At 45.9% G+C, this 72089-nt stretch overlaps 1 protein-coding gene across 1 annotated transcript; it reads right to left on the bottom strand.

Moving 5' to 3' along the window:
• Positions 1–4065: 4065 nt before the first annotated feature.
• PI15 (peptidase inhibitor 15) lies at positions 4066–45470 on the bottom strand. Its single transcript, XM_075316301.1, has 5 exons — positions 45159–45470; positions 6095–6213; positions 5406–5538; positions 5211–5326; positions 4066–4320 (listed from the first exon to the last, which is right to left on the bottom strand). The coding sequence occupies exons 1-5, from the start codon at positions 45438–45440 to the stop codon at positions 4185–4187; spliced, it is 786 nt and encodes a 261-aa protein (XP_075172416.1). The 5' UTR covers positions 45441–45470; the 3' UTR covers positions 4066–4184.
• Positions 45471–72089: the final 26619 nt, after the last annotated feature.

The raw sequence follows: 72089 nt of genomic DNA on the forward strand, positions 1-72089 counted from the left end.
AATAGTTGGTAGGAATTTGGGCCCATTCCTCCTGACAGAACTGGTGTAACTGAGCCATGTTTGTAGGTCACCTTGCTCACACCTGCATTTTTAGCTTTGCCCATAAATTCTCAATACAATTGAGCTGAGGGCTTTGTGATGGTCACTCCAAAACATTGACTTTTTTATCCTTAAGCCACTTTGTAACCAGTTTAGCAGTATGCTTCGGGTCATTGTCCATTTGGAAAACCCATTTCCACCCAAGCTGTGAGTTCCTGGCTGAGGTCTTGAGATGTTGCTTCAGTATTGCCACATAATCTTCTTTCCTCATCATGCCATCTATTTTGTGAAGTGCTTCCTGCAGCAAAAACAACCCCACAACATGATGCTGCCACCCCCGTGTTTCACAGTTGGGATGTTGTTCTTAGGCTTCAAAGCTTCTCCCTTTTTCCTCCAAACGTAACGATGGTCAATATGGTCAAACAGATGAATTTTAGTTTTGTCAGACCAAAAAACATCTCCAAAAATTAAGGTCTTTGTTCCTGTGTGCATTTGCAAACATTAATCTGGATTTTTTTATGTTTCTTTTGGAGTATTGGCTTCTTCCTGGCAGAGTGGCCTTTCAACCCATATTGATACAGTACTCATTTCACTGTGGATAATGACACAATCTTACCCGCTTCCACCAGCATCTTCACAAGGTCTTTTGCTTTTGTTTTTGGGTTGATATGCACATGTTTGACCAAACCATGTTAATCTCTGGTACACAGAATCCATCTTGTTTCTCAGCGATAAGATGGCTGGACATTCCCATCTTGTTTGTGCTTGCATATAATTTGTTTGTAGAGATGAACGAGGCACCTTCAGGAATCTGGAAATTGCACCCAAGAATGACAAATCCACAATTCTCTTCCTGAGGTCTTGGCTGATTTCTTTTGACTTTCCATGATGCTACACAAAGAAGCAGTGTGCTTGAGGTGTGCATTAAAATACATCCACAGGTGTCTATAATTAACTAAGATGTTGCCAATAAACCTATCAAAAGCTTCCAACGACATAACATCATCATATGGGCTGTTGCATATTGTGCATATTGTTTAAAGGCATAGTACTCTTAGGGGTACTTTGCACACTACGACATCGCAAGCCGATGATGCGATGCCGAGCGTGATAGTCCCCGCCCCCGTCGCAGATATCATTGTGATAGCTGCCATAGCAAATATTATCGCTACGGCTGCTTCACATGCACTCACCTGTCGTGCGACGTCGCTCTGGCTGGTGAACCGCCTCCTTATTAAGTGAGCGGGTCGTGCGGCGTCACTGCGACGTCACACGGCAGGCGGCCAATAGAAGCGGAGGGGCGGAGATGAGCGGGACGTAAACATCCCGCCCACCTCCTTCCTTCCGCATAGCCGACGGGAGCCACGGTGACGCAGGTAGGAGATGTTTCTCACTCCTGCGACTTCACACACAGCGATGTGTGCTGCCGCAGGATCAAGGAACAACATCGGACCATCGCGTCAGCGTAATTATGGAATTCGCCGACGCTACACCGATGATACGATTACGACGCTTTTGTGCTCGTTAAATCGTATCATCTAGGATTTACACACTACGATATCGAGAGTGACGCAGGAAGTGCGTCACTTTCGACATGACCCCACCGACATCGCACCTGCGATGTCGTAGTGTGCAAAGTACCCCTTAGAGTATGTAAATGTTTGACTTTGCGGAAAGTAATACAAATGCCTTAAAAATTCTCTCTCTCTCTCATTATTCTAGAATTTGACAATTCTATATAATTTTGGTTCCTATTTCACCTAAAACGGGAAAGGTTTATTCTGATTTCATGTCAGATAGTGAGAAAAACATGTATATATGTTTTTAGATAGTGTATGTAAACTTTTGGTTTCAACTGTAAATTCCACCTGCTTTCTTACTTGTTATTTCACAATGACAGATCTCATTTTGGCGTTTAAATTCTTAGCTACCATTTTTTATTTTGTGGTAGCTTTTACTTTTGTTTCAGATAATCACCAAGCTCCTTTATTTCACCTACAGACTAAGGCGGGCTTTGCACGTTGCGACATCGCAAGCCGATGCTGCGATGTCGCACGCGATAGTCCCCGCCCCCGTCGCAGGTACAATATCTTGTGAAAGCTAGCGTAGCAAAAATTATTACTACGCCGGCTTCACATGCACTCACCTGCCCTGCGACCGTCACTCTGGCCGGCGACCCGCCTCCTTATTAAGGGGGCGGGTCGTGCGGCGTCACTGCGACGTCACACGGCAGGCGGCCAATCGGAGAGGAGGGGCGGAGATGAGTGGGATGTAAACATCCCGCCCACCTCCTTCCTTCCGCATATTCTACGGAATCCGTGGTGACGCCGGTAGGAGATGTTCCTTGCTCCTGCGACTTCACACACAGCAATGTGTGCTGCCGCAGGAGCGAGTAACAACATCGGACCGACGCATCAACGTAATTAAGCCGACGCTGCACCGATGATACGATTACGACACTTTTGCGCTCGTTAATCGTATCATCGAGCCTTTACACACTACGATGTCGCAAGCGATGCCGGAAGTACGTCATTTTCAATTTGACCCCACCGACATCGCACCTGCGATGTCGTAGTGTGCAAAGCCCGCCTAAGGTGTCCTTGCCATCAACAATACAAGAACTCCTAATTCAAAGCAAATGAAATGGAAGTGTGAACAGAGCCTAATCCCTTAAGGGCTTGTCCAGATAAGAAAATTGTACAATATTAGTAAGTTGCACTTTTATTAACTTAAGCATGGACCACCCTATTAAAACATGCAATATTTATTGTAAAACACTCATCTCAGCTTTTGTGCATGTAGATTATAAATATAATATTTCCGATCCAACAGAATTATGCACATAGCACCACAAGGAATCGTGAGCACCTATTGTAGCTGAATCGTATCAAATTTAAAAAAATAACAGAAGAGGTTGTCAGTATGTAACACATCACTTTAAATAGTAAAATATAGATATATGCCAAACTTAAATATGGAAAATTCAATAATAATTAATTTCGTAAAGCACCATAGGTTCTCTAGTTGTAATCTTCAACACTTTCTACTGATAGATTTATTAAGAACCAAATTTGTAATGTCTATTCAACTACAGATTTTTATGGTGGAAAGGAAAATAAATTGCCTAAAAATCTTAGGACTTAATACAATATTACTTCTGGGCAAGGCAGATATTTGGTGTATCTGCACGGCCTCACCTGAGACTTATAATGATCAAGAAGCTAAACATTAATTGCAAAAGTATGAAAGTGTTATTTTGGCAATATATGGGGTCTAAGAGGTAAACATAGGGAGGTTTTTCCTCATGAAAAGCACCAATTCGGTATAGGGAGGTTTTTGGGCAATGCAATGCTCCCCTAAAAATTTAAAGAGCTCAGCCCTTTAAAAAGAGTTGATATTGACTTTTAGGATTGTTCCTTTCAATAGGTGGCACTAGAGTTCTGGTCCTAAAGGCAGTTTGCTGAAATATGGCACTATAATTTTGTACTAAACCATATAGCGCTCAATGTTGGACACCGTTTTGTACATTTATTTGTGCACTGCATGACTTTACCATATAGGTGACGAAGAGCGCTAACACAATTTAACGCATAGGGTACACAAGGGCAGCCCCTGTTTTTGCTCTCAAGCTAATAACAAAATGTAATAAAGATGTGAAAAAATATTTCATTTATTTGTCCTAAAGTCTCATTCATTCCTTAATTTAAAACTTATAGTGAATTTTTCTTGGAGGGTGGCATGAAGAATTTGACTCAAATAATGACTATAATATCGCTGTGTGTGGGAATAAATAGATCTGGTACATAGATGAATGCAGTAGATTTTGAGGTTACGTTGTGATAAAGCTGCTTTCTAATGGTGGCGAGGCAGCAACATTTGTCTTTTCTAGAAAAGCCATGCTACATCTGAATTAGGTCTCATACTTCGAAATTGACTTCATATCTACCAATAATGCACTGGCTTTTAATATAATACATTAGTGACAATGCTGCTAATCGATAAATGTATCTGAATAAGATCGTTTGCTGATGTCTTGCTCTACAACTAGTCATCACGCTACATTTCCCATGTCTCACTGTAAAAATTTACAACACTGTCAAATGAATATTGTATTCTTAGAAAACAATATCCTACATTATGTCGCCTCACTTAAACCAATATAAGTAGTTTGATGTTACTCCTGGAAAGCACTGATTGTCCGTGCAAGAGCCTCCGTAACTAGGTGGACATGCAGAACATGGGACTCCAACTTTATAAGGCGCTTCTCCAATCCAGTTTCCCCTAAAAAAAATGTATATATAATAATTATTGAAAGGAAAAAATAGAAAAAGAACAAAAGAGAAAGAAAGAACAAAAGAGAAAGAAAGAGCAAAAGAGAAAGAAAGAGCAAAAGAGAAAGAAAGAATTAGGCCGGGGCCACACAGGGGACTACTGCGATCCTCGCATGACACTCGGCTCTCGCTGGCAGCACAGCGGAAGCCGAGTATCATGCGAGTGTCACTGCGACTGAAGTCCGATCATACGATCAGACCACAGCTGTGAGGGGAGAGCCAGCGCTGAAGAGGGGAGGGCCAGCACTGAGGAGGGGAGGGCCAGTGCTGCGGAGGAGACGGAGGGGCTTTTCTCCCTCTCTCCTCCATTGCCGGCTATTGCCATTCTCGCCCTGCACTCGCAGTATACTGGTGTACTGCGAGTGCTGTGCGATTTTTCTCTTGCTCCATAGACTTGAATGGGTGTGAGAGAAACAAGGATCACATTACACTCGCAGCATGCTGCGATTGTTTTCTCGGTCCGATTAGGGCTGAGAAAATAATCGCTCATGGGTGTTGGCACACAGGCTAATATTGGTCCGAGTGGAATGCGATGTTTTATCGCATTCCACTTGCTCCAATTTTCTTGCCGTGTGTCTTATGCTTTAAAGAGAAATAAAAAGAAAGAACAAGAAAGAAAGAAAGAAATAGATAAAGAAAGAAACTAAAAACACAACAAAGCCGCACCACGTTTTATGAGGCAGATATAAAGCTTTTTGGACACATATCCATAGGCCCAATTGGACATAAAAAGAAAAATAAGCAGCACTCCAAATAAATGTGAAAAAGGTTAAAGACTCTTTATTATCTAGTGTGGCAATGTTTTGGTTGTTTAGCAGCATATTTCTCAAGCCAACTTACTTGGGTGAATAGTTGCAGACTAAGTAGACAGCTCTCCTCCATACAGAGCCCCAGACATTTATGTTGTGACAAGTATTGATTGCACAGCCCACCCGGTTAGTTGTTGCCCAAACCATCTGAGAAAGATATAAAATAATGATTTAATATCAAAGCATCAAAATGTGGCAAAATTGTTACCATATGAAGTCATATTACCTGTGTATAATGTGTGCACATTGGACCAAAACATCTTAAAGGACATCTGGGATTGCAGTCTTGAGGATACGGAAATGCATAGTCCTTTACTTCATCATACCATGGTTTCACTAGTTGTAATATCGATTGGTATCTAAAGAAAAGTTAACATAAAGATCAGTATTTAAAGGTGACACAAGTAAGAGTGAGAAACATTGCCTCTTCTGTTCAGTCCCATTCTGTTTGGATTTTAAAGGGAACCTGTCATGTAGAAAAATGCTATTATCCTGCAGATATGGGGTTAATCTGCCAGTTAATAGCATTCTGAAGCTGCCCAGCACCGAGAGCCCTGGTGCTGGGAGGAAATGAGCTTTATTCCTCCTGGCAGCCTTGGGCTTTCAGTCAATGGGGTTTCGCCAGCACGGGTTCAGTCACTTATCAGTATATAGTGAACAACAGTTGTAACCAAAACCCTGCACTGACAGCTGTAATGAGGAGCATTAAATAAATACATCTAATAAAGCATCCTTACAGGTACAAGACTGGTCTCTGGTCTTCTATATTTCCATACTGTCAATGGGAAAGTAGTCAGCCTCCATGGGAAGTGCTCCTAGACACAGTATTGTCAGTCTGAACCAAAGTTCTGTTGTTTTTATGACTATATCATGTACCAGATGTACAAAAATCAATATTGTGAATTGCTTCCATACCTTCCTGTTCTCACTGAGAGGTTTTGTCCAAGGAATCTCATTAGGTAGGGAGGTCCATGGTCCCAAATGCATGCGGCAGCCCAGGCTTCAGCTGACTTTGCCAAGGTCTCATCCCACACCTGCATGAAAAAAGAATAAGATTTGTTAGTTGTAGTAAACTTGATACAAGGTTTGTCAGTGTATACCCACATGTCAAAGGGAAAAATGTATCCAGCGCAATATGGTCTTATCAGGATGACATAGCAGAAAAGTGTCAGGGATGTGCTCACCGCAGCGCGCATTTTATCCATCCCATGGAAATGACACATGTGAAAGGAAGCAGAGTAGAATATATATTTTTTACTACTAAAGTTGCATTAAAACAATTTCTTTTTCTAATTTTATTTCTATAATACAGACATATTCTGTAACTCTTTACAAATCAGAGAAGAAATATACAACAAAATAAGACTCTCTAGTAACAGGGTTGGTGCCTCAGCATTGGAGGATTGCTGATGTGGTACCGATATTTAAGAAAGGTAAGAGGGTGGATCCAGGCAACTACTGTCTAGTAAGCCTGACATCAGTAGTGTGCAAAGTTTATGAGGGCATTAAAAGAGATGACATGCAACAATATACTAGAGAGAATAATGTAATAACTGATAACCAGCATGGATTTATGAAAGATAAGTCATGTCTAACCAATCTGTTGGGGTACTATGAGGGGGTAAGTGCAAACCTGGATATTGGTAATGCAGCTGATGTAATGTATTTGGATTTTGCAAAGGCATTTGATATTGTACCACATAATAGCTTTAGGGCGGCGTTACACGGTACAATATATCGTGCGATATATCACCGGGGTCACGGAATTCGTGACAAACATCCGGCATTGTTAGAGATGTCGTACCGTGTGACACCTCCGAACGAGCAAAAATACTTACCTTATCGTTGCTCGTTGACACGTCGTTCATTTCCATAATGTCGTTTCTCCTTCTACGTGCCGGTTGTTCATCGTTCCCGAGGCAGCACACATTGCTATGTGTGACACCCCGGGAACGACGAACAACAACTTACATGCGTGCCGCCGGCAATGAGGAAGGAAGGAGGTGGGCGGGATGTTACGTCTTGCTCATCTTCGCTTCTATTGGGCGGCCGCTGTGTGACGTCGCTGTGACGCCGAACGTCCCTCCCCCTTCAGGAAGAGGATGTTCGCTGCCCACAGCGACGTCATTAGGAATGTAAGTACGTGTGATGGGGGTTTAACGACTTTATGCGACATGGGCAATAAATAGCCCGTGACTCACAAATGATGGGGGCGGGTGCAATCGCTCACGCGATCGCACGATATATCATCTCGTGTAACACCGCCCTTATACTAAAGCTCCAGAACCAAGGTCTAGGTGAAACTATATGCAACTGGGTAAGGAATTGGCTAAAAGATAGCAAATAAAGAGTAGTCATAAATGGTACATTCTCTAAATGGGCTATAGTCAGCAGTAGGGTGCCGCAGGGATCTGTGCTAGGACCGATTCTTTTAAATCTCCTTATTAATGACCTGGTGGATTGGATTGAGAGTAAAGTGTCAGTCTTTGCTGATGACACCAAACTATGTAGGATATTAAAAACTGACCTTCATAGCACAATATTACAAAAAGATCTGGAGAAGATGACTGAATGGGCAGATACTTGGCAAATTAAATTTAATGTTGATAAATGTAGAGTAATGCACCTAGGATGGAGTAATGATATAGCTGTATATACATTAAATGAAAGTAACTCGGGACTACGGAACAGGAGGAGGACTTGGGTATTCTTATTACAAATAAGCTGAGCAGCAGTACTCAATGTCAAGCAGCAGCTGCAAAAGCAAAGATTTTAGGGTGTATAAAAAGAGATTAGATTTTGTGATACAAACGTATTGTTACCCCTCTATAAATCACTTGTAAGGCCACATCTAGAATATGGGATCCATCTTTGGGCTTGACATTTTATAAAGGATATTTAGAAGTTAGAGTCACTTCAAAGGCGGGCAACTAGACTACTACAAGTGATGGAAGGCCTCCTGTATGATGAGAGGTTGGAAAAGTTCAATTTGTTTAGCTTATAAAAAGGACATCTCAAAGGAGATCTCATTTACAGTTAGGTCCAGAAATATTTGGACAGTGACACAAGTTTTGTTATTTTAGCTGTTTACAAAAACATGTTCAGAAATACAATTATATAATATGGACTGAAAGTGCACACTCCCAGCTGCAATATGAGAGTTTTCACATCCAAATCGGAGAAAGGGTTTAGGAATCATAGCTCTGTAATGCATAGCCTCCTTTTTTTCAAGGGACCAAAAGTAATTGGACAAGGGACTCTAAGGGCTGCAATTAACTCTGAAGGCGTCTCCCTCGTTAATCTGTAATCAATGAAGTAGTTAAAAGGTCTGGGGTTGATTACAGGTGTGTGGTTTTGCATTTGGAAGCTGTTGCTGTGACCAGACAACATGCGGTCTAAGGAACTCTCAATTGAGGTGAAGCAGAACATCCTGAGGCTGAAAAAAAGAAAAAATCCATCAGAGAGATAGCAGACATGCTTGGAGTAGTAAAATCAACAGTCGGGTACATTCTGAGAAAAAAGGAATTGACTGGTGAGCTTGGGAACTCAAAAAGGCCTGAGCGTCCACGGATGACAACAGTGGTGGATGATCGCCGCATACTTTTTTTGGTGAAGAAGAACCCGTTCACAACATCAACTGAAGTCCAGAACACTCTCAGTGAAGTAGGTGTATCTGTCTCTAAGTCAACAGTAAAGAGAAGACTCCATGAAAGTAAATACAAAGGGTTCACATCTAGATGCAAACCATTCATCAATTCCAAAAATAGACAGGCCAGAGTTAAATTTTCTGAAAAACACCTCATGAAGCCAGCTCAGTTCTGGAAAAGTATTCTATGGACAGATGAGACAAAGATCAACCTGTACCAGAATGATGGGAAGAAAAAAGTTTGGAGAAGAAAGGGAACGGCACATGATCCAAGGCACACCACATCCTCTGTAAAACATGGTGGAGGCAACGTGATGGCATGGGCATGCATGGCTTTCAATGGCACTGGGTCACTTGTGTTTATTGATGACATAACAGCAGACAAGAGTAGCCGGATGAATTCTGAAGTGTACCGGGATATACTTTCAGCCCAGATTCAGCCAAATGCCGCAAAGTTGATCGGACGGCACTTCATAGTACAGATGGACAATGACCCCAAGCATACAGCCAAAGCTACCCAGGAGTTCATGAGTGCAAAAAAGTGGAACATTCTGCAATGGCCAAGTCAATCACCAGATCTTAACCCAATTGAGCATGCATTTCACTTGCTCAAATCCAGACTTAAGACGGAAAGACCCACAAACAAGCAAGACCTGAAGGCTGCGGCTGTAAAGGCCTGGCAAAGCATTAAGAAGGAGGAAACCCAGCGTTTGGTGATGTCCATGGGTTCCAGACTGAGTGTTTGTAAAGAAATGTGTACAATTCCTACAATTTCTATCTGATATTTTTGTTCAAACCTTCAAATTAAACGTTACAATCTGCACTTGAATTCTGTTGTAGAGGTTTCATTTCAAATCCAATGTGGTGGCATGCAGAGCCCAACTCGCGAAAATTGTGTCACTGTCCAAATATTTCTGGACCTAACTGTATATGTATAAATACATGTGTGGTCAATACAAAGGACTGGCACGTGACTTATTCCTTCCAAAGACAATACTAAGGACCAGGAGCACTCACTGTGAATGGAAGTAAAGCAATTCCAGTAGCTAAAGAGGAAAGGGTTCTTTACAGTTAGAGCAGTCAGATTGTGGAATGCCCCACCACAATAGGTAATGGCAGACTCTATAACAACTTTTAAAAAAGGGCTGGATGATTTTCTCAGTACACACAACATTGTTGGCTGTAAATGATTTAGTGACAAAATGTATAATTGGTGGATGAAGGTTGAACTAGATGGACCTAGGTCTTTTTTCAACCTATGGAACTATGGTTAACTAAGGTTGTCCAGTTAAAAAAAAAAATTTTTTAATATACACTATTAGGAAATTCTCAATTAATACAGGGGATTACCTGTTCTGGTTGTAGACTATCAGGTATGATACATTTCTCCAGTTGTCTAATTTTTAGATTTTACAGTACTATTTAAACAAATATGCTACCATTGAAAAGGATTTTAAAAATCCTAAAACTGGATAAATATAAGAAAACCACAAACCACCCCCTATTGAGACATGAAATGTATCCAAAATTCCTTGAATTTGGAGACCTCGGGCTTGCACACAGCAATTTATTATCTTACTGTTAGATATAGGGACTTATTCTTCAAGAGTCCAAAATAAACTTGCAGTGTGCCAGTGTATCTGTTCTTTATGCAGAAATGATCAGATTCTCTTTGTTGTATAAAATTGGACTTGGATGTGTTTTCAAGACTTGGTTGACCTAATTGTAGTCATTGTCTGACTCTGCAGCCACTTGTGTATCTAAGATACTCATTGTATAAAAGTAATCCAGAAGTAGCTTCTGTTGAACTTTAATGCAGAATTTCCTTTCTTATAACAGAATCTCTTGTTTTTCACTATTTGCAATGTCTCACATCATCATGGAACATTCAACTGTTGCTTATGGACTATAGCTTAAAGGGATTGTCCGGTCTTAAGCCTGCTTTACACGAGACGATAGATTGTGCGATAGCACAATCGATCGTACCCGCCCCCGTCGTTTTTGCGTCACGGGCAATTAGTTGCCCATGGCACACAAACTCGTTTAACCCCCGTCACACATACTTACCTTCCGGACGACCTCGCTGTGGGCGACGAACGTCCACTTCCTGGAGTGGGAGGGACGTTCGGCGTCACAGCGACGTCACACGGCAGGCGGCCAATAGAAGCGGAGGAGCGGAGATGAGCGGGATGTAAACATTCCGCCCACCTCCTTCCTTCCATTAAGCCGTCGGGTGCCGCGGGAGGCAGGTAAAGCTGTTGTTCATCGTTCCCGTGGTGTCACACGGAGCAACGTGTGATGCCACGGAAATGATGAACAACCGCCGCCATTTTAATTAAACAATTTTATGAAACCTAGCGACGAGTACACGACTCACAATTTGTGAGCGATACTGCGTCGCTAGGAGGTATCACACGAGACGACGTCGTGCGGTATGCCGGATGTGCGTCACGAAAACCATGACCCCGACGACATATCGCACAATCCATCGTCTCATGTAAAGCCCGCTTTAAAGCTACTGATCTAGACTTGTGAATCCTCATATTGTGTGTTCTGCATGTAAGGATTCTCCAGGGCCGATGCTGGGAACGGCAATCATGTGGCCAAAAGCTTGCGATAGTCATACTCCCGGCCACATTCTAACTAGATGGCTGGAAACAGTCTAGTTGGAATGTGACCGGGAATACACATATTGCATACTTGCAATCACATGACTGCCCGCTCCCATCGCCAGCAGTGGAGAATCCTCACAACATCTGGTACACATGATATGAGGATTCACAAGTTTGCAGTCATATAGATAGCTTTAGACTGGACAACCCCTTTAATAACAGGGCAGATTTTTTATAAAAAGTAGACAACTTAGTACATTGATACAATTCTTAAACATGTACTGAAGGTCAGTTATGTTGAGGTCTCTCAGGATGCATCTGTCATCTACCAGGATTCACAGATTTTAATTCTCAAATGAAGAAAAAGGTTTAGCAATGCAGAGATAATTCCCTAAGTCTGAATGGGGTATTCCCCTCTCCAAGACCCTATCCCAATATGTAGTAGGTGAAATAATAATAATAATAATAAAAATAATATGAGCAAATACAGTGGAACCTTGGATTACGACCATAATTTGTTCCGGGAGTGTGCTCTTAAACCAAGTTACTCTTATATCAACGCAAATTATCCCATAGGAAATAATTGAAATGCAGACAATTCGTTCCACAACCCAAAAATATTTATAGTATTTATACAAACTTATTACAGTAATACAAAATAATGTACTGTATATGTGCTGCCCCTGCAGCAGATCGAACCGCTCTGATCCGGGGGTCGTGATTACTCGTGGCTCGAAGGTTTTCGGACCCGGCGGCGGCCACATTCAAATGCAAAAGGGGGATATTTACAGGAGATTTGGTATAGTTTGTGACGCCACCCGTGGTGTACGGTAATTGGGGAATACCGCCGCTGCCATTGGGAGTACCCGGGGTGATGGAGTGGGGCAGCAAGATGACGTTACCCTCCATGGGTAGGGGTAGGCCCTAGGATTCTGGATGGTGATGCGGGGACAGAGTGCAGGGGTCAGTCGGGTACTCACTCAGCAATGAAGCAGATGCTAACAAAAGCGTAAACCAAATCTCTGGCTGCCGTTGCCACTGAAGGGGAGCTCGTCTGCATACCGTCCCCTGCAGCACTGCCGGTGGTCTGTAACCTGCCTCCTGGCACCAATTTAGATTGTCCATAGTGGCCCGGTAGCTTGGAGCTATCCGGGCCCCGCTCCCCACTGTGGCTAAGTGAAGGAGCCTGCTTTCAGGGCTCACGCTTGCGATTTCAATAGGCCGCTTGCTAGGAAAGCCCTATCCCCCTCGTTGTGCTAGTGACTAGTGCCCCAATTTTGGAGCTGGTGGGAACAGTCCATAAAGGCCCTGTCCTCTGCAGGTTAATTGCCGGGTCGCATGAAGCTTCTCCCCAACCTAGGGTCCGTGTACCCCGACATGCCTTCGGTCCCGGACCAGTGATAGGACCAGTCTGCTGACCGTCCTCCTCGACGGGTTCCAGGCACCTAGCCTCAATCCCATGCGACTGGGGGTCCGACTCCTCTAGGTCCAGACCACTGTCTGCGACCTAGTTTACTTCTCCCCTGGGAGCTACAACTCCCAGCTTCCTCAGAGCTCCTCACAGCTCCTCACAGCTCGAGGGTTCCTACTCGACTCCCTGCTTGACACCTCCCACCTCCCTATCTGACCCCTTGATGGGCGGCCTTATTCCTGCTTATGAAACCCACTGGTGTGCTTGACAGGTGTGGTGCAAAGTGTATCTAGGATTTGTGAATGCTGGTGGAGGCAGTACTGCAGGTTAGAGACCCAGAACCAAGGGGGGTGGAATACCACACTGGGAGGGCAGTTTGTGCAGTACCCTGTGATGACCTGAATAGTCCAGGGGCGTCACACTTACCTATACAATTATTACAGTACACTAATACCAAATACTGTACAGTAAAAAACATAAACAAATTAAACTGCACATTATCTTGCAATATAATTGCTGGTGTGCGGGAGGTACAGTAGGGAGAAAAAATGATGTATAAATATGACCACCTTTATTCTAGTACAATACACACAAAAAAAACCTACCCCAAATCTTTTCTCCCCAAAATAGATGGCCAAAAGTAAAATGTTGGCATTTTCTGATGTTTAATATATGTGACATCTCGTCCAAATATGTGCGTAATTAAATATATTAACATAATAAAACTATTTTGCTTGTTTAGAAGCCAGAAAGGGGTGAGAAGTGAACTGCAGGTTGTGGCTCTTAAAGTGAACAGAGACAGAAGTTAGAAAGTGAAAATATTTGAAGAGATAAACTCTGATCTGTTTAAGATACAGTATGTAATGTTAAAAAAGTGATACTGTGTGTTTCTTTAAACCATTAACCTGTGTGTGCACGCTGGGTACCGCGTTTTTGCCTCGTTTACTGGTGCAGTTTGTTGCCCATAAATTGCATGTCTTTCCTTATCCCAGTAAAGTGTATGAGAATTCAGAAATGCTGTGCACACGTTGCTTTTTTCTTTGTATGCAGTTTTTGGTGCACAAAAAACTGCAGCATGTCAATTCTTTGGGTCATTGATTTTGCAAAGAAAACAAACTCATGGGACAAAAATGTACAAAAACACATGCATTTTCTTGTTATGTTTTCTGCCACGAGGTGCATTTTTTGTGAACAAATTTTCTGCGGCAAGAAAACTCTCTTGCACATGCTGCCTATATTTTGGGGTTTCTTTTTAACCATCAAAACATTTTTCAAATCTGCAGCATGTCAATTCATTCAGTGTTTTTGCATCAATTTTCTCCCATTCAGATTACTGGGGGGAAAAAAACACATGTAAGAATTGCTATAAAAACTCTTTAAAGGGAACCTGGCAGATCCCCTGTGCCCTCCAACCCAGCAGTATTCATACCTGTATGCCCAAATTCCCTCCCTAACCAGCCCTGTAGAACGCTATTCACTAACATGGATGTTTAAAAGAATGACTTATAAACTGCACTAGAGGAACTTCCAGCTTCTAGCTGTAGCCGCAACTAACCTGAGTGACGTCACTGCTGATCGCTGCAGCTCAGTCTCTGCCTGAAGCTCACAGCGGGTGGTCATTGTTCTATGGCAGCTCGCTGTCAGTTCAGATGTACCAGAATTGGAATCGCTGTGGGACCTTGTGTGGATTAAGTCGGACCTGGGCCTTTTGGGAGTTAATAAATGGGTGAAAGAGGGTGGGTTTTTGTATTTTATTTCAAAGGATTTTATTGGAGTTTGTGTTTATTTACTTTCACTTACAGATGTCCAAAGGGAAGATCTCAGACGCCTCCCATTACTAATCTATGGCTTAGTGGCAGCTATGAGCTTTCATTAACCCCTTATTGCCCCGACTGCCACTGCACCAGGCAATTTGGAAGAGTTGGGTAAAGTTCCAGAGTTGTCACATCTAATGAATGCAACATCTCTGGGCAGCTGCTGGCTGCTAATTTTAGGTTGGGGGGCCTTTAACCCTGGGTGACTCGAGCTTGAGAATACCAGCCCCCAACTGTCGGACTTTAGCTTGGCTGGGTGTCAAAATTGGGGTGACCGCACTCTGTTTTTTTTTAATTATTTATTTAAATTAAAAAAAAGCTGCATGCAGTTCCTCCTATTTTGATACACAGCCAAGATAAGCACATGGCTGGGGGCTGCAGCTCTGTGCGAGTATCAATTGATGGGAGATCATACACAATATTATTTATTTATTTTGTACCATGATACACCCGCAGACAGGGTCTGTGATTTCAACCAATCACAGATGCTGTCTGAGGGCGGGATCCGTCTACAACCAATCTGAGATGCCGGTGGGTGGGAAAAGCAGTGAATATAGATGAGGGATCAGCGGCCTTGGAAGTACAGCTGAGGGAGCAGTTACAGCCGTGTCGGAGACTCAGTAAGTATATCCTGCTTTTTTTCTTTCTTTTACAGACCCGATGCACTACTTTACAACACATAAATTTGGCCTCCCATTGAATTGAATGGGCTCGGTATGTTCGCTGAACTGTTCGGCGAACACCAAGAGGCTCGGTAGAGATTGACTAACTGAACTTTGAAATGTTCGCTCATCTCTAGTTAAGGCCCTAGTTAGCATAGGGACAACAAAGTTTATAAGTCCTTTTTATAACATTCATGTCGCGCTCCTGAGCATGTCAGGGTGCCACAGGGAACTGCACCCCCTTTAAGGGATGCAGGGCCTACCCTCCCTTGGTTATAGGTTCCACCCTATGGTATTGCTACCACCTGCATTCACATCCCAATCAACACACATCAGGACTGGACAGACAAAGCAGTGGGTAGGTCTAGCTGAGAAAGGGGCCGCCCACCTAGGGGGTCAGGCAGACTGATGGGAGGTGACAGAGTAGTCGGCTCCAGGGGAGCAATGTGAGAGGAAGTGAAGTAGTGACTCTCAAAGGGAGAGGAGACTGGGTGTTGGAGCTCCCAAAGTGAAGTAGTAGCCCTCATAGTGTGGGGGGCTGGGGAGTTCAAGCTCCTGAGAGATCGGACAAGATTGGGACACAGCAAAAGCAATACTATTGGGAGCAGATACCTGGACGTGTTCTCCTTCCCAAGCAGCAGTGGTGCACTGGGGCTTCTGGCTCACCTGCAGCATGTGTGTGTAATGACTTTACAAAACATCATCCAGCACCACGATAACCATCCTGAGTGAGTACATGGTCATCCTCTGCTTCCAGCAAGCCTGTGTTCCCCTGCACCCCACCATCTAGAGTCCCGGGGCCTTCCCTACCCATGAAGGGAAAACGTCATCTAGCTACCCCCATTCCATCAGCCCCGGTACTCCCATCGGCAGCAGCGGTACTCTCCGTTACCGCACACCACGGGTGGCATCACAAACTATATTTCCCCTGTAAATAACCCCCCCCTTTTACATTTAAGAGTGGCCCCTAGCCCCCGGGTCCGGATCCGAGCGGTTCGACCGCTGCAGGTGCGACACATTCATATTAGTAATAGTATTATACAAGGCTGATTAGGCAGGGAATTTGGGCATACAGGTATGAATGTTGCTGAGTTGAAGGGCACAGGATATCTGACAAGTTCTCTTTATAATGTACATATTTTACTCAGCATTTTTTCTACCAACACTCTGGTTTTTCCTGTTGAAATATGAAGATTGTAACCATCAACTTTATTGTACTTCTAAAAGTGAATATAGCCGTTAATCTTAATCTGTGTCACCTACATGTGAAAAAAAACAAAGTTGAACTGTCTGAACAAAGTTGGTCTGCAATTGTCATATACTAACCCCTTCAGCCCCCAGCCTGTTTTCACCTTAAAGACCCGGCCATTTTTTGCAATTTTGACCAGTGTCACTTTGACAGGTTATAACTCTGGAACACTTCAACGGATCCTGGTGATTCTGACATTGTTTTTTCGTGACATATTGTACTTCATGTCAGTGGTAAATTTAGGCCGATATGTTTTGCGTTTATTTGTGAAAATTTCAGAAATTTGGCGAAAATTTTGAAAATTTTGCAATTTTCAAAATTTGAAATTTTATGCCCATAAATCTGAGAGATATGTCACACAAAATAGTTACTAAATAAAATTTCCCACTTGTCTACTTTACACCAGCTCAATTTTTGAAAAAAAAAAAAATTCCGTTAGGAAGTTAGAAGGGTTCAAAGTTCATCACCAATTTCTCATTTTTCCAACAAAATTTACAAAAAAAAATTTTTTAGGTACCACATCACATTTGGAGTGATTTGAGAAACCTAGGCGACAGAAAATACCCAAAAGTGACCCAATTCTAAAATCTGCACCCCTCACTCTGCTCAAAACCACATCCAAGAAGTTTATTAACCCTTTAGGAGCTTCACAGCAACCAAAGCAATGTAGACGAAAAAATGAAAATTTTACTTTTTTAACACAAAAATGTTACTTTAGCCATAAAAATTAGTATTTTCACAAGGGTATCAGGAAAAATGCATCATAAAATGTATCGTGCATTTTCTCCTGAGTACGCAGATACCCTATATGTGGTGGTAATCAAATGTTTGGGCACACAGCAGGACTCGGAAGGCAAGGAGCGCCATTTGAATTTTTGAGTGCAAAATTAGCTGCACTCATTAGCGGACACCATGTCGGGTTTGAAGACTCCCTGAGGTGCCTAAACAATGGAGCTCCCCCACAAATGACCCCATTTTGGAAACTAGAGCCCTCAAATATTTTTTCTAGATGTTTGATGTGCACTTTGAACCCCTGGGGGCTTCACAGAAGTTTATAACGTTGAGCCGTGAAAAGAAAAAAAATTTTTTTTACCACAAAACTGTTGCTTCAACCAGGTAGCTTTTTTATCACAAGGGTATCAAGAAAAAATGCACCATAAAATGTATTGTGCATTTTCTCCTGAGTATGCAGATACCCCATATGTGGTGGAAATCAAATGTTTGGGCGCACGGCAGGACTCGGAAGGCAAGGAGCGCCATTTCACAGCAAAATTTGTTGGAATTATTAGCGGACGCCATGTTGCGTTTGGAGACCCCCCTGAAGTGCCTAAACAATGGAGCTCCCCCACAATTGACCCCATTTTGGAAACTAGACCACTCATGGAATTTATTTAGCTGTTTATTGAGCACTTTGAACCCCTGGAGGCTTCACAAACGTTTGTAATGTTCAGCCGTGAAAATATTTTATTCTTTTTTTTACCACAAAATTGTTTTTTCAAACAGGTAGCTTTTTTTTCCACAAGGGTATCAGGAAAAAATGCACCATAAAATGTATTGTGCAATTTCTCCTGAGTACGACGATACCTCATATGTGGTGGAAATCAATTGTTTGGGCGTACGGCGGGGCTCAGAAGAGAAGGAGCGCCATTTCACAGTAAAATTGATTGGAATTATTAGCAGACGCCATGTTTCATTTGGAGACCCCCTGAGGTGCCTAAACAATGGAGCTCCCCCACATGTGATCCCATTTTGGAAACTAGACCCCCCCATACAAAAAAAATTAGTTTGGCGAAATAAAAAATACAGACATCAGTAAAAAAAAAAAAAAAAATGAGCGCCTGCCACTAAGACCAGTGCCAAACGTGAGAGCAATGCACGAGTCTCGCATCGCATCATCCACTGCAGTCTGGAAGCGAGCAACTGCGCTGGATAATGCGATGCGAGAGGGCGGGGCGGCAGATGAGAAAGGGCGCAGCGGATGGAAGATGGGAAAGGGCGCAGCGGGTGGAGGAGCGGCAGAGGATGGGAAAGGGCACAGCGGATGGATGATGGGAAATGGCGCAGCGGATGGATGGGAAATGGCGCAGCGGATGGAGGAGCGGCAGAGGATGGGGGGGGGAGGTGAGAATGGGATGCCTACCTTACAGGATGGATCTAGGCAGCAGGATCACAGCAGACAGAAGAGGCAGCAGATGAAGGAGGCAACAGATCGAGGAGGGTGAGAGGGGGCAGTAGATGGAAAATGGGAGAGAGCAGGCAGCAGATCGGGGAGGGGGGCAGAGTCTGATGGGAGAGAGAGATGGCACATGGAGGAGGGGGGGCCCCGGGGGGAGGGTGGCTTGCAGCACATGTAGGGGGAGGGTGGCTTGCAGCACATGTAGGGGGAGGGTGGCTTGCAGCACATGTGGGGGAAGGGTGGCTTGCAGCACATGTGGGGGGAGGGTGGCTTGCAGCACATGTGGGGGGAGGGTGGCTTGCAGCACATGTGCTGCAAGCCAAACACCCTCCCCCCACATGTGCTGCAAGCCAGCCACCCTCCCCCCACATGTGCTGCAAGCCAGCCACCCTCCCCCCACATGTGCTGCAAGCCAGCCACCCTCCCCCCACATGTGCTGCAAGCCAGCCACCCTCCCCCCACATGTGCTGCAAGCCACCCTCCCCCCACGTGGGGGGAGGTTGGCTTGCAGCACATGGAGGGATAGAAGGTGTGGCGATGGAGAAGGGGCAGCCGATGAAGGAGGCGGCCGCCGATCGGGAACAGTGGGGGCTGATTCGGGGGCAGCAGCGGCTGAAAAAGGTGGGTGCGACGGCGGCGGGGACAGTGGCGAGCGTGGCGGCGTGGACAGCGGTGGAACGGGAGCGTGGCGGCGGGGACAGTGGCGAGCATGGCGGCGGGGACAGCGGTGGATCGGGAGCGGCGGCGGGGACAGCGGTGGAGTGGGAGCATGGCGGCGGGAACAGCGGTGGATCGGGAGCGGCGGCGGGGACAGTGGTGGAGCGGGAGCATGGCGCCGGGGACAGCGGTGGATCGGGAGCGGCGGCGGGGACAGCGGTGGAGCGGGAGCATGGCGCCGGGGACAACGGTGGATCGGGAGCGTGGCGCCGGGGACAGCGGTGGATCAGGAGCATGGCGCCGGGGACAACGGTGGATCGGGAGCATGGTGCCGGGGACAGCGGTGGATCGGGAGCGTGGCGCCGGGGACAGCGGTGGATCGGGAGCGGCGGCGGGGACAGCGGTGGAGCGGGAGCATGGCGCCGGGGACAGCGGTGGATCGGGAGCGGCGGCGGGGACAGCGGTGGATCGGGAGCGTGGCGCCGGGGACAGCGGTGGATCGGGAGCGGCGGCGGGGACAGCGGTGGATCGGGAGCGTGGCGCCGGGGACAGCGGTGGATCAGGAGCGTGGCGGCGGGGACAGCGGTGGATCGGGAGCAGCGGTGGGGCGATCGGAGACAGCGGCCGGGACAGCGGTGGATCGGGAGCAGCGGCGGGGCGATCGGGGACAGGGGCGGGCGGTGGGGACAGCAACTTACTGCTCTCCTCGGCTTCCAGGGACGGTCACAGGCCACAGATCCACATTGATTGGAGAGAGCGGTCACAAGACCGGTCTCTCCAATCAGAGCTGGGGGCGGGTGAAGCATCGATCACCCAGCTCCAGCCAATGGCCAGTGCTACAGCAGCACTGATCAGGGCTGGATTTCAATGTTCCAGCCATTTTCAATGGTTGGAACATTACAGTGACTGTAATTGGCTGAGCGGCGTTAGTCAGCCAATCACAGCCTCTGTAGGTTCGGGGAGGAGGCACCACCCCTCCTGAGGTCAGGCAGAGATCCCCTCCTTTCCGAATCTACCGTTTAATTAAACAAATTTCACTCCCCAGGGCTCCGGGACCGCGATTTCGCCATGACGTACTGGGTACGTCATGGGTCGTTTAGCACCATGTCACCATGACGTACCCAGTACGTCAAAGGTCGTTAAGGGGTTAAAGGGAATCCATCAGCAGGTTTTTGCTATGTAATCTGAAGACAACATGCTGTAAGAGTTAACACAGATTTCAGTAATGCATCTCTTATTACTTATTACACTCTGTGCTGTTGTTTACCTACAATGTTTTACTTTATCTTCAGGATATTATCTTTGCTGGACTAGGTCAACTACAGGTTATTTAGTCTGGCACATTCCTGCTGTGATTAGCAGTTCACTGTCTATAGGCATTGTACATAGAGAGCCTATGGGTGAAAAAAAGCCGTAAAATCATTAAAAATAATGACATGCTGCAGATTTAAAGAAAAGAAGCAGTTTTTCAATTCAGGAAAAAAAAAACAAGTGCGTGCATGAGATTTCTGAAATGTCATAGCTTTTGCTGGTACTGTAAAACACCGGTTCATATTTGGACTAAAAATTGCTGCAAAAATACTGTGTGTGAACAAACCTTTGGAACAGATTGTCACTGAGAGGTGTGGGGGAAATAAGTGAACAATGAAAAGAAAACAACTGCAGACATTACTTACATGATGCTCAATTTGTATAAATGTTTTCAATACATCTTCAGTACATCATTATAACCTAATCTTTTAAATTAACCCTGTAAAATAAAGTATGAAAAACAATACTACTTATATATTCGGAACAGCACACACTTGCCCAAAAGTATAATGGCGGATGGTCATTACACAATAGACTTGTATATATGGGAGAAGTCGGTTGTTAAATGAACTTCTATTAAAATTAGCTTTACTGTTGGTCGGCTCCAGTTTATTTGTTTGCGCTCAACATTGAGCCTTTAAATGCTGATCGTAGCCAACACCTGTATAAACAACATGCATTCTCGCTCCCAGTAGCCTTGTAAAAATGTGTTCATCTATATTGGTTCAGTGCTTAATGCAGACCAAATTGTCAGAGACTGACATATTATGTCAGACAAGCTGGAATTCGGTGGTCCTGAAGAATTCAAATAATTTGCAACTTGATTCTCGCGAGTTGCCAGAAAAAAAATGCCTGGTGCTATTTTCCACATTGAAAAAGATTGCATTAGCCCCATAATGCTCACATTATATCAGATATCAATGCAGGGTTCCCCATAATGCCATTCAGCTCTCACATTGACCCCCTTCACGATTTTGGATGTATATTTATGTCCTAGGTTGTGTCCTCCCGGTTACCGCAGACTCACCACCTGATCAGCAGACATGTGCGGCTAACAGGCACAGGTGGATGAGAGATCCACCCGCGCCTGCTTACCACTTAGAAATGGCCACAGCAGGGATTTTACCGTTCCCCACCGCCATCAGCGGCCCTGTGACATGATCATGCTTGCTCTTTACTACTGAACATGGCTCAGTGTGATACAGCAACAAAAAGACAAAGACAGTTCTGCAGTGTATTACCAGAAGCATACAATCTAGATGACGTGAAGTAATTATTGCACTCTACTGTCACAGTGTAGAGGAATTATCCTTGTTCTCATTTGCTCAAGGAAATATTAAAAGCAATGGGATGGAACTGAATGGGAGGGAACACAGATTAGATATTAGAAAAAAAATTTTGACAATGAAGGTGATGACCGAGTGGAACAGGCTCCCACAAGAGGTGATGAGTTGCCCTTCAATGGGAGTCTTCAAAAAGAGACTGGACAGACATTTGTGTGGGATGATTTAGTGAATTCCACTGTGGCGGGTTGGACCAGATGACCAAGGAGGTCCCTTTCAACTCTAACATTCTATGATTCTATGAAAACATACATACATATAATTAAGTACACCACATTGGTTGTAGTGCAGCTGAAGGTACCTGGGATCTTGTAGTCCTGATGTGATCTGGGAATCTTTATCTTGTCCGTTGTCAATATTAATGGACAGGTCTTACATTTTTTCTGGTTGCAGGGAAATGTTCCTGTTGGTGTTGGAGAGGACAGGGAGCTTCTGACAATGATGCTTCTTAGATTTGGGGGCTGTCTAAAACACAGAAGTGGGGGGTCTGGAAAAATAGATTTTAACCGGGCATCTTTTTGCAGTAATGGTTGTAGTTTCCGTGCAGCTCCTCTAAACACCTCCAGATATGGATTGTAGGTGACTACAAGAGGGACCCGGTTGTTCTCTTCTTTGGTTTTATAATGTAGAAGATGGTTTCTTGATATTCTGGTGGCTCTTATAATCTGGTTTTCAATTGTTCTTGGGAGCCTCTGGCCTACTACCGTTACATTGATGATATTTTAATTATCTGGACAGAGTCTGAGCAGCAGCTGAAGACCTTCCATGAACAATTTAATCAGTTTGATCCCACCATCAACCTAACACTCAACTACTCCTGCACGGAAATCAACTTCTTGGACACCATCATTAAACTACGGAACAATGAAATACAGACATCCCTGTACAAGAAGCCAATTGACCGTCCAACATACCTGAAATGGGACAGTTTTCATCCAAAACACATAAAAACTCTATTGTATACAGCCAGGCTATCAGGTACAATCGGATATGTTCCAACAGTACAGATAGAGACAATCACCTTGAGGGCCTCAGAAAAACCTTTCTGAAACAAGGCTACCACCCAAGAACAATTGAAAACCAGATTATAAGAGCCACCAGAATATCAAGAAACCATCTTCTACATTATAAAACCAAAGAAGAGAACAACCGGGTCCCTCTTGTAGTCACCTACAATCCACATCTGGAGGTGTTTAGAGGAGCTGCACGGAAACTACAACCATTACTGCAAAAAGATGCCCGGTTAAAATCTATTTTTCCAGACCCCCCACTTCTGTGTTTTAGACAACCCCCAAATCTAAGAAGCATCATTGTCAGAAGCTCCCTGTCCTCTCCAACACCAACAGGAACATTTCCCTGCAACCAGAAAAAAATGTAAGACCTGTCCATTAATATTGACAACGGACAAGATAAAGATTCCCAGATCACATCAGGACTACAAGATCCCAGGTACCTTCAGCTGCACTACAACCAATGTGGTGTACTTAATTATATGTACCAAATGTCCAACTGGGGGTCTGTATGTAGGGGAGACCGGACAACAGCTCAGGACAAGGATGAATTCTCACCGCCACACAATTAGAAAAAAAAGGATGGATCTACCTGTGGCCAAACATTTTTGTAACTCAGACCACAGCATCATGGACATGAAATTGCTGGTATTGAAAGGAAACTTCAAGTCCCAGAGAGATAGGAGACTATGGGAGTACAAACTTATGATGACCTTTGACACATTCAGAGAAGGAATGAATGTGTCTCATGGATTCATGTCTTTTTACATCAGTTAAAAGATGTGCTCCTCTGACCATCCGAGCGCATCACAGCCCGGACCAGACCCTTATCAAAGGACAATAAAACTTTCACACTGAACTGCAGCAGTATTTATGGCCCCACAACAGTTTGCCCCCCTGCCATAGTGAGAGTTCTGTTTCATATAACTTTTTTTTTTTTCTGCACTATTCTAAGTCCTGTTGTGTATAAATATGTGACTCTTCAGATTTTGTGTTATACCATGCCTGATGAAGAGACCTGAGTAGTCTCGAAAGCTTGCAATTATTACCATCTTTTCAGTTAGCCATTAAAAGGTATCAACCACTGAGGACATTCTGTTCTTTTAAACAATTTTTGTATAAATTACACATTCCTGAATTCAGTGTTTTTACCCCTTTAGCATGCTGTCCTCAGATGAGATAGCAAAAGCCTGCTAACAGATTCCCTTTAACACTAGAAGTCCCAGAGAGGGGTCGTTTAACATTTCTACCTTTGGAACCCAGAGACGGGTCGAATGACCTGAAGGATTTTAGCTAATATCCTATAATCACCGTCTTTTGTTCTGTAATTAAGGCCATTACTGTCGCACCACAGGAGGTTGTTATTTTCCATTGAGTTTAGCCATTTAGTTTCTAGTTAGTTCTATTAAGTTTGGACTAAGGGTCATTTGACCCTCTTTCGGGACTTCAGGGGGGAGCTCGAAATTTCTGGGACTTCTAGTGTTAAGTATGTTGGAGCCAATAGCAGCAGAAAAGCACCATCAGCACTGGCAATAACTGGCCATTGTAATAATATTACCAAATGCAGGACACAATTAGACTGGCAACTGTATTAGTGGGTAGGAAGCAAAGGGCATTATGTAATAGATTTCATACAACTTGTTTCAATTCCAGCAGGGTGATGTTACCTCTTACAGCGACACTGTCAGTCTTCTGCACAGCATGGTCCGCCTTGTCTCAAATGACTAAAAATGATAATTTTGGACTGGTTTTTAATAAGTGTTATGTTATGTTATTAAATGTCCTGTTGGCTATTATTGGGCTACCATCTGTTTCTATGATGAGGTCAATTTGGCAATACTAAGGCAATATTAAGACTGTATTTCACATGTCTTTTCAGGGCAATAAGAGATTTTGGAGTATTATGATTTTCTGCAAATCAAAGTTTTGGGAAAAAAAATTGTCGAGCCTGCAAATTTAAATTTCAAAATATTCCATCTTTCTTTCCTACTTATGACTAATGCCTCATTCACACGTGAGCATTTAAGTCAGCATTTTTCTATCAGTATTGATAAGGCAAAAATCAGGAGTGGCTCTAAAATGCAGAAGAAATATATAGTTTTGATTTACACTTTTTTTCCCCATAGATTCTACGCTCCATTTTGGTTTTAAAAATACTTGAACAATTAAAAAATGATGTGAGAATAAGATGCAAAGCTGTTGGGCTTTTTGTTTTGTCAGGTTTTTGCTATGTAATTTGAGAGCAGCATAATGTAGTGGATAAGACTGAATCCAGCAATGTGTTAATTGCTGGTGTGAATGCTCTCATTTTAATACAATCACTGTTATCTCTACTGCAGATCTAGTAGTGCTTTGAATACTGATCCCTATATAACCATGCTGACAACACTGATTGGCAGCTTTCTGTGTACACCATTTATTGACAGGCAGCTGTAATCAGTGTTGGGGGCAGGATTACAAAGAGCAGTAGACTAAAAGGCATAAGGGTACCATCACACTTTAGTTATGCTCCTGCGATCTGACCTGGTCAGGATCGCTGGTGCGTCGCTACATGGTCGCTGGTTAGCTGTCAATCAGGCAGATCTCACCAGCAACCAGTGACCAGCCCCCAGCCAGCAGCGACGTGTGGAAGCGATGCTGCGCTTGGTAACTAAGGTAAATATCGGGTAACCAAGAGCTTGGTTACCCGATATTCACCTTGGTTACCAGCGCACACCGCTTAGCGCTGGCTCCCTGCACTCCTAGCCAGAGTACACATAGGGTTAATAAGCAAACCGCTTTGCTTATTTACCCAATGTGTACTCCGGCTACTTGTGCAGGGAGCAGGGAGCCGGCACTGACAGCGTGAGAGCGGCGGACCCTAGTAACCAAGGTAAATATCGGGTAACCAAGCAAAGGGCTTTGCTTGGTTACCCAATATTTACCTTGGTTACAGCTTACCGCAGGCTGCCAGACGCCAGCTCCCTGCTCCCTGCACATTCACATTGTTGCTCTCTCACTGTCAAACACAGCGATGTGTGCTTCACAGCGGGAGAGCAACGTCCAAAAAATGAACCAGCATTGTGTATAATGAGCAGCGATCTCACAGCAGGGGCCAGATCGCTGCTCAGTGTCACACACAGCAAGATCGCTAATTAGGTCACTGGTGCGTCACAAAAAACGTGACTCAGCAGGGATCTCGCTATGTGAGAAGTACCCCTGAGTCACCTAGTCATGTAGGGATAATCTCCTGCTGATAAAACACTGAAACAGCAACACACAAAACAGTAAATGACTCATCACTGGACTGGAATCAGCCTCTCAGCTTTTGCTTCATCATGCTGTTCTTAGATTACATAGCAAAAACCTGCTGACAGATTCCCTTTAATGGCTGCAACATCTGAGTAACACGAATTGTAGCCAATCATTGATTTACACCACAGAATTATTCCGTTGGGTCCTAGTTGTAGAAGTCACGCACTAATGTTACACTGTCACTGTAGTATTAAAAGTGAAGTGCCAGCTAACATACACTTACTTAGGCCTCTTTCACATGTCCAGGCAAAACATACATGTTTTGCACAGTCCATGGTGTAGGTGCGTATGTGTGTCAGTGTGTGTTCAGCATGTGCTGTCAGTGTGCTATTCGTTTGACGTCCACATAGAACACGGGCAGCATGAACGTCAAAACTTACCTGTCCATGGTGTTGCTGTCTCCGGCACTGCTGCTGGTCCCGGTTCGGGGTGCAGTGAATATGCAATGTGCATAATGAGCCGGGGTCAGAATCAAGTGACAGCAGTGCTGGTGACAGCAGCGGTGGAGACAGGTACATATAGAAAAGCATTTTATTTCACAGACATGTAGTTTTCACCGGTACACATTACACTGATGTCACACGGAGCACGTCAGTGTGCGATCCGTGTGACACCCATGCTGCCGGAGAACAACAGACATGTCTACGCGTGGAGACACATGGTCCGTGTGAACACACGCAGGTATGTGCAAGCTCATTGATTTTAATGGGTCTACATGTGCCCGTGTCTCCGGTACGTGTGAAAACGGACGTCACACATATTGGACACACAGACAAGTGAAGGAGGCCTTATAGAGTGTTGCTAGTAGCATATGTGTCGCCCTGGGCAAGCCAGGGGACACAGGTCACAACACCACACACACCCCACATTCCCTGCAGGTACACCAGCTAACCCACAAATCCTTGTTGCCTTCCTCCAGGGGCTGGTGTCCACACCAGGGGGTGGAGCCAGGCGGTTGGTGTCCGCCCACCAAGGAGTTCACAGCTCTGGAGGCAGGAAGTACCAGGAAGTTTAGCCCAGGCAGGGCTTGTGTGAGGAGTTCAGCCAGGGAGAGGAAGGAGTAGGAGGTGAACAGAGTGTAGCTCAGGAGGGAGCTAGAGTGAAGTGAAACATCAGCAGAAGTGACAGAAAGCCTGAAGTTGGTCTGTGGCTGTGTGCCCAGATGGAGTCAGCAAGGTCAGCAGACGGTGGCGAAGGTCTGCAGTGGGACTGTCTGGAGGTTGCTGGAAGGACCACGTCGGCTGTGTGCCCGGGGGTCTGGAGCAGTATACAAAGGGCAGTCAGCACCAGGGCAGGGGCTTTTCGGATCCCGGCAAGGCTTGGAGTCGCCGTGAGTTGCCAAATCCGTTAGTGAAGGGGACGTAGATCCCCCAACAAGCAAGTCCTGATTGACGGCAAAGGTCCAACCACAAAGGGGAAACACCGCCACCGCCAAGGCACCAGTTTCCCAGGGCCGGCGCCTGCGGGCAAAGAGTGGAGCTCCTCCGGCACAGATTGTAGTCGGGGAGCGGGTACCGGTGGGAATCCATCGCTACCAAACAGACATTTCAAAGGTGCAGGGAAGAGACCGTCACCGCTAACTGCAGGGAACCGCAGCACCGTGGACCGCCCGAGGGACCCGTCCAACCAGCCGTTTGTTTACCGAGAACTGTGTCGTGTTTACTGGCTGAGTGAGTACCACAGTGCCGCAAGGCACAGCGCTGCCCCCGCGTCCCTGCACCCACCAGGCCCCCGCATCTCCTAAACCATCACCGGGCCCCGGGATCACCAACCCCTACCCACGGAGGGGCAACACAACACCAGGCTGTTCTGCATCACCATCCCCGGGAACCCCGTATAGAGCAGCGGTGGTGAAATCACCACAACCGTGGGTGGCGTCACGGACAATAAACAATATCCCAACACCCAATCCCCTTTCACTCACGGGCGAGGAGCGCCGCTCGAGAACCCCCGGGATCCGGCCCACCGCTCGAGCCACCACTGAGCAGCAGCCGCCGGACCCGAGTAGAAGGGGTGAGCGTAGTGTGCTGACACCCTCCTCCCCGCCCGCGACAACTTGGCGTCACGAACAGGATCTTACCGCTCTGCCGTCTGGTAGAGGTGTGCCTTGTTACCGCCGGAGGTGTGCGGCAGAAAAATTTCAGAAGCCGCCATCTTTGGCGCGAAAAGTTCCCGCTCGAGCGTCTTCTCGAGTAGTAGAGGTGCGAAGGCCAAAACCCCGCCCCGAGAGAGGAGGGGCCAGAAAGAGCTAAGGGGGACGCGATGGTGGCTGGACGCATGTAGCTGCAGCTATAAAAGCAGGGACGCCAGGACTCTGCAAACATACTGTTCCTGGAAGTAAAGCAGAAGCCATCATGTGGATGCAGTCCCGCGACACCGTAGCCCCCGCGCCTGGAACCGCGGCGTGGGTGGAGATCCGAACCGCGCAGCTCTACCAAAGGCTGCAGGTCAGGATGCAGCTCCTCATGGAGGAGTGGGAGGCCGACATGGCGGACGTTGTAGCCACCGTGCGGAGACGCGAGGAGGAAGCGGAGAAAGGGAGGGTGAGTGACCCACGTCCCGATGCCCTTGAAGGGCCGGTCATCGCGGCTGTAGGGCCCGGTCCAAGCCCTCTCCCCCCGTTGCCTCCCTCGCCACCCGTCCCGGAGGCCGTGACCCCGCCACTAGGCCTGCTACCACCGCAACCGGTAGCAGTACCCAGCGTCCCCGCCCAAGCGGGCCGACCTGTAGCCGGAGCCCGCGGCACACTGGAGGTGTTACCGTGGAAGACTCCGAAAGTGGAACCGGAGGCATCCCCTGAAAAATCCCCTGAGCCGGAGCCGATGACCCGCTCCGAGCCGAAGGCCCAGCAGCGGAAAGCCCCTATGCCCATCCCCCACACCTCGGCTGAGGTAGCGCCGGGTTGTTGCTGCAAGGCGGAGCCCAAGGCCAAGACACCACGGGACATGCCGCCCAGATTCCTGACAGTGGGCAACGTCCAGGATGTCCCGCGGGGCCCGACCCGTGCGCCGGCGCTGGCGGCAGTGCCGTATTGGGATAGGGAGCCGGAACCGCTGGGCCTGGAGATCGCCGAGAGGGAGCGGAAGAAGGCCGAGCTGGTGGCCCGAGCTATCCGGAAAAAGGAAAATCTCCGCCAGGCCACGTTCCGTGTCCGGGGACCGTTGTACGTGGGGCAGGTGAGGCGGTTTGATGTCCGCCGGGGCTACGGGTTCATTTACGAGCCGGGCCTGGAGGCCGAAGTGTTTATAGCCCGGCAGGATGTAAATGCCCACCTGCCTGAAGAGCATCCCGGCCGCAACCTGATGCCGGGTGACATTGTGCAATACACCCGGCACTGTGGGGAGCGGGGGTGGTTCGCGCTGGACGCTAAGTTAAAGGGCAGCACAGAGGCCCGAGCGAGCGCCGCGCCCCCTCCCTTGGAAGGAGCACCTGAAGGCCTGGAGTAGAGCAGCGGATGCCCGTTGCACCGTCCCCGTTGGGACCACCACTTTGTTTGTTGTTTGAAAAGTTTTGGAAAGAATGATAAGAGATAATTACCGAAGTTTCACCTGATTAACCGTGATTGCATCCGGCTGGAGCCGGCACCGTTGTCCCTGTGGGGACCGTTTAAAGTTTTGCATGGGAACTATCCATGGACAAGCCCGTGAACTTGCAGGGCAACCACAAACGTTAAGTGGCTTGTAAATATGTTGTTTGCTGTTACCGTTTCCGCAATGCCGCCTCCGGAGAGGCAGGTTGGAGGGAGGGCCCTGAGCAGAGCAGGCTGGGGCCCAGCCACCAAAGGAACCGGTGGCTACCCTCTGGAGGGGAAGGACAAATCCCGCTCGGGTAACTTGTGCTGGACTGTGGGTCAAGGGGTGCTGCCTGGGTTTTAGGGGCAGCATCAGGGCCAGGTTGCTTGGGTGGGAGAGAGCGGAAAACCGTAACCGCAAACCGTTTGCAACGTTTAAGAAAATGTGCCTCCCGTCTTGGGAAGAGTTATTATTAAAAATGTACATCATTTACCGTTTATCATGTTATACCCTTTTTACATTTACAGAAAACAAAAAGGAAAATAAAACCGGTGTTGGACGGCCAGCCCGAGGACGGTCTGCGTTTTGCTAAGGGGGAATGTGTCGCCCTGGGCAAGCCAGGGGACACAGGTCACAACACCACACACACCCCACATTCCCTGCAGGTACACCAGCTAACCCACAAATCCTTGTTGCCTTCCTCCAGGGGCTGGTGTCCACACCAGGGGGTGGAGCCAGGCGGTTGGTGTCCGCCCACCAAGGAGTTCACAGCTCTGGAGGCAGGAAGTACCAGGAAGTTTAGCCCAGGCAGGGCTTGTGTGAGGAGTTCAGCCAGGGAGAGGAAGGAGTAGGAGGTGAACAGAGTGTAGCTCAGGAGGGAGCTAGAGTGAAGTGAAACATCAGCAGAAGTGACAGAAAGCCTGAAGTTGGTCTGTGGCTGTGTGCCCAGACGGAGTCAGCAAGGTCAGCAGACAGTGGTGAAGGTCTGCAGTGGGACTGTCTGGAGGTTGCTGGAAGGACCATGTCGGCTGTGTGCCCGGGGGTCTGGAGCAGTATACAAAGGGCAGTCAGCACCAGGGCAGGGGCTTTTCGGATCCCGGCACAGCTTGGAGTCGCCGTGAGTTGCCAAATCCGTTAGTGAAGGGGACGTAGATCCCCCAACAAGCAAGTCCTGATTGACGGCAAAGGTCCAACCACAAAGGGGAAACACCGCCACCGCCAAGGCACCAGTTTCCCAGGGCCGGCGCCTGCGGGCAAAGAGTGGAGCTCCTCCGGCACAGATTGTAGTCGGGTAGCGGGTACCGGTGGGAATCCATCGCTACCAAACAGACATTTCAAAGGTGCAGGGAAGAGACCGTCACCGCTAACTGCAGGGAACCGCAGCACCGTGGACCGCACGAGGGACCCGTCCAACCAGCCGTTTGTTTACCGAGAACTGTGTCGTGTTTACTGGCTGAGTGAGTACCACAGTGCCGCAAGGCACAGCGCTGCCCCCGCGTCCCTGCACCCACCAGGCCCTGCATCTCCTAAACCATCACCGGGCCCCGGGATCACCAACCCCTACCCACGGAGGGGCAACACAACACCAGGCTGTTCCGCATCACTATCCCCGGGAACCCCGTATAGAGCAGCGGTGGTGAAATCACCACAACCGTGGGTGGCGTCACGGACAATAAACAATATCCCAACACCCAATCCCCTTTCACTCACGGGCGAGGAGCGCCGCTCGAGAACCCCCGGGATCCGGCCCACCGCTCGAGCCACCACTGAGCAGCAGCCGCCGGACCCGAGTAGAAGGGGTGAGCGTAGTGTGCTGACACCCTCCTCCCCGCCCGCGACACATACTATTGCCGGTCCAGTAATTGCCACAAGTCCACAGCCTTTGTAATAAAGCAAAAACCTACAAACATTTGTACAGCTAACGTATTGACTATTTTTTTTCTTGTCCCAATGTGAGAATTTAAGATTTTAATAGTCGATAGATTCATCTCGGGCTTCTGTTATTTTATTTTATCCATCTGCCTAACTTCATCATATAATAAAGGCCTAAGCCCACATTTGGCTGATTGATGGTCCATGTCAAAGTCACGGATGATCATATTTAACATTCCACTCCGCAGTCCAGAATTCCTACACTTCCAGTGGGAAATCTGCTGTGATATCTTTACTATGCTATGGACAGGGTTGAGTTTTGCCATGCTACATCATTTATACATTGCATGTGCTGACTTGTAATCTTTAGAAATATTATAATTAACTAAACAAAGTGTGTGACAAATGTTATAAATTATAATCGCAATCATATATATAATATTAATAAGACGTGATATGTTTCGAAGAATTGCTCACAAAGGAATATTATGCTACTGCAAACATGTCATACAGTATATTGTTATAATCAGAGTCAATTAGTGAAATTCAGAGTAACATCTGTTTTGTGTTATGTCTAATTATTATAAAAGGAAGTATCTGAAATTCACTAAATTGTCATACCCAGCACCAATATGCATTGTCATTTAATTACAATTGAAGGGGTTTCCTAAGAACAAAGCTCATTTTAAAGTTGATTTTAATCAATAGCTCTTGTAATTATAATAAGCTGCACAACTGGAGGCTTTTTAAAAAAAAAAAAAAAGTACCTGTGCTCTTATGTATGTGCTGTGTCTGACCGTACAGGGACAATTGTCTGATCATATCACATCTCCTGGGCAGGGGAGGATGCAAAGAGAGTATACAGACATTACAGCATGGGTTCACTAATTATTTTTTCTTTTGAGGTAAAATATTTTTTAAAAACAGGTAGGGAAATTTTTACCTCACAAAAAGTATCAGCTGTAATCCTGTGCTGTAATGTCTGTCTGCATTTGAGCCAACTGACTCACTACCCCGCCGTGTTTTCGTTTTCCCCCACTGCCCTGCAGCCATCCACGTGTGCTCCTGCTCTCTCCTGCCCCAGGACCTGTGCACACTATACAGGCTCCACGGAAATGTGCTTAGGATGCACACACCCACACCAACCCCCCTCCTCTTAAAGGGCCAGGACACCATTTCCCAGAAATACCTCTGAGTCTATGGCTGAAAGCCACTATGTATTTAATGCACCCTTCAACTAGGGGAGGTGCCTGGGCAACACCCTTAGTTAGTCAGTCCACCAGTCTGCTAACTAGTTGACAGGTTACGTGCTCCTTTCCTATTACTTTTTCCTCAGTCCACCTTCCTATACCTATCTGTAACTGCCATGGTCACTATACCTGTCCATACCCACCTTTTCTACAGTATCTTCCTCAGCTACCTCACCTGTACCTGCCTGCGCCTGTGTCTGTACCTGAGTCTGTCTCCTGTCCTGGGGGGGGGTCACCTGCCACAGTCCTGTTACTGCCCTGGGAATGCTACATGGTGTCTGCATGTGCTTAATCAAGCCCCTCCCACTAAAGGGTAAGCCAGGATCTTCCCTGTTGTCCACTGGGTCCACTATTGTTCGACGCCTTAACAACGCCGACAAGCGTTACAGTAAAATTTGAGATGTAGCGAACACTGCTGCTCATCCTGAATTTGATGCCCTTGTTCAACCTCAACCCCACCTACTTTGTTAGAGTTGGGTGAAAATGGCAAAAGAATGCCATAAGTCGTATCTAGTAGTGCCAAAATGATGTAACTTGTCAAAGCTTTTTATCCCAGAATACTGGCTTAAAAGCTGTTCTGTATCGGTCCCTAGTTTCCAGGATCTGAGGTTGTTTATCAAGCTATATATATTATCATTTGGAGTAATTAGAGTACTTTGCAATTTTTGTAGTTTGGCCAGTGAGTACCTATTCCTCATCATTCTAGCCATCAGGCAGTCTACAAGTTATCTGACCTGCTGCCTATGCTTTGGTCACCTTTCAAGAAATGGACTCAAAGAAGCCGCTCTGGTATAAATTCTGAGACATTGTACAGACCACACATTCCATAGAATTAAGGATACCTGAATCCTCCAACTCAAGATACAGAATAAAAAGAGGACTGTGAAGAGTAAGGACCCAATTCCAGTGGCCATGTTGGTAGTTCGGGGTTGCTGGACCAAAACACTGCAAACTTCTTATCATCTGCTTGTTCCCCAGCGTATCTTCTGCTCTATAGGCACTTTGATATCATTACGCTGTAACATAATGAATATATGGCATTCACGGGGGCCTACTAAGCAGAAGATGCGCTAAGGATGACACAGATAGTAGGTGGTTTGCAGGGCTCTAGTCCAGTGGCCCCAGACTACTGACATGACTGCAGGAGCAAATCTTTTTCCTCCAGTCTATTAAGAACAAATGAATTGAGAATAGGACACCACAAGTGGAATTTAGACTGTTACATCTGTAGATTGATAAGTGTGTTTACTAAACACATCCTAATTCTTTGTGTGTAGATGGTCATATTTTGCAGATTTTTGCATTAAAGTAGTATGATAAAAGTGTACATAAACTTACAAACATTTTTTATATATTGTTTGACCAAAAGCCACCAGAAGGGCTCATCACCTACACCAGTTAGTAGCCTCATAGAAAGAAGCACTCTGAAAACAGGTTCTCCTGGGATGTTTCACATTGTTCCCCTTAAGCGGGCTTTACACGCTACGATATCGCTAACGTATTAATATCATCGTCGGGGTCACGGTGTTTGTGACGCACATCCAACGCCGTTAGTGAGATTGCAGCGTGTGAAACCTATTAGTGACCTTAAACGATCGCAAAAGTGGTCAAAATCATTGACCATGGAGAGATCGTCCTGAAATAAAAAATTGATTAGCGATGTTGTTCGTCATTGCTGTGGCAGCACACATCCCAATGTGTGACACCGCAGGAATGAGGAACATCTCCTTACCTACGTGCACCAGCAATGAGGAAGGAAGGAGGTGGGCGGGATGTTACGTTCCGCTCATCTCCGCCCCTCCGCTTCTATTGGGCGGCCACATAGTGGCGCCGCAGGGACGTCGCTATGATGCCGAACGCACCTCCCTATTGAAGGAGGGATTGTTCGGCGGTCACAGCGACGTCGCTGATCAAGTATGTGCGTGTGACGCTGCCGTAGCGATGTTCGCTACGGCAGCGATCACACAATATCGCACACACGACGGGGGCGGGTGCTATCACGCTCGACATCGCTAGCAATTGCTACCGATATCGTAGCGTGTAAAGCCCGCTTTAGACTCAGTCTTAGCTTCTTATATAGCCATCTCAAAACACTCCAAAAGCCCATGTCTGCAAATTGAAGTTCTAATCTGGCCTAAATCCTAAGTCATATGACAAGGCTCGTTAAAGGACCACTTTTGACTTTTACTATTGCTACCTCCAATAGGTGGCACTAGAGTTCATCTCCTTCCTCCCTGAAGACATAATTTACATATTTCCCAAAGGAGCATTGCCCTGGGAATGCTGCATGGCGTCTGCCTCGCGACATGTGCTTAATCAAGCCCCTCCCACTAAAGGGTTAGGGTCCTCACTGGCAGCCAGATTGGTGCATCAGTCTCCCCAAGGAGAAATGTTTTCCCCTTAGACATTGTTACCTGAAACACACTTGCTAGAAATGCTTAACAATCCCCTGTACACCTTTACAAAGTAAAGTGGAGGTTCTAGTGACAGCAGCTGGATAATATGTTCCTAAAGCTACAGACCACTCACATATCCTATACCGTAAAGATGGTACTTAATTGATGACACCATTCTCTGGCAACCTTCAGCAAAGAGCTGACGCCACCTATTGGATGTAGCAATCCTAAAAGTCAATATTATCTTTTTAACAAGCCTTGTGACATGACTTTAGAATAAGAAGCCAAATCATCAATTTGCTGATGTATTTTGGGGTGCTGCAAAGGAGGAGATCATATTTGGCTAGGTGAGAAGCCTCTGGCTGGGGGTGTAAGGGGGAACGTTACATGTTTATATTCCATGAGGTTCTTTTCAAGTCACTTTCAACCAGTTGGGTATATTTCACATTGAAAAATGTTCCCCCTTAGATCTGCATTGCACAGTACACAGCACCAGCTTGAGCACTTGCAGAGCGAAGTGTCTATGACCCCATGTACCATTCTGTGCACGTGCTCAAGCAGATACTGTATCCTTTGCAATGCAGGAAATGTTGAAGTCATCATCAATTAAGTACCATCCTCATTGTATAGAGCATGTTGGTGGTCTTCAGCTTCAGGAACATGTTATCTAGCTGTTATTAGAACCAGCACAGCGAGTGTAGCCATTGTAAAGATGTAGAGGGAATTTTTAAGAGTTTCTAGAACTAGTGTTTCAGGTAAGAATGTGAAAAATCTCAGGAGAACATGTTTTCAGAGGACTTCTTTCTATGGAGCTACAAACAACTCTTCATGTAGTCCAGGAAACGAGTCATGTTTGGAAAGCTTATGCCAAGAAAAACAAAAAGTCATAGTAAACAGGGTCATCCGAGAAGGACCAAATCTTTCAACGTAAAGTCAGTCCCTGAATTACTGGAAGTCAGTGTGTATATGTATACAGAGAGAGAATTTACATCTTCACTATATTGCAGCTACGTGTAATAAAACACTTCTTAAAGGGGTTGTCTGTTCTTTCGATGAAAGTCTGTAGTCATTCTAAAGCCTGCTTTACACGCTACAATATATCTTACGATGAGTCGGCGGGGTCACGTCGTAAGTGACGCACATCCAGCATCGTAAGTTACATTGTAGCATGTAACAGCTACGTGCGATTGCGATTTAACATTAAAACGTTCATCGCATACACGTCGTTGAATCCTGACGAATTGCACGTCAGGTTGTTCAATGTTCCCGAGGCAGCACACATCGCAGTGTGTGACACCCCGGGAACGATGAACAGATCTTACCTGCGTCCCGCGGCTCCAGCCAGCAATATGGAAAGAAAGAGGTGGGCGGGATGTTTACGTCCCGCTCATCTCCGCCCCTCTGCTTCTATTGGCCGGCTGCCGCGTGACGTCGATGTGACGCCGAACGTCCCTCCCACTCCAGGAAGTGGACGTTCACCGCCCACATCGAGGTTGTATGGACGAGTAAGTGCGTGTCACGGGGGTTAATCGTTTGTGCGGCACGTTCAACAAATTGAACGTGCCACACATATGATGGGGGCGTTGCAAATCGCATACGATATCGTATGCAAAATTGCAACGTGTAAAGCTGGCTTTAGCAACTGCAGACATCTGAATCCTTAGGCTATGTGCGCACTTTGCGTGTTTACCTGCATTTTCGCAGCGTTTTGAACTGCAGCGTTTTCATGCCAAAATGCTTGCGTTTTGATTTTCAAGCAAAGTCTATGGGAAATGGGGATTTCTTGTGCGCACTTTGCTGTTCAAAATGCTGCGTTTAATTTGCATAAATTTGGGCAAAAACTCAGCGTTCAAAGAAGCAGCATGTCAATTGTTTTTGCCATTTGGGCTGCGTTTTCCTAACATTGAAGTCAATGAAAAGTTGAAAAGTGCAAGCAACATCAAAATTATAGCATTTTACATGCTTTTTGGATGCAGAAAACATGCGTTTTTAACAATTTAATTGCATGCGTTTTGGACATTATATTAATAGCATGATATGTCCCTTTACACACACACATAGTCCGACAATTATTTTTAAGAAAATCCATAAATAAATGTAGTTTTATGCATAATTATTATCACAATCTTATCATTTTATTAAAAAAAAAAAAACATTTTTTGATTGATAATTATATTGATATTTGTTATCATTTTTTTTAGTTTTTTTCATAGTGTTTGAATGGTTAAACTTTATTTAGTAGTGTCTTTGTCTTGAAAACGCATGTGACTTTAAGCAATGAACAAGCATGTAAATCGCGCTAAAACGTGGTAAAAACGCACACGGACAAAAGCAACTTTGGCAATAACCATTTCTGCCAAAGGATGTGTTTGGAACTGCAACTACCTCGACGCAAAGTGCGCACATAGCCTTATAGCATGCACACTGTACACTGTCAGGATTTTCCAGGGTTTCCAGTGAGATCGTATGGTCACAAGACTGCACTATATGATTTGCAAATATGATGTCATGTGCTGACTAGACGTACTCTGCCTCCCTCGAATCTCTTGTATTGAGCAATGGCTAAGCATGTCTAGTAGGCACATGACCGAATGTATGTAAACTGCAAACCTGAATATGTGTTCACGTCAGCACCTGCTCTCACTGACAACAATGAAGAATCTTGACACAGTACAGTGCGCATGCTAGAAGGATTCAGATGTCTGCAGTCTCTCAGAGTGACTACAGACTTTCATAAGAAGAGTGGACAACCCCCTTAAAAAGAAATTTTCAATATTCTATGTTAGGTTTTAAAGAGCACATATTCCACTGATAATAAATAAGTACATATCTATTAAAATACTCTTTTTTTAAAAAAAAAATTGTATGAATATGAACAACTTTTACAAGTGAACGTATATTCTGTAGGCCTCTTTCACACGTCCATGAAAATCACGCACGTTTTTCACGGACGTGTCAAAGGTACATATTGCCCTACGTGAGCCGTGTTTATGGCACACGTGTGTTATCCGTGATAACACACGGAGATCAGGAACTTTCTGCTCACCTGTCCCTGGTGTTGCTGTCCGTGGTGCTGATCTTCAGCCTCCGGTCCTGCCGACTCCCCGCTGCTGCTGCTTCCGGCCGCAGTGAAGTGAATATGCAATGAGCATAATGAGCGGCGGTCGGAAGCAGCGACAGAGACAGCAGGGCTGAAGGTGAGTAAAGTTTTTTTTTTTCTCGCAGACACATGTGTTTTCTCCGGTGCGTGTCACACGGAACACATCCGTGTGGTCTGTTTGCGTTCTGTGTGACCCGTTTGCGTTCTGTGTGACAGCCGTGATGCCGGAGAAAAACTGACATGTCTACGTGTGGAGCACACGGATACACGTATGCTCCACACGGTCCATGGCAGAATACGCACGTAAGTGCAGACCCATTGATTTTAATGGGTCTACGTGTGCCCATGTCTCCGGTACGTGAGGAAACGGACTAAACACGTACCGGAGACACGGACGTGTGAAAGAAGCCTTAGTAATAGTAAGTTGTAGGCCCATGGTAAGTTAGAAATCTTTTATTGATCATCTAATGAAATATTTTTTTTTTATAAATTCATATGCGAATATGTATATATATATATATATATATATTTGTATATATATATATATATATATATATATCGTAGGTGCACTTCAACTATAACAGGCAGTGTAAAAGAAAAAAAAAATAGAAAATCACATTCTATGATTTTTAAATAATTAATTTGCATCTTATTGCGCAAAATAAGTATTTGATCACCTACCAGACAGCAATCTGATTATTATGACCTGGTATTTTTTCTTTAAGAAGTCTCCCCTCTTCACTCATTACCTGTATTAATTGCACCTGTTTTGAACTTGTTACCTGTATAAAAGACACCTGTTCACACACTCAATCAATCACACTCCAACCTCTTCAATATGACAAAGACCAAAGAGCTGTCTAAGGACACCAGGGACAAAATTGTAGACCTGCACAAGCTAGGATGGGATATGGGACAATAGGCAAGCTTGGTTAGAAGGCAACAACTGTTGATGCAATTATTACAAAATGGAAGAAACCCAAGAAAACTATTAATTTTACTCAGTCTGGGGCTTCATGCAAGATCTCACCTTGGGGGTAAGGATTATTCTGAGAAACGTTAAGAATTAGCTCAGAACTCCACAGGAAGGCCTGGTCAGTGACCTGAAGAGAGTTGGGATCACAGTCTCAAAGGTTACCGTTAATAACACACTATGCTGTCATTGATTCAAATTTTGTAGTGCACGAAAGGTCCCCCTGCTCACACCAGCACATGTCCAGGTCCGTTTGAAGTTTGCCACTGACCATCTGGAGTATCCAGAGGAGGCATGGAAGAAGGTTATTTGGTCAGATGAGACCAAAATAGAACTTTTTGGCATCCACTTCACTCGCCATGTTTGTAGGAGGAAGAAGGATGAATACAACCCCAAGAACCCCATCCCAACCGTGAAGCATGAAGATGGAAACATCATATTTTGGGGTTGCTTTTCTGCAAAAGTGATAGGATGACTGCACCGTATTGAAGGGAGGATGGATGGGGCCATGTATCATTCAATTTTGGCCAACAACACCCTTCCCTCATTAAGCACTGAAGATGGGTTGTGGCTTCATCTTCCAGCATGACAATGACCTGAAACACACAGCCAGGGCAACTAAGGATTGGCTCCATAAGAAGCATGTCAAGATCCTGGAGTGGCATACCCAGTCTCCAGACCTGAGACAAGTAGAAAATCTTTGGAGGGAGCTGAAACTCAATGTTGCCCAGTGACAGCCCTGAAACCTGAAAGATCTTGAGATGATCTGTATGGAGGAGTGGGCCAAAATCCCTGCTGCAGTGTGTGCCAACTTGGTCAAGAACTACAGGAAACATCTGACCTCTGTAATTACAAACAAAGGTTTCTGCACCAAATATTAAGTTCTGTTTTTATATTGTTTCAAATACTTATTTCATGCCATAAAATGCAAATCAAATGTTTTATTCTGTCTGACACAGTTGAAATGTACATAGGAAGCAGTACGCAAGTGGAAAAGTGCCCTAATGGTGAGGAACGTAAGGGCCAAAGAGGTGAGAAGTAAAATATAATGAGTTTTGTTTTCCAATTTTTTTTACTTTTATTCTGGTGCTTTTCAGTTCAAGAAATTGGTGGTTAGTGGCCAAACATCCACATTTTGGCAAATGTGGATTTTCGTAATATTAGAGTATAATTCATTCCTGCTCAAATATCTTTGTTCATCTGTATTTCTAATTTATATCAGACCCATTACTTACCAATGAACAGCGCACGCCAATTCTACATTTTTTCCATATTCATACATAATATATTGGTTACCATTCTAGGAGGAGTTGCAGCAGTCTATTCTCACTTTTTTTTACTACCACTAACATCATGCCCTGCTTCCAACAACTTCCCTCTATTCCTCCTGGTAGCATTCGGCTTCCAATCATAAGAGTGGCAGCGGCATGGTTTCCGTCACCGTTCAGTGCATAATGAGTGCCATCTGTAACTGTACCCTCGGCAATGACTGACAGCCACTCAGACCTGCATTAGAGCTGAGCATTAGGTCTGGCTGTCAGTCATTGCCAGGGGGGGGGGGAGCGCGGTTACGGCTGCTGCTCACTTTACACAAAGCTGTGACTAAACCTATGGCAGAACTACCCCTATGACTGGAAGTGGAATTCTGCCAGGAGGAAAAAAGTTAGTTTCCTCCTGGCAGTGGGCTTTAAGTGTTGCCACTGAGTAGGTTCAAAATGCTATTGATCTGCAGATTAATCCCATATCTGTAGGTTAATAGCATTTTTTCACAGGATAGGTTTCCTTTAAAGGGAACCTGTCAGGTGCAATATATACCCAGAAGCAGTTCTGGGTGCATATTGCTAATCCCTGCCTTACTGTCCCTGTATCTAGTGGTATACATAAAGAGATCTTTAGAAAATGTATTTCTAAAGATCCTTTTTAATAAGCTAACAAGGCCAGGGACTAGTCTCAAGGTTATTAGTTCCCTTGGCTAGTCGGTCCCCTTAGCATGTAAGCACACACCTGTGGGCGTGCAAACATGCTAATGAATGCGCAGCGTCAAAGGCATGGTGGCTCTCACCTCTGCTGCCACCGCTGGTTTTCGGATCACTGCACATGATCAAAATGTCTCCAGACTTCCTGTCTTGCACACTAGACTAGTTTGAAGCTAGGATGCTTACATCCGGCTTCATAGTATGCATGACTGGAAGTCCGGGACTTCTGATCATGTGCACTGAGCCAAAATCCAGCATTGAGCGGAAGCAGAGAGTCGTGAGACCAACCATGCCTCTGATGCTGTGCATTCATTAGCATGTTAGTACGCTCATAGGGGTGTGCTAGCATGCTAAGGGGACTGACTAGCCAAAGGAACTAATGCTCTTGCAACTAGTTTTTGGCCTCATTAGCATGTTATAAAGGACCTTCAGAAATACAGTTTCTAAAGATCTCTTTATCTATGCTATTATAGGCTGGGACAGTTAGGCAGGGATTAGCAATATGCACCCAGAACTCCTCGTGGGTGTGGGTGCATATTGTCCCTGACAGGTTCACTTTAAGGAGCTTTTTAATGTATCGGTCCTGACAGTTTTCGCATCTAACCTACATATTGAATATTATCTTATTTGAGATTCATTAAGACCAAAGAGTAATTGGTTTTAGAGCTGGCCGCTGTTGTTATCCTGTCTACTTAAATTTTGTAATCTGGTTATTGTAAGAGAAACTCCATGTAGAACAGCATTTAACATATTTCAGGTCCCAGTAGGATACAATGATGAATGGTTCTTCAACACAGTAGAAAATCCCAATTTTTGTACTTAAATCACATGACACAACTTCCAATTACACGTTATATCATGTACCAGGTCACCCTCTACCGCTGTATGGCCGTCTGCACGTGCTAGTGAATCCTGTTGAGCAGAAGATTATTAAAACTGAAACATTCATTTATTTAAAGGGCGGCAACAAAGTTTACTTTCTAAGAAAACTATCTCCTTTATAAGATTGGATATTTTTCCCACGAAAGATTGCCAACACGATGTCAAACACAGATGGTCCCTTAAGTAAAGATGCTATCAGCTACAACACAGAAAGTGGACTGTAAGGTCTTATACACACAGAATCCAGGCTTCATACAACCTCCCAATAATACTTTGCTTCTTTATGACATCTATTGGCATAAATTCTGTGAGTTTAACATAAATAAAACCATGGCATCCTCTATTTCATGTCATTTTACTGATATATACCCTCATTACTTACCTTGGCAACAGTGTTGTATGGTGGTGTCATACACCGAGACATGGATTGCCTTTGACTCAGTAGGTTGAAGGTAAAGGACTTCATTTGCCTCTATTTAAGCCATACATACACATTACATGGCTGCACAAACACTATATAGTTATAAAAAAAAATAACCTGCAATAAAATACATTTTTTGGCGGTATATTTCTCTATTGCATGCAAATATCTAGGCATTCAAAGTCTACTGAGCTTCAAATTGAAACAAGTTATGGTTATTGTGTAGCATATCATCTATGCAGGGGCGAATACAAACAGAAGAGGGCTCCTGTGCAAGAACAATATAGGGGCCTTTTGCAGTTTGATCATAATGCACAATTACTTCTTCTTTGGAGGTGGTAATAGGCCCCCTTACCACTTGGCTGCCTGTGTGGTTGGACAGTTTGCAGCAATGATATGTTCACTACTGCTACTAGGGTTCAAGAGGGGTTTTTTTCATTATTAAAGAGGTTGTCCACTACTTTTAAATTGGTGACCTATCCTTAGGGCGGGTTTGCACGTTGCGACATTGCACGTGCGATGTCGATGGGGTCAAATCGAAAGTGACGCACATTCGGCGTCGCAGTCGATATCGCAACGTGTAAAACCTTTTTGATACGATGAACGAGCGCAAAAGCGTCGTTGTATCATCGCTGCAGCCTCCGACATTTCCATAATACCGATGGTGCGACTGGTACGATGTTGTTCCTCGCTCCAGCGGCAGCACACATCGCTGTGTGTGAAGCCGCAGGAGCGAGGAACATCACCTTACCTGCCGCCGGCTGCAATGAGAAGGACGGAGGTGGGCGGGATGTTTACATCCTGCTCATCTCCGCCCCTCCGCTTCAATTGGCCGCCTGCCGTGTGACGTCGCTGTGACGCCGCACGATCCGCCCCCCTAAGGAAGGAGGCGGGTCGCCGGCCAGAGGGACGTCGCACGGCAGGTGAGTGCATGTGAAGCTGCCGTAGCGATAGTAGCGATAATAATCGCTACGGCAGCTTTCACTTGATATCGCACGTGCGACGGGGGCGGGACTATCGCTGCAGCATCGGTAACACATTGTTACCGATGTCGCAACGTGCAAAGCCCGCCTTAGGATAGGTCATCAATGTGTGATGGGTCCAACAACGGGCACCCCCACCAATCAGCTATTCCCGCTGCTGGTGGTAGGAACAGGCTGCTGAAAATGCTAAATTTTGGAGCTGACCCATCTTCTGGTAGCGGCTTCGGCCAGGTACTGCACATCTGCATCCTTTCCAAATCAATAGGAGGCGGATGTACATTACTCAACAGTGGCCACGACCAGAAGGCGGGTCAGCTCCAAAACTGAGCATTTTCGGCAGCCTGTTGCTACCGCCGGCACCGGGAATAGCTGATCGGTGGGAGTGCTGGGTGTTGGACCCTAGCCGATCAGACATTGATGACACATCCGAAGGATAGGCCATCAATGTAAAAGTAGTGGACAACCCCTTTAAGTCAGTCATACACATACTGTAAGATAATTATTGGGTCACTAGTCATCCCTGGAATGTATTGAGATCAAACTGGACAATCAGACAACCAGTTTACAATGGATGGGCCGGTGGTCGGATGGCGCGCTAGGGCAAGTAAATTAATTGAATCAAGGATAAAAAAAACAAACCTTTTTATTGTCCCTCTACCTGGCCACAACGCATTTTGATAGTCTGAGCTATCTTCATCAGGTGGTGTACACCTGTATATCTTTCTTTCTATACCCAGTTTACAATGGAACAGACTGGGCTTCTCCAAAATGGCAAATACAAGTAGTGTCATCCATGGTGATAATTGTGCAACCGATCAGATCACATTTTTGCCAAATTAGAATCAGCCATCTGTGAATATTAATATTTTTCAAAATATTTTACATTTTCAATCAACAGTTGAAATGGAGCAACTTTTATCATTTGTCTGTAGATAGCAAGGAAACTTCCAGATGGAAAGATGTTTCTGCTGATAACCAGCGTGACAGTTTTTACTATTAACATGCATGTTTTAGATATAAGTATAAAATTATGAGACTCAAGTAACAAAGGGTTACATGTTCTCAGACTAGGGATTAGATTCAAAGAGAAAAAAAATCCCACCAGTTCCATTCATTCATTCATTATCAAACATTTTCCAATCAGAATAAAATGTTGGAGGATCTCGCGAAAGTATGGTAGAACCTGTCAACACCGATCTATAGGTTTCTGTTCAGTATATAAAAGAAATGGTGTGAAGTTGTCTTGTTTATAAATAAAGATGAATAATCTAATTTGGAACAACACATTATATGCAGCAGATAAAAAGGGATAGTGTTTTATAAAAAGGGAAAATATTTTTAGAAGTATCACATACTAAAGAACTATATCATGATAGCATATACTTAACATTTTGCACGTACCATAGAGAGATTTTATTGGGTCACTCACCATATACTCCATGTTTGCTGCAGGTGGGAAAACTTTACTTCTGACTTGGTTGTGGTAGTCTAGGATAGCGATCATGTCATTTTGGGAAATATAGCGCTTTCTTCTGGCCTTGGTGATATTGGCAGAATCCAGCTGAGCGCTGAGATCAGACCTTATCGTGGTGGAATTACTGGCTGGCGACGCTATCTCTATGGAATTAGGTAATACTAAACCACATGTTTCACAAAAGAGTGATAACATTAAAGCAGCAGCCACACCACAGATCTCTATCATGGTGGACATTATAAGTACAGGCTTTGCCCTTAAAGTAGATGATGATTTTCTTGGAAATCTGTAAAAAGAAATGTAAAAAAATAAAAATAAAATGCTGGAAAAATATGTCAAATAATTCTGCTAAAAATAATAAAATAGATCTGAACATGATTTATACGCTGCGAGCTTTGAAATAATACATCTGATGTTACACCATAGAGTTCCTAAGTTTAGCTCTTACCATTTATGTATAAAAGTAAGATGAATTTGGCAGGCACAAAGTTTAGCAAGAATAAAAAAGAAATCGCTTTAGTCTTGAAAGAAAACACTTGAGACCCCAGTCTTACCTCTCAGCAGAATGTCAATCTTGCAGAAGTCAGCTGTCTGAGCGGTGCGGTGAGGTGTGGAGCCCGGTAAGGGGGATGTATCCTCCTTTCATAAATTCACTGAAAGCAAATTTCTGCTTGCTAGGAACTTCTGGCTGCAGGATTTTGTAAGTGATAACAGCTTTTATATGTTACAGCCTGGACTCTAAAGCCAGAGCCTGTTGCAAGCAAGGTCTCCAGAGGAGGAGTCCACAGCCCAGTCCAGTGATTGGGTGGCATTATACCATAGGGGTGGTAAAAACAATGGCACATCCAAATAATGGAACAAATTAGAACTGAATGCAAAATACCTGACCATGATCTTTATTTTCTGTAGTTTGCTGGAATACAACTCTGCAATTTCACTATTAATTGGATAAAGAGGTTCCCTGCAATTAAATATACACAAGCTGATGAAAAAAAAAATCAAAGACAACCTGTCCAAGCAGATTTATTAACGTTTGCAACTTTCTATTTTTTTGGCATTGAGCTTCAGATGTTATCATTTCAGAATCCCACACTTTATAGCTGCAACCACTAGGTGGCGCATGCATCCAAATTAATTTGTAGATGGCAAAAGAATTACAGAGTAGTCCAGAATTGAATTTTCTTGCCTTCCAATAACAGAGGAAACTAAATTAAGGCGCTATCTAGTACTTTAAAGTTGATAGCCTTAACGTAAGGATAGGTCATCAATACCAGATCGGTGGGGAGCGACACTTGGCACAGCTGTTCCTAATGCTGGCGGTGACCTGATCAGTAGAAGAGTGGTACAGCACAGCATTGTGGGTGTGACCAGGTACTGCACTTCCTTCACAATTCCAATGGACTGGGATGATCTGCAGCACTCTGCTGCGGCTGTTATGCAGTTGACAGAGCTGTGCTTTTCCATTCTGTAACTGAGCACACCCGGCCACCTCCAGCACGAGAACAGCTGATCGTCGGAGGTGTCTGATGTCCCACCCCAATTATCTGTTATTATTGACCTATCCTAAGGTCCTATGTGTGTTCCCTGTTTTTTTCTTCAGCTATTACATATTGCATGGTCTGCCCCCTCTTTCTTTTATTTACTTGGACCAGCACTCCTCACATTTGGCACTGGCATTTTAATTAGCAGGAGATTACATTAGGGGTTTTGTCTTTTTTATGCTCTCAGTTCACAGTCTAAGCTTGTGAAAGGTAAATCTGCCAGCTCCTTTCACAGGGTGTTGGTGCTGTGTGGCAACCATTGTGGTGATTTTGTGTCAATGAGGTATGGCGTCCTGTGCCTTGTCACCACAGATAATAATTACATGTATATTTCCATCTGTATAACATGTATTGTTGACCTTAATGAGAATTTGGTTATCTCTGCTGCTCACTACAAAACAAACATTTTCATACACTCCTTTACTGGGGTTATTCTCTTGAGCAAAAACCAATGCTTGAGAGAGAGCCCTAAAAGGATAAAGGGGAGGAGCTTAGTGCTGATGTAAATTTCAGTTATTGGCAGTTGGTCGACGTGTGAGGTGAAGTGAGGAGCGTATAGAGGAGAGGTCCTGTCCTGAGGTGATTTCAGAAAACTTTGGAGGGGCCACGTATACGGTACTTGTCAGGGTATGAATCGCTAGGTAACCGGTGCCTTCAAAATCGGTGGCAAAACTGAGAGACTGCAGCCTTTTTACAAGGAGTACTGAAATTTCTTGGAGCACAGTGGCACGTGCGAGTCCGGAAGTTTCTAGAAGAATTAGTCTTTGTTCAGGATTTCAGTCAACTGCTCACCAGAAGGGATCATCAGTCCAGATTTTTCTTGTCTTGGGAATCGCAGGTTACCAAGATACTTACTACCAGGGAAATAGTGACAGAAGAAAAGTACACCATCACTAGACAGCAGAGGAACCAACTCTCATCAGGGCAGAAAGTACTACCATCATTGTATGCTGTGATAATACCCTACAGGGCTTCAGTAAAAGGGTAAAAGCTCGCAGTCCTGTCCTCCCTGTATCTGGCTGAATTTTTCCCTGCTGCGCCATCCCTACCTTAACACATCCCCCAGGACCAAGCCCTTGTTGGGTGGGGGGGCAAGAGAACTGGCATTGCGCATCACCACCTAACTCCAGGGGCCCACCAGCAGTGTCTGGCCATACCACAGCTGAAGATCCCAACTGGCGTCACAAACTATATATTTTATTTTCTTTCTCCCTTTTTAAATATTATTTTTACTCCCCATTGCAAAAAGCCTGTTGCTCGCACCCGGTATGGCCACATCACCACTCAGAGCCACCGCCATGACATTAGAGGCCTCCGTGGCAGCACATTATTGAGCTTTTTCCTGGCATCACCAACAGGATTGGGGTATTTTACTGTAGGAAATTTTGGATCTGGGTCCTTTTGTTCCGAGACAGCAAGTGGGGGGCTGAAGCTGAAAGGAACACAGACTGGACAAACTGGTGGCCCACGCTGTGTACAGACGTGTGCACAAACTTCAGCAGGGAGCCCTGGTTTATGTCCCTGTGGTAGCAATGTGTCTGCAAGTCAGAAAAATAATCCTTTTTTATGGAGCAGTAGGGATCTTTAAGGAGGGGGCTTTCATCGAAGAGCGAGTCGTCCCTCGCTTGAGGCCACGGCTCCAGTTTCTCCTCAATGGCCACAGCAATACCATTGTCATGCGGAGGAATGATCTGAGCTCCGTTCTCCCAATAAAGCTTGTATGTTGTGGCCTGCTTGGGGTTGTGGAAGACAGTGACCATAATTCCTGCTCACAGAATAAGATGGATTACAGTGTACGACATGAATGGTGTTGGTGGGATGCTGGAGAAGAGGTAGACAGGGATGTCCTGACTGATGAAGGTTGTGGCAGAAAGTCTGGCAAACCACACCTCTGTCCTTCAGGTCACTGATCTCCAGGTATCTGCAGAAATCCTGAGTAGTCTGAATAATAGTCAGGTCGTTCATGTGGGATACACCAGGACCCATGGCTGCTCGTAGCCTGGCTGTCCCGAACTCCATTCTGGAGCCAACACATTTCTCCAACTCCTCTTTGTTCCCATGAGGCACCAGCTTTTTCACCTGCTCACATGTTTTTGGATTCTTGTCCCAGGTGAGCCAGGTGGCGGCGGCAAAGTCCAGCACATCCGTCCCCGAGCTGAGTCCCTCCCTGGCCATGTCAGCAATCCGTCGTCACTGCCCAGTGCTCACAGAACGCCCATTGTCAGCACCATTTCCATCCTTTTTGTTCTGACCCACCAGGAGGTCTTGAAGGGAGGGAAGTGGTGCTGAGAACAGGCGTTCTGTGAGCACTGAGCAGTGATGGTGGATGGATGACATGGCTGTTATTAATGACTTCTCCTAAGCTCCTATGTGTGGTCCATGTCTTTTTCTTCAGCTATTGCATATTGCATGATCTGTCTCCCTCTGTTTTTTTACTTGAACCAGCACTCCTCCCTTTGGCACAGGCATTTTTAATTAGCAGGAGACTACATGAGGGGTTTTGTCTTTTTTGCTCTCAGTTCACAGTCTGGTAGCTTGTGGAAGGTGAGTCGCTCAGCTCCTTTCATAGGGTGTTTGTTGGTGCTGTTTGGGGGCCATTATTGTGGTTGTTTTGTGTCCATGAGGCAGTGTGGCCTGGAGTCATGGAGACGCCGCCTTGCAGCATGGATTCTCTCAGGAATCAGGTCACCTGCCCTGCTGGTGTACTGTCACTGTGGCTGTGGTTGGCTTACTGCTCTGTGCACCTTATAAGGCTTAAATAATGTAGGGACCCACTTAGAGGTTCACCGTGACGGGGCAGTGGGCTTCATACAATCTGATCAGAATGTTAAACTAAGAACTAGAGTTGAGTGAACCTCAGGCTCGAGGCTCGAAGTTCGAGCTTGGAAAATGATGTAAAAATCCTCATGATGAATATCATGCTGTGGTTGTGTCTGAGTGATTACCTGCTTTGTCCGCGCTGCTGGAGGTATTTGTTCATTGCAAAATAGGCTTTCATGCAGCTTACTGAACTATTTTGTTCACAGAGAATTAATTTAAAAAAATCAAAACACCGCCCACCCACCTCTGGAAATGTTTTGCTTTAGGCCTATAGCAAAACATTTCAGGAGCAAGTTGGGCGGGGTTTTTTTTTTTAATTCTCCATGAACAAAATAGTTCAGTATGCTGAATGAAAGCCTAATTTGCAACAAACAAACACCTCCAGCTGCGAAGATAAAGCATGTAATCACTCAGATACAATCACAGCGCGATACTCACCAAGGGGATTTTTACGTCATTTTTGAAGCCCAAACCCCGAGCCTTGAGCGTGAGGTTTGCTCATCTCGACTAAGAACCTCATGTTCAGTTATATAAATTTTTGCCTAGCGGCACTAAATCACCTCATGAGTTTTGGATGTGCGGTCCATGTCTTTTTCTTCAGCTATTGCATATCATAAGGATATGTTGTCTCTATAAAGCCTGCTTTACACGTTGCAATTTTGCATAAGATATCGTATGTAATTTGCAACGCCCCCATCGTATGTGCAGCACGTTCAATTTGTTGAACGTGCCGCACATACGATTAACCCCCGTCACACGTACTTATCCGTCCATACGACCTCGATGTGGGCGGCGAACGTCCACTTCCTGGAGTGGGAGGGACGTTCGGCGTCACATCAACGTCACGCGGCAGCCGGCCAATAGAAGCGGAGGGGCGGAGCTGAGCGGGACGTAAACATCCCACCCACCTCCTTCCTTCCGCATTGTGGGCCGGGAGCCGCAGGACGCTGGTAAGAGCGGTTCATCGTTCCCGGGGTGTCACATACTGCGATGTGCGCTACCCCGGGTACGATGAACAACCTGACGTTCAATCCATGAGGAATGAACGACGTGCATGCGATGAACATTTTACCGTTCAATCGCAATCGCACGTACCTGTCACACACTACAATGTAAATAACAATGCCGGATGTGCGTCACTTACAACGTGACCCCGCCGACACATTGTAAGATATATTGCAGCGTGTAAAGCGGGCTTTAAAGTACTGGACAACCCTTTTAACTGGTAAATTGTGTAAGTAAAAGTAGGTCAAAATAACTGCTAATCATTAAACATCTACTGATGCGCTGGTCCAGTCAACTGATCGGTGCAGTCTTTCACAAGCTACATCGGTACTGTGGATCTTTGAATGGTGCAGTCATAAATTACGGATACCGGTTCAGATCACAGGGTGGCCTGTGCTGGATCCAGGAGGGTGACAGATGGTATGTATGAATCATTTTATTTTCACAAAACCCATCAGTCAGGTAAACCATATCTTTTATCTCAACATCCTTTTAAAATGATTTATGACCAAATGAAAGTTCAGTGTTTATTAGGTCATAATCCACTTAAAGGGAACCATCCAACAGGTGTTTATCCTATAAGCAAAAGGCAGCACCATAATGGTGCTAGAATGCTGATTAAAATGATACCTTTAGTTGAGAAATCTGAAGCTTAATTGCAGAGTAATCCTTGCTCAAACCTTCAGAAATTATATAATTTGTGCACAAGCTTGTGCATTGGAGCGGGAATATGTAGATGTGATGATTTTTCCTCCCGCCTTGCCTCCTTTCCTTTATTTAAATGTTGTACATCTTCTGGCAAAAAACCCACATCTAAATGCAATGTGGTTTTGATGCGATATTGATTTGGTTTTTGCCACAAAAAAAAGGGTGCTGAAATTTGTACACCAATTTCCTGCACCAAATCTGCATCAGATTTGGTCCAGGAAATCGGTGTATAAATTTCAGCACCATATCTGTATCTGTTGGTAACCCCCCCCCCCCCACGGTTTTCTGCCAGGAGATGTAAGTCTCATTGAACTGAATGAGTTCACCTAGGTGAGGTCGTGAGTTCAATGAATTCACCTGAGTACAGTTTACTTGCGGTCAACGGTGGGGTGCCATGCGAACCTCCAGCTGAGACCGCAGATAAACTGAGTGACGTCACTGCTCACAGCTGCCTGAAGCCACAGTGTGCAGTCAAGTTCTGTGATGTGTGTGCGCACTGCAACTTCAGTATATGGCATCTCTTGGCAAAAGAAAATGTGGTTTTCTGCCAGGAGATGAGAGTCTGATTCAACTTAGTGACCTCACTGCAAGTTCAATCAGTTCACCTGAGGTAATGTTACCTGCGGTCACAGGTGGGGTACTGTGGGAACCTCCACCTGAGAGCACACTTAAACTCAATGATGTCACCACTCACAGCTGTGGCTCAGTCCGTTTCTGCCTGAAGCCGCAGAATGCAATCATGTTCTGTAATGTGCCTGTGCACTGCGACTTCAGTATGTAGCAGAGCCAGAATCGTCGTGGGACCTTGGGTGGATTACATCGGACCTGAGTATTTGAGGTTGACAAATTGGAGAAAGAGAGTACGGTTTTTGTATTTTATTTCAAATAAAGGATTTTTTTCTGTGTTTGTGTTTTTTTCTTTACACTTACAGGATTAAAAATTGGGGGGGGTCTCATAAATCCCACCCCATTACTGATCTAGGCTTAGTAGCAGCTGTGAGCTGTCACCCTGATTACCTATCTCATTCTGATTGCCCTGGTGTGATGGCAAAGTGCCAGAATTGTCACATCTAATAGGTGCGACAATTCTGGGTTGCTACAGGCTGCTATTTTTAAGTTGTAGGGGCCCAATAATCATGGGCCTCACCAGCCTGAGTATACTAGCCTCTAGCTGTCAGCTTTATCATGGCTGGGTATCAAAATTGGGGGGACCACACGCCACTTTTTTATTATTTATTTATATAATTTTTTTTAAAAGTCGCATAGGATCCCTCTTATTTTGATACACAGTCAAAATAAGCACACAGCTGGGGACTGCAGCTTGCAGCCATATGCTTTATCTGAGCTGTGTATCACAATATGACGGGACCCTGCGTCAATTTATTTATTTTTACACTACTGTAGGAACGCACACAGTGCGTGTGTAATTGCAACCAATCACAGATGCTGTCATAGTGTGTGAGGGCGTGGTATGGCTGCAATCAATCACAGAAGCCGGGGCTGACAGTGGGCATGGGAAACATTGAATATGTAGGAGGGCTAATGGGCAGACCCAGAAGTAATGTTACAGCCGCGCAGGAGACTCGGTGAGTATAATGCTCCTGCTATAATTCCTCAAACCATTTCTACCACCATTTTACACCACAATGTTCAGGTCCCCATAGACTTATATGGAGGTCAGCGTCCGGGAAGACGTTCGGGTTCAAGTCAGGTCCCAAACCATATGTTTTTTAAAGTCCAGCAGGACCCGCCGTACCCAAACATCTATGGCTTTGCCCATCTCTACCCATAAGGAAACACAGAATAACTTTGTGTGAAGCCCCTCAGCTGTGGTCGTCCCAGGGACATCACTCCACCTTCAGGGACGCCACAGGGTCTTCTTCGGTAACAGATAAGTTAGTTTTTATTATCGTGACGCCACTCACGGTTTTGCGGTCAGGGGTATGGGTGACCGCCACTGCAGATTTAACGAGCGTCTGGGGCTGATGGAGTCTGCAGACTGGTGGTGTGGCCTCCCGTGAGTGAGGCTGGCCCCAGGGGCTCGGGTGTGTGTGTGGAACGACAGATCCAATAATAACTCATGCACAGTCCAAGATGTCTTTCAACTTGTTTACTCACTTTCAGGTGTTTTTGTGAGGTAACCCGGGCGATGCTGAGATAACCAGGTGGAACCAGGAACTCCTTCAGGCTGGTCTAAGGGTAACTGTTAACTCACCTTCCTAGCACTTCTTGTTTCGGATAACCCCTGACTTGAAGTACCCTGGGATTCATCCAGGGAAGTCGCTACTGCTTTTTCTCCCCTTATTGGCCCATTTGCCGGCAGCGTGGACCAAGGTAGATGGCTCCAGGCTTGATCCTCCTTATGGGCCCCCTCGTTGCTGCTGAGGCTTGGACTCTAGTTGGTTGGTGTGGGACTTGTGGTTCCCCTCCCCGGCAGGTTTAGCAGCCCAATTAGATGAACGTCTACTCTAGGGACCTGTTCCCCGTGCGTGCCTAGCCACCAGGAGTCTCCGTACTCGACCAGCTGACTTCCTCAGCGTCTTTCTGACCGACTTGCTGGTAACCGTTCTCCCCCGCTAACGGCTACTACATGTGCAGGGTCTGACTAGCGTGTCCGCGCGCCTGCTTGCCACCTCTCCTTCAAGCGCTCCCCACTTCAGACTGACTCTACTCCTACTTTCCTGACAGCCACTGCCACCTTAGCTTCCAGCCCCTCCCCTACACCCCTAGCTGAGATGTGGAGGCACGCCCCCTCTTGGGTCTGCCCAAGGGTCCCCTCTCAAGGTGTAGGAGACCTGCTTGCTATGTGTCTGTGCGTACACACCCTATTTCAACCTTTAGAATTACCTGGAAGTACTGCCCCAGCATGGGTGTACTCAGTGGTGCCTGACCAGGTCAGGGGCTCCACATTTGTACTGTTTATTCAAAGTTTCATTGATTTTAGGATGAACGTTCACATACATCCCTCAAGTTCAACCCATAGTCTAACATGTTGAATTGTCCCACAAATTATCCTCCCAACTCCATATTTGGCAATGAGAGTTCCAGAATATATGTCCCACCTCAGAATCTACTGCCCATAACCTGTAATGCTATATTTTTCACAGCATCCATGCCCTTCTTGAATTTTAGTAGTGAATCGACCATTACAACATCATGTAGAGAGTTGCATAGTCTTACTGCTTTTATAGTAAATCATTTGTATCTTTGATGATTAAACCTCCTCTTCCCTAGACCTACTGGATGCCGCTTTGTCACCATTGCATGTCTAGATGTAAAAAGAAAAAAAAAAAATCCTAAAACTTATAGGTGAAGATATAAACAATAAGTGAAGATATCAATAATAAAACTCCATCAAAAAAGGTAGCAGACAGGAATCTAGTCGATATAAGGGAGTGAGAGTAAACATATACAATATACAAATACTACAGGGCTCTATGAATGTCCCTAAGCGCAATTGGCGCCCCTGCTCAACGATGACTCTCCCTAGGATTCCCTAAGGAGTCAATAAACTAGAACCTGCCTGTACCAAAACTTATCCACAAAATAAAGATTTGACTGGAAGGGATTAATTAACGAAAATAGCCAAATCAAACACAAAAATAAATAGAATCACAAAACAGCAAAAGTCCATAAAAATTGGCTAGGGTTAACTGGTGCGCACCACAGTGCCCAGCCAAAGAAATAAATGGAACTTCAAAAGGATGAGCAAAACAGTCACAAGTCAAACCAGTAAAAATAAGGAAAAAAACCAAAAAAACTTTCCTTATTGATGCATTTGTTCAGAAAGGACGGCTCAACGCATTTCTCCTGTGCTTCAGGTTCATCAGGAGGACATGAGTAGGTTGTGCATGTCACACAACCTACTCATGGCCTATTGTGATTGTTATTGTTTTGCTCATCCTTTTGAAGTTCCATTGAATTCTTTGGCTGGGCACCAGTTAACCCTAACCAATTTTTATGGACTTTTCCTTTTTTTGTGATTCTATTTGGCTATTTGCAGTAACTACACTTATTGTGGTGTTTGCTTTTGCTAGTTTGGTTATTTAACCTCTCACAGTCAAATCTTCATTTTGTGGATAACTTTTGATACTGGCAGGTTCTAATTTAGGGACTCCTTAGGGAATCCCAGAAAGAGTCATCGGTGCGTGGGGGTGCCAATTTTCACTTTTTAGGGTGCCAAACTCCGCAGCAAGGTAGGGCCATCCTTAGGGACATTCATAGGACCCTGTAGTATTTGTATATTGTATATGTTTACTCTCACTCCCTTTTATCAACTAGTTTCCTGTCTGTTACCTTTTTTAATGGAGTTTTTTATTGATATCTTCAATTATTGTGTTTTTAAAGCATATTTAATACATTTGTAAGTTTTAGGATTTTTTTTTTCTGTTAAACAGCTTTTTGGATTCCTCCTATACTGTTAATTGTTAGCTTTTCTAGATGTCAAAAGCTCATTAGCAAGGTCTCTGTACTGTCCCCTCATATATTTTTACACTGTCATAGGGTCACCCCTAAACCTTTGATTTTCCAAACTGAATAACCCCAAGTTTAATAACTGCTGTTGGTATTGCAGATAATCCATTCCCTCAATAACCTTAGTCACTCTTTTATGCTTCCGCTCTAGTTCAGCTATGTCCTTCTTATACATTAGAGACCAAAGTTGTTCAAATATTCTAAGTGTGGCCACGTGACGCCATGGCCTATCAGGTCGTCACAGAGTATTGTGCAATCTGCCCTTCTGTGCAATATCCACCTCCTCCTTGGTTACGGGTCCCCAACTAATGGTGTTGTCAAAACCAGCTAATCAAAATCCTAGGAACACTCTGCACCACACCAACTAGACACACCAGTGGACGGCCTGAGTGGAATAGGGTCGCCCACTTGGGGGGTTGGTAAGGGGAGGTCAGGAGTGTCAGGAGTAGGCCAGAGTAGTGTTGGAAGTGAATGAGAGAGGAGGTCAGGAGCTGGGCTCCTTGGAAGTACTAGGTAGCAGACGGTGGTCTGGGCCTGGTAGGAGCTGGACCCCCGGTCGCAGGGGATCGTGACAGGGGCACGGTATTGTCGTGGAGGACAGCCGGCGGCCTCATACCATCACCGGGCTGGGACCAGGGCATGAGGGGGTACGTGGACCCTAGGTCACGGAGTAGCTTCAGGCAACCTGACAATTCACCCGACGAGAACAGAGCCTTCAAGATCCGCTCTCCACCCGCTCCAAAAATCGGGATACTAGCGCAATGAGGGGGATAGGACTTTCCACTAAAATGGTCCAGGAAATCCCAAGCGTGAACCCTGAGAGCAAGTTCCCTCAGTTAGCCACACTGGGGAGCGGGACCCGACTAGTTTCAAGCTATCGGGGCCAACTAAGAAGAGAACAAGGTGCCAAAGGAAAGGTCACAGATCATTAGGCAACACCAGCAGAAACGGGACCCAAACGTGCTTCCCCTCACCGCCAGTGGTGTCCAGAACTTTGGTTTCCTAAGTTGTAGGTGTCAGCTTTATGGACTGAGTACGCAAGTGACCCTTACCTCCCCAACGGCACGTCCCCATCGCCATCACCTAGTCCCGGGGCATCCCCCCTACCTGTGGAGAGGTTAAACACATGCCTGCCCACTCCATTGCTACCGGGTACTCCCAACTGCAGCAGTGGTACTCAATTACCACACACCACGGGTGGCGTCACAAACTTTAGATACACTATCCCCTGTAAATACCCCCTTTATTTGAGTGGCCGCACGACTCCCGGGTCCGGACTCCCCCTCGAGCCACCGCGGATCTGGATCCGAGCAGCCCGGCTGCTGATGTGGGGGCGGCACAGCCACACTAGTGACTTGTATAGGAGTAAAACTATGTTCCTCTCGTGAGTATCTAGGCCTCTTTCAATGCATCCCATTATATTATTTGCCTTGGCAGCAGCTGCCTGGCACTATTCAATAAAATTGAGTTTGCCATTCGCTCAAGCCTTTTTCATTGACAGTTTTACCCAGTGATTTACAATTTAATGCCTAATTACACATTTTATTTCCTCTATCCAACAGACTTTTATATTGAATGTCATTGTTATTTATGGAGATGTTTTGTAATCTAATAAAGAAATTATGGTGTTTTGCCATTCCTTTATGCTAAGTGAAAGTCTAACGTCTGGGACACGAAAGGGGCCACAAATGTTCGCATAGTAAGACTAGCTTGGGCATTGCACTTGTGTACATATAAATGAGACCAACAGAATTAGCCAAGGAACATTTCAATAGTATACAAAGGTGTAGTCTTGTTTTTGAATTTTTCATGTTTTTTCACTGAAGGAAGACAAGTCTCACCATACAAACTTTGCAGAAATTGTTCATATGTTTATTTTGTTTTTTTTACCTCCCAGATATATTTTTTCTGCTCTAATAGTAAAACCTGCATAGCAAGCAGCCATTCGAATGCAAGTATATATTACTATTGACATCATTTACCAGGCTTATCTCATAACTCAAAGCTAAACATTGTACATTAGAAGTCCTAGGGTTTGAACTTATTCCAAAAGACAGAAGCTGCCAACATGTTTACGCAACTCAAGGAAAGACCAAAAACAGAGCATGGGAACTACAAGGTATGAGGTCATTCCTGAGTTAGGAGGAAGGTTTCTTACAAAAGCAAAACGCTCACTTACGGGTGAGCCTGCGAACGCAGGAATGGTCATTGTGTTCATCTGGTACTGTGCTAAAAAATACCTCTTTTATGAGATATTATCCCGTACATAGAAAAACTTGTGCAACCATGAAGCACAAATGTTCTAAAACTAATGATTTATGCTAAGTTACTGGAATATGCTCATCTTTAGCCTAACCGCACTCAAACATGTGTTCAAGTCATAGTTATAAATCAGAAACACTGTAAGACGAACCACTGAAATTTAGGGTCCAGAAGGGATATATGTAACAGATGAATGACACACTGACTCTACCGGCTTCTCATGTAATGCTAATGTATGTTATGCAAGGAAGTGTCTATCTATCTATCGCACCTCTCTATCTTTGATATAGCTATCGATCTATCTATCAACAAAACAATACAGCAGCACTCTGTAAGTGTATGAAAACATTAAATTTATGACATTTGGATTGCATTACTTCTACATAGGACATACTTATAAAATGAAGGAACATGGCACATAAATCGCCCCATTCATGTGAGCTTACCAGTTGTAGCAAGATGTATCTCTCTATCTATCTATCTAAATAAAAAAAGATAGCAGCACTCCAAAATTCAAATGAAAAAAGTGAACTTTATTAACCTATATGGTGTGGCGACAATTCGGCTGGGACCAGCCTTTATCAAGCCATAATGCCATTACTGTGGCAATACGTATGCACTACCAAGAGCAGCACTGGTGGCGTGGCACAATATTTAAATAAAGAAAAGGGGACATGCAATACAAAATGCAGAAGGAGGAATACAAGGTGAGAACATGACCACAAAGGCCCGCTCCTGATGCACACATCAATAAAAGTGCAGTGTATTACTGAAACTTTGATTAAAGATATTTCTGCATCCAATCATCCCATATTTCAACAAAAGGCATGCCTGTATTCAACATCTTAGTGCCTGTATGGCACTGCCTTTATTTCATATAACAAAATCCTGGTGGTTGTTTCTCTATAATATTTGGCCCAGAAACCTTTGTTTGCAAGACTGTGTGTATGACCCCAAACCATTCCTCCCCCTTGCCTCAAAAAATAAGACACCACACACCATACTTTGGATGGATATTGGTCACAACTTTACTCAAAACGTATTGAAAAACACACTTGTAAATATACAACCAGATCTCCATGATAAGAAGGGATAACAACGCTCAAAAGGACAGCAGGGAACTCCGCTCTCTTACCATTCTCCATTTTTTTAATGCTACGCGTGACTTGACCTTCGTAAATGTAGTAACTGTTAACAGATAAAGAATAGGTATGAATATCGAATAACAATAGTGTTTGCGAACATTTTCAGTGGAAGGGAGGGTGGAAAAACCGTGTCACCAGATCCCAAATTCCATTGTTGGAAGAGGACGTCCCAAAGAGAATAGGGATATATATTATATATATATATATATATATATATATATATATATATATATATATATATTATATACATACACAGTTAGGTCCAGAAATATTTGGACAGTGACACAATTTTCGCGAGTTGGGCTCTGCATGCCACCACATTGGATTTGAAATGAAACCTCTACAACAGACTTCAAGTGCAGATTGTAACGTTTAATTTGAAGGTTTGAACAAAAATATCTGATAGAAATTGTAGGAATTGTACACATTTCTTTACAAACACTCCACATTTTAGGAGGTCAAGAGTAATTGGACAAATAAACCAAACCCAAACAAAATATTTTTATTTTCAATATTTTGTTGCGAATCCTTTGGAGGCAATCACTGCCTTAAGTCTGGAACCCATGGACATCACCAAACGCAGGGTTTCCTCCTTCTTAATGCTTTGCCAGGCCTTTACAGCCACAGCCTTCAGGTCTTGCTTGTTTGTGGGTCTTTCCGTCTTAAGTCTGGATTTGAGCAAGTGAAATGCATGCTCAATTGGGTTAAGATCTGGTGATTGACTTGGCCATTGCAGAATGTTCCACTTTTTTGCACTCATGAACTTCTGGGTAGCTTTGGCTGTATGCTTGGGGTCATTGTCCATCTGTACTATGAAGCGCCGTCCGATCAACTTTGCGGCATTTGGCTGAATCTGGGCTGAAAGTATATCCCGGTACACTTCAGAAGTCATCCGGCTACTCTTGTCTGCTGTTATGTCATCAATAAACACAAGTGACCCAGTGCCATTGAAAGCCATGCATGCCCATGCCATCACGTTGCCTCCACCATGTTTTACAGAGGATGTGGTATGCCTTGGATCATGTGCCGTTCCCTTTCTTCTCCAAACTTTTTTCTTCCCATCATTCTGGTACAGGTTGATCTTTGTCTCATCTGTCCATAGAATACTTTTCCAGAACTGAGCTGGCTTCATGAGGTGTTTTTCAGCAAATTTAACTCTGGCCTGTCTATTTTTGGAATTGATGAATGGTTTGCATCTAGATGTGAACCCTTTGTATTTACTTTCATGGAGTCTTCTCTTTACTGTTGACTTAGAGACAGATACACCTACTTCACTGAGAGTGTTCTGGACTTCAGTTGATGTTGTGAACGGGTTCTTCTTCACCAAAGTATGCGGTGATCATCCACCACTGTTGTCATCCGTGGACGCCCAGGCCTTTTTCAGTTCCCAAGCTCACCAGTCAATTCCTTTTTTCTCAGAATGTACCCGACTGTTGAATTTGCTACTCCAAGCATGTCTGCTATCTCTCTGATGGATGTTTTCTTTTTTTTCAGCCTCAGGATGTTCTGCTTCACCTCAATTGAGAGTTCCTTAGACCGCATGTTGTCTGGTCACAGCAACAGCTTCCAAATGCAAAACCACACACCTGTAATCAACCCCAGACCTTTTAACTACTTCATTGATTACAGGTTAACGAGGGAGACGCCTTCAGAGTTAATTGCAGCCCTTAGAGTCCCTTGTCCAATTACTTTTGGTCCCTTTAAAAAGAGGAGGCAATGCATTACAGAGCTATGATTCCTAAACCCTTTCCACGATTTGGATGTGAAAACTCTCATATTGTAGCTGGGAGTGTGCACTTTCAGCCCATATTATATATACAATTGTATTTCTGAACATGTTTTTGTAAACAGCTAAAATAACAAAACTTGTGTCACTGTCCAAATATTTCTGGACCTAACATATACACATATATATATATCTATATATATAATTGCCTTATTCTGTCTGTCTGTCTGTCTGTCTGTCTATCTGTCTGTCTGTCTATCTGTCTGTCTGTCATGCTCCGAAATTGTGTCCTTACGGTGACACAAAGCTGATTGGCCGCTGGGCTCGCCATGGCCCCGCCCCCCCACACGGATTGGCCTCTCGCCCCGGCTCTCTGCAGGCCCCGCCCCCCTCACGCAATGCACGCTTGCTCTGGCCCAACTGACACGGAGCCGCGACTCCCAGGTGAGTACACACACACATCAGATCACACTCACTCTCACACTCACTCTCACACATCACATCCACACACTCACAACATCCTGAGATATCGCTTGCTTCTACACCGGCTCCGTCAGGATCCCAGCAGCGCCACACATAACCTTGCGATGCTGGCATCTTGACGGAGGCCGTGAAAGCTGGTAACCATTATACACATCGGGTAACTAAGGTCCCTTAGTTACCCGATGTGTATCATAGTTACCAGTGTACACCGGCTCACACTCACTCTCATACACACCTAACACACACATCACATCGCATCCACACATCAAGGTCCTGCAGCGGCGGAAAATACAGACACATAACAGCACACACACACACACATACACACACACACACATACACACACACAAATCAGATCACACTCACTCTCACACACACATCGCATCCACATACTCACAACATCCTGGGATATCGCTTGCTTCTCGGCGGCGATACTGTGCTGTTGTGAGCTTCCAGGACCTGCGGGAGGATCACATGGCCAGAAGCATGTGATATCCCCGGATGTTGTGAGTATAAGCGCGTATGTGCGATATCGTCAGTGTCTGTGTGTGTGAGTGTATGCGATCGGGTGTGTGTGAGTGGATGCGATCGGGTGTGTGTGAGTGGATGCGATCGGGTGTGTGTGAGTGGATGCGATCGGGTGTGTGAGTGTCGGCAGAGGAGCACGGCGTGCTGGAGGAGGCTGGGAGCAGAGAGGCTGATCATGGGGAAGGCTGGGAGGAGAGAGGCTGATGCTGGGGGAGGCTGGGAGGGGGAGGCTGGGACGAGGGAGGCTGATGCTGGTGGAGGCTGATGCTTGGGGAGGCTGATGCTGGGGGAGGCTGGAAGGAGAGAGGCTAATGCTGGTGGAGGCTGATGCTTGGGGAGGCTGATGCTGGGGGAGACTGGGAGGGGAAGGCTGATGCTGAGGGAGGCTGGGAGGAAGGAGGCTGGGAGGAGAGAGGCTGATCCTGGGGAAGGCTGGGAACGGGAGGCTGATGCTGAGGGAGGCTGGAAGGAGAAAGGCTGATGCTGGGGGAGGCTGGAAGGAGAGAGGCTGATGCTGGGGGAGGCTGGAAGGAGAGAGGCTGATGCTGGTGGAGGCTGATGCTTTGGGAGGCTGATGCTGGGGGAGACTGGGAGCGGAAGGCTGATGCTGAGGGAGGCTGGGAGGAAGGAGGCTGGGAGGAGAGAGGCTGATCCTGGGGAAGGCTGGGAAGGGGAGGCTGATGCTGGGGGAGGCTGGAAGGAGAGAGGCTGATGCTGGTGGAGGCTGATGCATGGGGAGGCTGATGCTGGGGGAGACTGGGAGCGGAAGGCTGATGCTGAGGGAGGCTGGGAGGGGGAGGCTGGGAGGAAGGAGGCTGGGAGGAGAGAGGCTGATCCTGGGGAAGGCTGGGAAGGGGAGGCTAATGCTGAGGGAAGCTGGAAGGAGAGAGGCTGATGCTGGGGGAGGCTGGAAGGAGAGAGGCTGAGGCTGGGAGGAGAGAGGCTGATGCTGGGGAAGGCTGATGCTGAGGGAGGCTGGGAGGGGAAAGCTGATGCTGGGGAAGGCTGGGAGGACGGAGGCTGGGAGGAGAGAGGCTGATCCTGGGGAAGGCTGGGAGAGGGAGGCTGATGCTGTCGGAGGCTGATGCTGGGGGAGGCTGGAAGGAGAGAGGCTGATGCTGGTGGAGGCTGATGCTTGGGGAGGCTGGGAGAGGGAGGCTGATGCTGAGGGAGGCTGGGAGGAGGGAGGCTGGGAGAGGTAGGCTGAGAGAAGAGAGGCTGATGCACACACACACACACACACACACACACACGCGCGCGCACTGCACAACACACCACACACACACACACACACTGGGAACCACAAACAACTGCCCTACACAGACACCCACACACACAAACAACGCTGCACACACACAACACGCAACACACAAACACCGCGGCACACACAAATATACGCACATACCGCACAACACACACATTGCACAAAACATACCTCCCCCCAAAACACACCACACACACAAACCGCGCAACACACACACACAACGCTACAGACACACAGCGCTCCACAAACAACGCAACACACGCAACACACATACAACACCGCTCTCACCCCCCGTCACACCCAGACAACACCCAGAACATGTACAGCGCCTACACAAACACTTGGTAACTACACACAACAACATCTCTATATATATATATATAACAAAAATCATACATGAACTACACAATACGTAAATTCTAGAATACCCGATGCGTAGAATCGGGCCACCTTCTAGTATATATATATATATATATATATATATATATATAAACCATATTGGCTAGAAGGACTAGTAGGAGGATCAATAGGGACGTTCTCTTTCCCTACAAGCCACTGGGACCATAGACAGTCAGGGATTGTTATGGTAACAGCACAGGGAAGAGAGGGAGAGAGCAGAGAGAAACCAGTCACCACACAGTCTGGGGCACTCTTGTTACACACTACACTGCCCACCATTACAGAGGTCAGACATTTCCTACAGTCCATGACCAGGTTTTCACACACTGCATCAGGGATTTTGGCCCACTTCTCCACAGCATTTTTTTTTTTATCTACATGACTTTTTGATTACTTTTATTCAATTTTTTGGCAGAGTATTTAAAAGCTAGATTTTTAGCATTTTTTAGTATTTTTTCATATTTTATTTTTAATTGTTTTTTAATCTTTACAAGTTTTTCCTTAGTCCAAAGCCTTATAGGCCACAATAGCTAGCTGAGCCAAAGACCCAAAGTAATGACTTGGCTTTAGGTTGTCAAAAAGTTACTACTGGCACCCCTCAAGTATGGAGTGCCAATATGCTTTAAAGGAACAGCGTTCAAATAACCATCTAAATACAGATGTCAAGGGGTTAAAAGGACCTTGATCTGTGCTATCACCAATTGTGGCTCTTGCGGCATATAACCTACGATATACAGCTGACAACATCTAATGATGGTGGTGGCTCTACTTGTGAGCCGGCAACATCATCACATCATACATGTATGGTAGATGATAGAAAGGGGTTAAAAAAAATCCTCCTCTCAATATTCACACATTAATTTGCATTTTATTGCCTTAAAAAAGTATTTGATACAAAAGAAAAACAGAACTTAATATTTGGTACAGAAACCTTTGTTTGCAACTACAACTATGTTTCCTGTAGTTCTTGACCAGGCTTGCACACACTGCAGCCCATTTTTGGCCCATTCCTCCATACACAGATTTTCACCAGATCTTTCAGGTTTCGGGGCTGTCACTGGGCAACATTGAGTTTCAGTTCCGCTAAAGATTTTCTACTGGGTTCAAGTCTGGGGACTGGCTAGGTCACTCCAGGACGTTGAAATGCTTCTTATGGAGCCACTCCATAGTTGCCCTGGCTGTGTGTTTCGGGTCATTGTCATGCTGGAAGACACAGCCACGATCCATCTTCTATGGCTCTTACTGATGGAAGGAGGTTGATGGCCAAAATCTCGTGATACATGACCCCATCCATCCTCCCTTCAATACGCTGCAGTTGTCCTGTTTCCTTTGCTGAAAATCACCCACAAGGTATGATGTTTCCACCACTATACATCACGGTTGGGAAGTTGTACTCATCCTTCTTCTTCCTTAAAACACTATGAGTGAACTTGATAACAAAAAGTTCTATTGTGGTCTCATTGGACCACATTCCTCCTCTGCATCATCCAGATGGTCATTGAAAAACTTCAACTGGACTGGACATGTGCTGACCTGAGCAGGGGGATCTTGCGTGCCATGTAGGGTTTTAATCCTGACCTTTCTCAGAATCATACTTACCCCACGAGGCGAGATCTTGCATGGAACCCCAGACTGAGGAAGACTGACAGTCATCTTGTGTTTCTTCTATTTTCTAATAATTGTGTGAACAGTTGTTGCCTTCTCGCCAAGCTACTTGCCTATTGTCCCATAGCTCATCCCAGCTTGTCCAGGTCTACAATTTTGTCCCTACTCTTGTTAAACAGCTCTTTGGTCTTGGCCATGATGAAGAGGTTGGAGTGTGATTAATTAATTGAGTGAGTGGACAGGTGTCTTTTTGATAGGTAGGGGGTTCAAACTGGTGCAATTAATACAGGTAATGAGGGAAGGAGAGCTTCTTAAAGAAAAAATAAGAGGTGTGTGAGAGACAGAATTCTTTCTGAATGGTAGGCGATCAAATGCTTAATTAATTTGTATTTTATTGCATGAAATATTTAAAAGTCATACAATGTGATTTGGGGGGGCAGATTCTGTCTGTCACAGTTGGTTGAAGTGTACCCAAGATAAATATTACAGACCTCTCCATGCTTTGCCTGTGCTAAAACTTGCAAAATAGGCAGTGTACCAAATACTAATTTTCCTTACTGCAAAATCCCAATTAGATAATAATAATAATAATAATAATAATAATAATAATAATAATAATAATAATCTTTATGCTCCAGGGTCTTACACAAAAAGCCATGCCACAAGTTCAAAAACCATCTGATCTTTCTCCTTCTACTCCTACTCGTTTCAGGTGATATTTCTCCTAATCCCGGGCCACCCCATGCTAACTTTACCCCCTCCCCCACCTCCCATAGAAACCCTGCTAACCTTATTAACATTAGTTGTACACCCTCACTTCCCTCTTTTAATTGTGCTCTCTGGAATCCACTGTCTGTATGTAACAAGCTTCCTTACATCCACAATCTGTTTCTCAATAACTCTCTTAACCTTCTAGCCCTCACTGAAACCTGGAATCAGGATTCTGACACTACTTCCCCTGCCGCCATTTCTCACGGTGGTTTACATTTTTCCCATTCACCAAGACCTGAAATCAGACATGGTGGTGGAGTCGGTTTACTCCTGTCCCCACAATGCACTTTCCAGGTCATCCCCCCAGCTCCATCACTCTCATTCCCAACCTTTGAGGTCCACACCATCAGACTCTTCCATCCCCTCTCCCTGAGAGTGGCAGTCATATACCGTCCACCTGGCTCACCCACCCAGTTTCTTGACCACTTTTCAGCCTGGCTGCCGCACTTCATGTCCTCAGAATTACCAACCCTTATCCTAGGAGACTTTAACATCCCCATAAACAGCCCCTCCTCCCCATCTGCATCCCAGCTTCTATCTCTCACCAGCTCCCTTGGCCTCTCACAGCTCTCATCCACTGAGACACATGAAGATGGTAACACCCTTGACCTGGTCTTTATCCGCCTCTGCTCAATCTCTGACTTTGACAACTCACCTCTTCCCCTCTCTGACCACAACATCCTCTCCTTCAAACTCACAAACCCTCGCCCACCCCAGCACTCTCCTACGTATCACACATTGAGAAACCTACAGGCCATTGACTCTCAAACACTTACAGACTCTCTACACTCAACACTGTCCCCTATCTCCTCCCTTTCCTGTCCTGATCTGGCTGTAAAGCACTACAATGACACACTCAGGAGTACACTAGACCAAGTAGCGCCCCTCACCTTCAGAAAGACCAAACACAGAGTAAAACAGCCCTGGCTCACATCCCAAACTCTATTTCTTCAGCAATGCTCCAGGAGTGCCGAACACCTATGGAGGAAAACTCGCACACTAGAAAACTTCATCCACTACAAGTTCATGTTAAGGACCTAAAACTCTTCCCCTCACCTCGCCAAACAGACCTACTTCACCACCCTTATTTCCTCACTAGCCAACAATCCAAAAAAGCTCTTCAACACCTTTCACTCCCTCCTCAGTCACAAAGTACAGACCCCTATCACAGACCTTCATGCTGATGACCTGGCCATGTATTTCACAGAGAAAATAGAAAACATCCGCAGAGAGATCAGCTCCCAGCCACCAAGCGTTGTGAATCCCATCCCTCCCCTTATCCCATCCAGCTCACTTTCCACATTTGACCCAGTCACAGAGGAGGAAGTCTCCAGGCTCCTTCCTTCTTCTCATCCCACCATTTGCCCTACTGATCCCTTCCCCTCACCTCTACTCCAGTCCCTCTCACCTAACTAAAATCTTCAATCTCTCTCTCTCTCTCTCTTCTGGTATCTTCCCTTCCTCCCTCAAACACTCTATCATTACTCCATTATTAAAAAAAAACCTTCTCTTGATCCGTCCTGCACAAGCAACTACAGACCAGTCTCCAATCTCCTATTCATCTCCAAACTCTTGGAGCGCCTGGTCTACTCTCGTCTCACCCGCTACCTTTCCACTCACTCTCTTCTAGATCCTTTACAGTCCTGCTTCCGCCCTTTACACTCAACAGAAACTGCCCTTGTCAAAGTGACCAATGATCTTTTGACAGCAAAACGTAACGGTGACCACTCTCTGCTTATCCTTCTTGACCTCTCTGCAGCCTTCGACACTGTTGACCACTATCTCCTCTCTAGGCCAATAGAATGGAGCATAAAGGACACTGTGCTTTCCTGGTGCTCTTCCTATCTTTCTGGCCGTTCATTCAGTGTATCATTGGCTGGCTCCACATCTTCTCCTCTTCCTCTCACCATTGGGGTCCCTCAAGGTTCAGTCCTCGGCCCTCTTCTTTTCTCCCTCTACACTGCCCCAATTCGAATGGCCATCAGCAGATTTGGCTTTCAATACCATCTTTATGCTGATGACACACAGCTATACACCTCATCCCCTGAGCTCACCCCCGCTGTACTACAGGACACAAGTGACTGCCTGACTGCAGTTTGCAATGTCATGTCTCCTCTCTATCTGAAACTTAACCTTTCAAAAACTGAACTTCTTCATTTTTCTCCGTCTTCCAACCTTCCTAAACCTGACATCTCCCTCTCTGTGTGTGGCACAACAATAACTCCTAGGCAGCAAGCCCGCTGTCTGGGTGTTATACTTGACATTGATTTCTCCTTCACCTCCCACATACAATCTCTTGCCCGCACCTGCCGCTTGCACCTCAAGAACATCTCTAGAATCCGCCCCTTTCTCACAATGGAAATGACAAAAACCCTGACCGTGGCCCTGATCCACTCTCGCCTTGACTACTGTAACTCTCTATTAATTGGTCTCCCCCTAACTAGACTCTCCCCTCTACAGTCCATCCTTAATGCAGCAGCCAGAGTCACCTATCTGGCTAACCGCTACTCGGATGCCTCTGCTCTGTGCCAGTCATTGCACTGGCTGCCCATATATCATAGGATCCAATTCAAATTGCTTGTTCTCACCCACAAAGCTCTCCACAGTGTGGCACCCCCCTACATCTCCACCCTCCTCTCTATCTATCACCCCACCTGTTCTCTACGCTCTGCAAACGACTTTCGACTAACATCCACACTAATTCGAACCTCCCACTCCTGGATCCAAGACTTCTTCCGAGCTGCACCAACCCTCTGGAACGCTCTACCCCAAGAAGTTAGGACAAATCACAACTTACTCAGCTTCAGGCGCACCCTAAAGACGTATCTTTTTAGGGCGGACTATCACACTCCCTAATCAGATTCGTTTTACATAGTCCCTCTACAACTTCTCACAACACAACTCCACATCAAACTCCATGGCAACCAAATGCATCTCAAGGCTCTGGCCAACTTGTCCATGAAACCATCCCCCATTTCCGTGAGATGGCTGGATTGTCATTGTAAATAAGCACTTGTACCTTGCCCCCCCTCCCTCCATATCTCATTGTAGATTGTAAGCTCTCACGAACAGGGTTGTTTTTCTTTTCTTTTTTTTTCCCCTCTAAATATTGTATTTTCTGTAACTGTTACTTGTTTGTATATTATCCTCCTGAATTGTAAAGCGCTGCGGAATATGTTGGCGCTACAGAAAAAAAGATTATTATTATTATTATGTAGCTAGCAAACAATAACCTACCATACTTCATTCTTTTTTTTGCCTTTTCTTTTCTTCTTTTAAGGTCAAAGCTACTGTTAATCTTTTCAGTTTTTTCTCATCCTCTGACCTCAGCATATTTGATGGTGTTTATAGTTTTTGTCAAAATTCTTGGGACATAGATTCAAAATTAGTAAAAAAACAAACAAAAAACCTCACCAGAAACAGCCAACGTGGGTGAAATAGCAAATGCACTAGCAGGATGCAGTAGGACCCTCTGTGATAAAGGAAGGGGCAACAAAGGAGCAGAATACCAATAAGATAACCACTCTCAGCCTACCATATCATGGAGGAGATGGCTACTAGTATTAGACATGTGTGACGCCCCTGAACTAGTCAGGGTGTCACAGGGTACTGCACCTGTGGCGCCCTGGACAAGCCAGGTCGTCACAGGTACTGCAACAACACACCCCACACCCCGGTTAGGCACATCAGTCACACACAAATCCTTGTTGCCTCCCTCCAGGGGCTGATGTCCATACCAGGTGGGGTGGAGCCAGGCGGTTGGCTCCACCCACTGATGAGTACACAGTCCTGGAGGTGGGAAAAGGAAGGAGTGCAGTTGAGCTGAGAGAGAGGGAAAGAGAAGGAATAAGTGGCAGGAGAGGAGCAGTCTGACCATGTCCGGGTACATACAGCAAGGTTGGCAGATGGTGGTGGCCGTCTGCAGGAGAGGCCGATCGACGCGGAACCGTAGGACCGGGGTCGGGCGGTGGCCCGCCGGTACCGAACCGGGGAGCAAAGAGAAGCCAGCACCATTCGGCAGGGCCTGCGGACCCCGACCAGGCTTGGAGTCGCCGTTAAACCGGTCAAATCCGTTAGCGACGGGAACCTCCGGGGTTTCCCAGCAGCAAAGACCCGATTGAAGGCAACCGTCCAAACCGTGAAGGGAAATACAGTCACCGCCAAGGCTACAATTCCCAGGGCCAGAGCCTGCGGGCAAAAGGAGCTCCTCCGCGCCCATCAAAGCTGGGGAGCGGGTTACCGGTGGGAAGCCATCGGGGCCGAAAACACACTACAGGTGCAGGGAAAGGCAGCCACCGCCAACCTACCGGGAGTGACCACTGCAGCCGGCTGCGGGACCCGTCCATCCAGCCGTTTGTTTTACCAGAGACTCCGTGTACGTTATTGGCTGAGTGAGTACCACCGTGCCGTCTGGCACCGCGCTGCCCCCGCGACCCTGCACCTCACCAAACCCTGCCGTCCACATTCCAGTCACCTCACCGGGCCCCGGGAGCACCCAAAACCCCCTACCCACGGAGGGGAGAGAAACATCTCAGCTGCTCCCTGTCATCGCTCCCGGGATCCCCGTCCAGAGCAGCGGTGGTGTCCCAACCTCACCACAAACCATGGGTGGCGTCACGGACCGACTTCCCAAACCCAAAAACCATCCCCTTTCACTCACGGGTGAGGAGAGCCGCTCGAGTCCCCGGATCCGGCCCACCGCTTGAGCCACCGAGCAGCAAGCAGCAGGCTGCAGCAGCGCCGGACCCGAGCGCCAGCGAGAGCACAACAGCGACGGCTCCCTCCCCACCAGCGACAACTTGGCGTCACGAACAGGATCTTGCCGTTCTACCACCTGGTAGAAGTGCGCTTTGTGTCTCGCCGGAGGTGTCCGGCCGAAAAATTTCAGAATCCGCCATCTTGGGCGCGAAAAGTTCCCCGCTCGAGCGTCTTCCCGAGCAGTGGAGGCGCGAAAGCCGAAGCTCCGCCCCTGAAAAGGAGGTGCTGAGAAGAAACTAAGGGGGGACGCGGATGGAGAGAAAGCGGCGTCCTCGAATTGGAGCGCCGTAGCGCCTGCCACAGAGCGTCTAAGCTCTGAGGGAACCGAGGTGGAGTAGCCTTTGAGGATTGCGGCCTGGGTGAGCTCCCCGCCGGGACCGCTGCTTGGCTGGAGCGGGAGCTGGGCCGGTTCTGCTTGAAAGTGAGGGCGCAGAGCTTGCAGCAGCTGCTGGATTGGAAGGCGGAGATGCGTAGAATGGTTCCCGTGGTGTGGGCCCGCGAGCAAGGGGCCGCTGCAGCCATGATGCGTCGCGATCAGGCCAACCCAGCTCCTGAACCAGCCTTGATAGCGTGGGAGCCGGGGGCCAGCACCGCAGCAGGAGGTCCAGAGAGAGTGCAGCTGATGGAAGAGGAGGTTCCGAGCACGCTGCTCCCGCCACCGTTTCCAACGGCGATCAGCGGTTCCGGGCTGCACTGCTTATGGAAGGAGAACCCGATGTACCGTCCGGTCCCTGAGTGGGCCGACCCCCTGCGGTGGTAGCCGCCCCAAGGCCAGCGGTCCTACCATTGTACAGTTGTCCCCGTTGAGACCACCAGTACCGTTGTTAAGTGAATAAATTAAGTAATCAACCGAACTGTAACCTGGTTAGCAACCGTGATTGTACCGGCCGTTGCCGGCAAGTTGTCCCTGAAGGGACCGTTTGCACCGTTGGCGTAAGGAACTACTTACGGACACGCCCGAGAACTTGCAGGGCAACCACAAACTTGTGGCATGTAAATAATTTCTGGCCTTTATTCCGTGGCCGCCTCCGGAGCGGCTGTTTTGGAGGATGGGCCTGGAGGAAAGGGATGGCCCAGGCCTGCCACTACCGTAACCGGTGGCGATCCTCTGGGGGTCAGGGGTCCCCCATGGACGTGGGTCCCCTGAAAGAGACCGTACCCGCTCGGGCAGCCTGGTGATGGACTGGGGCAAGGGGTGCTGCCCATCTCTTAGGGGCAGCATCAGGGCCAGGTTGTTTGGGCGGGAGAGAGCGTAAGCCGTATGTTTTAATAAAAATGTACCGTTAGTAACGTTGAAGAAAGTGCCTCCCGTTAAGGGAAGTTTCATAAAAGTATGCTTATGTTTAATGTTTTTCTTGTTTCGACCTCTTTTTACAGTTACAAAATAAAACCGGTAAT

Source organism: Anomaloglossus baeobatrachus, chromosome 6, assembly GCF_048569485.1.
Source record: "Anomaloglossus baeobatrachus isolate aAnoBae1 chromosome 6, aAnoBae1.hap1, whole genome shotgun sequence".
NCBI lineage: Eukaryota > Metazoa > Chordata > Amphibia > Anura > Aromobatidae > Anomaloglossus > Anomaloglossus baeobatrachus.

What these genes read in the sequence shown, in the direction of transcription:
- PI15 (XM_075316301.1), bottom strand. Translation starts at nt 45,440, where the DNA reads ATGTCCACCATGATAGAGATCTGTGGTGTGGCTGCTGCTTTAATGTTA. An exon ending in CTCTCAGTGAGAACAGGAAG is followed by an intron (nt 5,539 to 6,094) that starts GTATGGAAGCAA and finishes ACTTTTCTTTAG; the next exon opens with ATACCAATCGATATTACAAC. An exon ending in GTCTGCAACTATTCACCCAA is followed by an intron (nt 4,321 to 5,210) that starts GTAAGTTGGCTT and finishes CATTTTTTTTAG; the next exon opens with GGGAAACTGGATTGGAGAAG.